Source organism: Nannobrachium achirus, assembly GCF_963921795.1.
Source record: "Nannobrachium achirus genome assembly, chromosome: 10".
NCBI lineage: Eukaryota > Metazoa > Chordata > Actinopteri > Myctophiformes > Myctophidae > Nannobrachium > Nannobrachium achirus.
Genome location: NC_137819.1, coordinates 55279624 through 55339707, shown reverse-complemented (window position 1 = coordinate 55339707; position 60084 = coordinate 55279624). Strand labels below are relative to the sequence as shown.

At 42.8% G+C, this 60084-nt stretch overlaps 5 protein-coding genes across 8 annotated transcripts; 3 read left to right on the top strand and 2 right to left on the bottom strand.

The window, feature by feature from the left end:
* Window positions 1-4983: 4983 nt before the first annotated feature.
* On the bottom strand, window positions 4984-5334 carry LOC308292170 (gamma-aminobutyric acid receptor-associated protein-like 2; the record flags this gene model as incomplete). The annotated part of the gene is made up of 1 exon (XM_080734450.1): window positions 4984-5334. One exon carries the CDS (start codon window positions 5332-5334, stop codon window positions 4984-4986), a length of 351 nt encoding a protein of 116 aa, XP_080590576.1.
* A 1033-nt stretch (window positions 5335-6367) lies between these two features.
* Window positions 6368-7639, bottom strand: LOC308292163 (mannose-1-phosphate guanylyltransferase regulatory subunit alpha-A-like; the record flags this gene model as incomplete). Its single annotated transcript, XM_080734441.1, has 1 exon — window positions 6368-7639. The coding sequence occupies one exon, from the start codon at window positions 7637-7639 to the stop codon at window positions 6368-6370; it is 1272 nt and encodes a 423-aa protein (XP_080590567.1).
* A 10043-nt stretch (window positions 7640-17682) lies between these two features.
* On the top strand, window positions 17683-21713 carry LOC308292433 (uncharacterized protein). 2 transcript variants are annotated; one of them, XM_080734765.1, is made up of 5 exons: window positions 17683-17784; window positions 18606-18734; window positions 18897-19021; window positions 20256-20342; window positions 20658-21713. In XM_080734765.1, exons 1-5 carry the CDS (start codon window positions 17780-17782, stop codon window positions 21401-21403), a joined length of 1092 nt encoding a protein of 363 aa, XP_080590891.1. In that variant the 5' UTR covers window positions 17683-17779; the 3' UTR covers window positions 21404-21713. The 2 variants fall into 2 exon arrangements, with proteins under 2 accessions (XP_080590891.1, XP_080590892.1); XM_080734766.1 differs by having other exon boundaries at window positions 18606-18738.
* A 20451-nt stretch (window positions 21714-42164) lies between these two features.
* LOC308292222 (uncharacterized protein) lies at window positions 42165-46195 on the top strand. 2 transcript variants are annotated; one of them, XM_080734523.1, is made up of 5 exons: window positions 42165-42266; window positions 43087-43215; window positions 43379-43503; window positions 44738-44824; window positions 45140-46195. In XM_080734523.1, exons 1-5 carry the CDS (start codon window positions 42262-42264, stop codon window positions 45883-45885), a joined length of 1092 nt encoding a protein of 363 aa, XP_080590649.1. In that variant the 5' UTR covers window positions 42165-42261; the 3' UTR covers window positions 45886-46195. The 2 variants fall into 2 exon arrangements, with proteins under 2 accessions (XP_080590649.1, XP_080590650.1); XM_080734524.1 differs by having other exon boundaries at window positions 43087-43219.
* Window positions 46196-51215: 5020 nt separating this feature from the next.
* Window positions 51216-55090, top strand: LOC308292506 (uncharacterized protein). Of its 2 annotated transcripts, none has more exons than XM_080734851.1 (5): window positions 51216-51317; window positions 52139-52267; window positions 52431-52555; window positions 53791-53877; window positions 54193-55090. In XM_080734851.1, exons 1-5 carry the CDS (start codon window positions 51313-51315, stop codon window positions 54936-54938), a joined length of 1092 nt encoding a protein of 363 aa, XP_080590977.1. In that variant the 5' UTR covers window positions 51216-51312; the 3' UTR covers window positions 54939-55090. The 2 variants fall into 2 exon arrangements, with proteins under 2 accessions (XP_080590977.1, XP_080590978.1); XM_080734852.1 differs by having other exon boundaries at window positions 52139-52271.
* Window positions 55091-60084: the final 4994 nt, after the last annotated feature.

The following is a 60084-nucleotide window of genomic DNA, read 5'->3' as shown; positions in this document are numbered from 1 at the left end:
GTCTTCTCACACAGTTGCTGCTGGGTCCTCTTTCCCTCTTTCAGCCCAGGTTCCTCATTCTTAATCTTGTTCCCGGGAAATACACAGGGTGAAGTCACCAACTTGGTGACGCCACCAACAACAAGTGCGAGCTGATATAAAAACAAGGCGCAAGTTGGCATCTCGGCAGAGTGCCAACTTGCCCACCCACATACCTACTGACAACACCCATCGCAGTACTTGCACGCTCTGTTGGCGCACAAGTAGGCCATACATGGCCACGAGTGCACAAGTTGTCACCTCGACAGAGTGCAGTCTAGTTCATTCAGCATCCTATTGCACTTGGCTGCAATGGGGATTATTTGTCTCTACGTTGCTCTCATCAAGCTGTACATTGCTGCCCTCTGCAGGAGCTAACCTCCTCCTGCTGAACTGGAGAACAACCGGCACTGCTGAAAACAGCCGTTTCTGGCTCTGGTTGTATCAGGGTGGGAGAGGGAGAGTGCAGTCTCTGGCTGGGCATTAAGTCTGCTTTTGACCTGAAGGCCTCTTTAGAAACAGATGGGATAATATAGCCAAGACAAATTATGGGATTACTGTGTATGTTTGTAGCCTTGTAGGCTATTCTATCGGTTCAGTTGGCATGCCTCAGAATCAGATTAGCATTGGATCTCTTCTTTGCTCGTAATGGTGTCTGAGATGTGATGGGTTCTTAAGTGATTTATTTTTATTTGTTTGTTGTTTCGTTTTGTTTTACAAATCAAACCCTTAATCAATACTGTGAACATTCACTTTTTGCCAATTACCCATGTTGATAGAGGCGGTTGACTAACACGATCTGGAGTACTGTCTTTTCCAGTTTCTTGTGTAATTTGTTTGTACAGCACATCTGCCACTGGGAGTAATCATGTTGACATGCATTTCCACATGCACCAACATGAAGCTGAACCTGTATTTCTGCAACTACAGTAGCTACAGGAGTTGTGGACAGAGCATCAGACAGAATGTCTGGTGTATTTGACTAGGTCTTAACAGACCACAATGGATATAAGCCCTTGGGCTTTATTGGGTTTACATGTTTTGATGTGTGCGTATTTGTATTTTACTGTATATGCATTCATACCTATTTAAAAAAAAAAGAATCATACGTTTGCAGCTTCATCATGATTCCCCAAAGTTTACATAATGTGGGAAAAGGTGACTCATAAAAGGTAGTGCAATAGTATAACTTCAGATACAGAATACTATCTAGACAGCTATATCAGTTTAAATGACTTAAAACAAATTGGAAAGATTCTGAAAAGGCCATCACGAGTGGAGGAAGTTGCAGAGACATTTTTGTTTGTTTGATTGTTTTTTGTTTGTGCATGTGTGCTTGTGTTTCTGGAGCTAACCTCGCTAATTGATTGGACCCGATCAGTGGCAATTCTTTTTTGTTCATGCTGCCACAGTAGGCCCAAGGAAGGTAAAAATAGAAAGGTCTAAGGGGCCTATCTCCCCCGGTCGATAGGGATGACCCTTTGGTCTGGTGGTTAAGATGTTAGACTTCCACGCGGGAGACCCGGTACGAATCCCGGGTGTTACACATACAGTACGGCAAGTGCCAGTGAGGAATGCAGTACCCCCATCCTCCATTCTCCACTGACGGGCACCTCCCCAACCCATAGAGTACAGATCACCGTCAATGCCTGACCCTCTCCTGAACATGGGGTGTTTACAGACATCAAACCAGATGCTCTGTGTTGTATTAGAACCCTTACTTTACCTGAGCACTGGCTGGCAGTGGCTCAGGGGTAGAGTTGCCGTCTTATAACACGGAGGGTTCCCGAAGGGTTCTCATTTCAATCCCGAGCTCCCCCATGGAGTTAGTGTCGAAGAGTCCTTGAGCAAGACTCTGAACCCATAGTTGCACCCGATGAGCAGGTTGGTGCCTTGCATTTTTTCCACCACCATCGGTGTATGAATGGGTGAACGTAATGCACAATCTCTGTAAAGTGCCTTGGATAAAGGTGCTATATAAATGCACAATTTACAAATGTGGGCACCAATTTTCAAAAGGTTGAACCGTTATTTGTACAACTGCTTCCTCAGGTCATGGCACCTACAATTTACAATTTAAGTCATTTAGCAGACGCTTTTCATCCAAAGCGACTTACAATAAGCAGGTAATAATACATCAATATAATAAGCAAACAACAATATAACAAATGCAGAGGAAAGTCAATCTAGAAAAACAATAAAATAACATCTGCAACCCATAACCCAGGGCTGTGTCATGACTCATGACCCATGACACAGCCTTGGGTAGGTGCAGTGGATAGTTATGTTAAGTTCTATATTTATCGAGGACTTTGGCTTTGTTGTTGCTGCTGCTGCTGCTGTTGCTGCTGGTGTGTTGTGTTTTTTTAAATAAAACGGAGTTGACTTGCCTCAACAGTCGAGGCAGGTTAAACGTAACCTTTTCTTTGACGATGGCTAGCCAGCTTGGGTTAAATGCAGCCTTACATCTTTTCCACACACTTCCTCCCTGCTCTGCCTCACCTTGCAGTTTTCCTATCTTTGGATCCTTTGGGTCTGTCATATTGTTCTGCTCTGCGATGAGCTCCATGTTATTGTCCTTCTGCTCTGTGATGAGCTCCATGTTATTGTCCTTAGTTTGTTTTAATGCCAGCTGTGAGGCAAGTTCCTTTCTCTCCTCCTCCCAGGCCTGCTCTTTCGCGGCAATCTCATCACCGTGGGACTGCAGTTGTCCATTAAACCTCTGCTCTCTCACAGCCATGTCTCTCTTGAAGTTCTCTTCCATCGAACTGCTTTGAATCTCCAGCGACTTAAGGCACGAGAGGAGGGACTCTTCCTTTTCCTTGAACTTGCTTTCAACAGTTTTCACATATTCATCAAAGCTCTGCTCTTTGGCAGCGACATCCTTCTTGAAGTCGTCTTGCATCAATTTCCGCTCATTTTCCCAAATAATCTCTATGGCGGCCCTTTCTTGTTCCATCAAGGCACATTTGTCCTCCAGCAACCTTTGGTTTGAAAGGAGGAGCTCTGCCATTGCCTTAGACTCCTTCAAGTCCTCCTCCAGGACGAGCAGGTTCTTCTGTTTTGATGCCAGCTGTGCTGTGAGTTTGGCGTTGATCTTCAGCGCCTCATCCAGTTGCTGTAGGCGCTGCCTTTCCTTTTCAGCCTCAACAATGGACTGAACTTTAAGATCAGAGATGCGTGGCGACACCTTTGACACGAGTACCTCCACCTCCTTAAGGATCTCATTGTCACGTTTAGCCTGCATGTTGGCCAATTTCATCAGATCAGACATGTTTGCAGAGGAAGATGACAGAACTGTCCCCATGTCCTTCATCTCGTCGTATTGAGACATATGGGCATGTCTGACATGATCCACGGATGTGTGCTGTGATGTTGCTGAGTCGAGCTGAAGCATTTTCTCTGTTAAATAGTCTTCCACCTGTTTCCTGTTAAGATAACAGTGTGAATGCTATTGACAGTGGACTTTCACTAATATATATATGATTGTGATGTCATTATCCAAGTAGTACAACGCCACAGCCACCTCTATAATGATTGGCTCATGAGTTCCAACCAGTGATGATGGGAGTAGCTTATACTCTGATTATTTCACATAAAATAAGTAAAAGAATAGCAATACTGCATTATAAAAGTTCTGTCAAGTTAAATGCCTGTATTCAAAATTGTACTTAACGAAAGAAACAGATCAAAATATCAACTATTTTCAAATAGAAAGTATAAAAGGTTAATATATATATATTTTTTGTAATAATCTAAATCTAGTAACTAACGTTTTATTTTTTATTATTATTGGTTAGGTCATCCAGATACCTTACCATCAACTCAAAAATGTATTTATTTTTAACATAATCTTCAAAGTGATAACCCAGGGCAACCTCTGCTTAAACCCGCAAAATGCTAAATGGAATTGGAGATTTCCCTTCTAAATCGGCAACTCAAATCCAACATGCTCCCCATAACTCGGACTGCATAAAACATGGACCTGAACACCGAAATATGAACCCGAACAAACACTCAATGAGAGTCCGTCCCTCCGTCTGTCTGTCAGTCTGTCTGTCACACCTCACACGTCACACTTTTTCCCTGCTTATATCTCCGCAACCGTTGCCCCGATCCATGCCAAATTTTGCACACACGTTCCTTGGCTGCCAAACTACAACCTCCAAGGACCCCCGGAGCTCCAGGGACCCCCAGGTCCCTGGGGGACCCCCAGATGTAAAAAATGACCAAATGCGCAAACATGACCAAATGACCACCCCAACGGGGCTGCTCACGGGGAATTCCCGGGGACCACCGACTCCTGGTGCTCCAGAACGGATGCAAAAGTGGTGGCGCCCCCAGTGGAGGACCCCCTACACTGCAGCTCACATAAAATGCCGTAACTCCGACTAGGAGCGACCGGGACAGCCGGGGCCGCGGTACCTATTCGTCCGCCTTGCCGGCGCGGAGACCCCACCCCTCATTTCTCACATGGCCCTCTTCTAGCGCCACCATGAGGCCGATTCTTGCAAAACACATTTTTGGACACTGCTCCTACAATTTTCGCCCTAAAATCACACAAATCGGTACACAGTATGTCTACACTCATCCCATCAACATGAATCTGTCCCATATAGCGCCACCTCCAGGCCGATTTTTAAAAACACATTTTTGGACACTGCTCCTACAGATTTTGCCCTAAAATCACGAAAATCACTACACAGTATGTCTACACTCATGTCATCAACATGGATCAGGAAGATTTTGGCAAAACACATTTTTGCCCTATTGGTGGAGATAAGTGACCTACGGTCGCTTATCTCCCGATTAGGGAGCCTTACTGGTATTTCATATACAGTATCTCCCTGGGGTTTCCTACAGGTTCAACAGTTGCTGTACAGGGTGAGTGAAGATTGCAATGGGAGGAGGGTGGGTGTCGTTGTGGCCACTGGGCAGCCATGTGACTCCATGTGATCGTGGGATTTAAAGACCAAAGGTGTTCTCCCCGTTGAACGCCACGTATAAAAAGTTGTCCTCGTCCTTCTCCTTCTCGTACAGTTGTCCCATTGTCATGCTAGACTGAGGCACTGTGTAGTTAACAAACAAGAATATGGCCTTCTCAGGGGGCAGTTGAATGCGTTTTCTGAATATCATGATGAACTGAGCCACTGTGATATCAGGGGGAACCAGGTACTTGGTACTTCCTCTTACCCAGGTCATCTGCGACACCTTCTCCAAAATAACTGGAATTCTGTCAGGGAACTTGTCACGCATTCTGGCTGACTCTTTACGCCGATGTTCCAGGGAATGATCCTTTTTGAAATTCCCTTTCATGTTTGCTGATTCTGGACTATATTTATCTTGATGTAGTAGGAAATTGAGAACACAAATAGCTGGAACTTAGGAAAGATGTAGACAACAACAATTCAAGTGTGTTGAAAGATGACATTTCTTATGAGCACCAAGAATGAGTTTTCAATCACTTACGAATATATACACTGTGTGATGTCTTTGATGTCAGTACTATGACATCAGTATTGTGACATTATAATACTGATGTCATACATGACAGACGTCATAGGATGGCCTCAAAGTACTGATAATAGGTAGGCCTACTAGTATATATTATACAGTATATAATGTCACACGAGACTAACGTCATAGAAAGTATGTAGAAACCGACATGACCATGCACAGTTGATGTCATGGACCAAACGGCCCATACAAGGAGGAGATATGCATGTGTGTCGTGTTGACTTGAGGTTGACTTGCACAATACAAAGGCCTAATGCATATCTATGCATTGAATGTAATACTCAAACCTACAGATTACATATTTACGGTACATACACAGGTACAGTAGCTAATAGCATGAGAACATAGTTGACAACAGACCTTTTTCAGAGCAGCCATTGACAAGAAATATTAGGGTAAACAGGTGATGATTAATGTTGTGTTCCAGGTCAAACTGCCAGGGTGCTGCTATTTTGCATGTTGGCTCACTGGAAAGGCTCGGCTACACTAATGGAACCTCATTAGTATAATTTATTACAATGTGTTTACCATTTCATCAATATGGCTCCATGAAAATTCTACGACTGTTCTACGACTGTTTATCACGGGGTCATCCGAGATAAACTGTTTTGTTTTAGCCCATTGCGGCTGAAAATCTTTGAGCGGTGCTAACTGCTCCTACGTCTGACTCTGTGTGTAGGTGCACGAAAATGAGCACAACAGAAGGGCCCATACAAGGAGATATGCACCTGTGCCATTTTTGATACCATGAGCAGGTGCGACTTTTAGCCACAAAAAGGGAAAATAGAAATGTAAAAAAAAAACACCATTTGTATGGGAACCACTGTCTGAGCTAGAGAATAATTTGGTTTTTGAAGCTGCAGTTGAGGTCTTTGTACGGAAGGACAATGGAGTTGAGGATAATCACCTCTGCAGGGATGGCCACGTTACATCCCAGAACAGTAATGGAAGGTGTGAGTTTTCCTTCACTAAACAGGGTCTCACTATCAATCTTTGCATAGGGGTCATTGGGGTTGGGATTGCTTGGAGTTCCCTCCACCCTCGCCCACTTGCCAATGGTGCTATCCCATCCCACGATGCAATTCAAAACACAGCTGTGATCCCGTAGCGTTGCACCGTGCAGGATGATGGATTCTCGCACTCTAACTCCCGCACCAATAGTTACTCTGGCGCCTATGGAAACATTGGGACCCAACACGGCTGTGGGGTCTATATTGGCTGTAGGATGAACATAGACGTTACCACTTATTGTGGGCCCGCTCCCATCGTTTGAGGCCAGTCTTTTGGGGTGAGTTTTATGGTACTGGTCGAGGTACAGACGGCTGGCGTAAATTGCGGAGCCGGCAGTCTTGATCTGGCTCCAGAAGCTGAGGGTCCTGTAAACGTAGAGCTTGCCCTGCCCTGCCAGGGCAAGGAAAACGTCTTGTTCCAGCCGGATGACTTCAGCCCGGTGCCGGCAGTTAGAGGGCTCCTCTAACAAGATGTTGTGCTGATTCTTCTGGAAGATGGCACCGATGTGCTGGAAGATGTCTGGGGTAAACAGGTAGATTCCACAGTTGATGAGGTCACTCACAAACGTGCTTGGTTTCTCCACATAATGCAAGACTTCGTTTGTTTCTTGATTTTCAACAATACAGCCGTAATTCATAGACTGCTTTCTGTTTGCTGTTGTCCCCAGGATAACGAAGGTGCCAGCTTCTCCGTGTTCCTTTTGAAAGTTCAGCATCTCGGGCAAAGGAAACTCTGAACAGACGTCAACATTCATGACGAAGAAAGCCTCTGGACTGCCTGAGAGAATTTGATCTCTGAAGTGATAGATGCCCCCTCCGGTGCCCAAGGCAGCGTACTCTTGCAAATATCTAATGGAGATTTTGAATTCCTGCTGTGCATTTGTCAGGAACCTGGTCAGTTCTTCATTTGGTTGATAAAAGCCGATAAGCAAGATCTCCTTCATATTTGGTACCTTGGCACATGATGCTTCAATGTGATGTTGGAGCATTGGCACTCCGGCTAGAGGAAACAGGGGTTTGGGAACTTCAAATGACAGCGGCCTAAATCTTGTGCCTTTGTGGGGACCTCCGATTAAAATCACTGCCTTCAACATGTTGATTTAAATAAGCGACAACAGTGACAGCAAACTCAGCTGTTCACGTCACAAGCCTCTTAATCATAAGATAAGAAATGTTTAATAAATTATTATTCAGCAGGTTTTCACTTATATAAGCTGTGTGACGTCGGTGACATCACTATCGAAAATGATGATGTCATCATCACATAAAAGCCAATGAGGGACCAGTATTCTTGGTGACGTCACCATCAATAAGTGCAACCTGATATAAATGTAGAGGGTGATGTCATAATATTGAGGCATACAGTATATAAGGGCTAGCGGCCGTCTATGCCCCTAGCATATATGCCAGATGGACACAAACAGGCATATGCCTGATAAGCTTGAGGATTGGTGGCTTGACTGGCTTCACATGATACTTTGACCAGAACTAGAGGCGCAAACCTCTAGTTATTGCAATAACAACAAAAAAACTGCATTTATAAACAAAAGTATATATGATGTATTCTTCATTAATTGCATTTGTGTACTATATTTTGTGGAATATTTTTTAGAGCGGTGGCTAAGCAAAGCTCCAACATCTGGCTTTGTCTGGGACGTGTGGCCTACAACTGGCCTACATCTTGTCCACCAAGTGCTCAAAGTTTGTTGGGTCACATTGGCCTAGCTTTGCGGGACACTTAATGAAATTAACTCAAATAGCACTGGACATGTTTTGTTCTAGGAGGGCATTAACCAGTGGTTGAAAAAGTATTCAAATGTTTTACTTGAGTAAAAGTATCAATACTGCAAAATAGAAATACTCTGTTACAAGTGAAAGTCAGGAATTCAAAATTGAGTAAGTAAAACATCCTCAAAAGTGTACTAATAGGGCCTACATGAGTACATGTAATTAGTTACTTTCCACCGCTGTTGTTAACGTCCGCATTGTGATAATAGTGCAGTTTAAACTTTCCCAGTGAGCCAATAATTCTTACATAGTCTACTCTAAATTGAGAGCGCACCAAACTTTTATTCTACATAAAATGTTTATTTCAATCATCCAATGTTTTGAAAGGTACTGTTTGTGGATACTTTGTTTATTATGGTAAATTAGCTTATGGAATATACAGTAGCCTATATTTTATCTTAATTAGACATTAATTAGTGCCTTCATGATGTGTTTTCCACAACAATGGATGTTTTGTGGTGTTTTGTAGCCTGTAGCCTAGAACACACACAGTACCCAGGGGGCAAAGGAAGGTGTGCTGCATTTGCCCCGACATAAAAGGTTGTCCACCAGAAATATTATCTATGACCCAGTAGGATCACAACCTATATGGACAACCCGGTCAATTTGTACGGCAAAGTTCCAATATGGCCGCCTCAATATTAGCCCCTATTAGTTTTAATGGGGGGTGAATAGGGAAATTTTTTAAACTGAGGGATATTTCCACAAAACTTCACAGGTTGATCAATGGTATACATATGAACATTTTTTGTATTGCAAGTTTCCATGAAATCCAATATGGCCGCCACAATATGGCCGCCATAATGTAAGGACCCAGAAAATAGGTTTTGCCTCTAACTTCTGAACCAGATGAGCTAGAAACGCAAACTTGGTGTCTATTTCATGGTGTCTGACCATGGGAGACTCAATGGAATAGCTAATTTTATTATTGGGTGTGTCTGGACCTTTATTGTGCATATTTGCAAGATGGTGGACTCCCAAAATAGAGCTTTAACATAATTTCTACCATGATTGTTGACTGCTTTTGCAAATACAAGCAATATGAATCCATTTGCTAAGATTTATGGCACAGAAGGGACTTATACCTGTATAATTCTTGAGTTTGCATGTTGTCAAAATGGCTGTAAACGAGATATTATATTTCCTGTCCGATTCTACTGTATGTTGTTGAAGCAATGACTTCAGATAAAATCAGAGACCAAAACAATGTATCTTAGAAATTATTTTTTTTATTTAAAAAAATAATAAAAAAGAGAGAGATTATCTCAATGAAATGAATGCAACTGCCTTTTTGGGTCTTTCACACATAGACATGCACATGCTTTCCAACAACTTCAGCTTCAGGGAAATTATAATGAACACATGATTAAAACAGGCTGCATTATAATGCAAATAATTGCTAGTCACTATCACTGTCATGTGTACCTATCCTGCTGCATCTTGTCTCCAGTCCTTGGCAACGACACCCCAAGTAGCATGCAATTCCCTTCTTCGCACATGAACAGTTTTTCTGGCAGCCTTTGATACAGCTACATGATATTGCCTTGTCCATTGATATAGGCCAGGCTGGCTCTGTAGATGGACAGGGGACTGCCTTCCCATGGCGGCAGCATGATATAGGCATCTATATCATGCTGCCACCCACCTCCTAGACCTTCCAGAGCTGTGGGTGAGAACAGAGCAGGATGCATATCTTCCTATCCATCACATGGTCTCAGCCCTTGGACTCGCACAGTGTCGTGCCCTGCCCTTTATTCACAGCCTGAGTGGCAGAGATACCACCAGCTATCCCTTTTTCACTGGAAAGAAGGCATGGTTCAAGACCAGCATGGGTCTAGATCTCCCTGCACTTCAGGAGTTTGGTGAAAATTCCTCTTATTCCCTCTCAGAGGATGTCAAGAATCAGGCTAGAGACCTCACGATAGCTGTATATGCATCAAAAGCTGACCATTCGGAGGACTTTGACCTGGCAAAGCTGAGAGTGTACAAGTTCCTAAATAACCGATCAACCCTGTTGAAGCTGCTGCCACCTACAGAAAATGCCTTTGGCCTGCACCTGAAAAGAGCTGCTCTTGCAGCCATAATAGATAAAACTGCACACATCGCGAAGCCAGACATCCCTTGCTTCACTGAATATGGATGGTCTCTCAGTGATGGGAAGGCAGTCCCCTGTCCATCTACAGAGCCAGCCTGGCCTATATCAATGGACAAGGCAATATCATGTAGCTGTATCAAAGGCTGCCAGAAAAACTGTTCATGTGCCATCCATCCATCCATCCATCTTCAACCGCTTATCCGGAATCGGGTCGCGGGGGTAACGGTTCCAACTGAGACTTCCAGATTTCCTTATCCTGCGTAACTTCCTCCACTCCCTCTGGGAGTATACCGAGGCGTTCCCAGGCCAGTCTGGAGATATAATCCTTCCATCTGGTCTTAGGTCTGCCACGGGGTCTCCTCCCAGTGGGACGTGCATCGAGGACCTTCCTAGGAAGGCGCTCGGGGGGCATCCGTACTAGAAGCCCGAACCACCTAAGCTGACTCCTTTCCAAGTGAAGGAGCAGCGGTTCTACTCCAAGTCTCTCTCAGGTGATTGAACTTCATGTGCGAAGAAGGGAATTGCATGCTACTTGGGGTGTCGTTGCCAAGGACTGGAGACAAGATGCAGCAGGATAGGTACACATGACAGTGATAGTGACCAGCAATTATTTGCATTATAATGCAGCCTGTTTTAATCATGTGTTCATTATAATTTCATTGTCATTGCTACAACTACATACAGTAGAATCGGACAGGAAATATAATATCTCGTTTACAGCCATTTTGACAACATGCAAACTCAAGAATAATACAGGTATAAGTCCCTTCTGTGCCATAAATCTTAGCAAATGGATTCATATTGCTTGTATTTGCAAAAGCAGTCAACAATCATGGTAGAAATTATGTTAAAGCTCTATTTTGGGAATCCACCATCTTGCAAATATGCACAATAAAGGTCCAGACACACCCAATAATAAAATTAGCTATTCCATTGAGTCTCCCATGGTCAGACACCATGAAATAGACACCAAGTTTTCGTTTCTAGCTCATCTGGTTCAGAAGTTAGAGGCAAAACCTATTTTCTGGGTCCTTACATTATGGCGGCCATATTGTGGCGGCCATATTTGATTTCATGGAAACTTGCAACTTGCAATACAAAAAATGTTCATATGTATACCATTGATCAACCTGTGAAGTTTCGTGGAAATATCCCTCAGTTTAAAAATGTTCCCTATTCACCCCCCATTAAAACTAATAGGGGCTAATATTGAGGCGGCCATATTGGAACTTTGCCGTACAAATTGACCGGGTTGTCCATATAGGTTGTGATCCTACTGGGTCATAGATAATATTTCTGGTGGACAACCTTTTATGTCGGGGCAAATGCAGGTTTCCTAAAAAAAGGCTGGTTTGCCCCCTGGGTACAGGGCTACTTGTTCTTTCAGTCCTGTCAATTCAGGAAAACTAAAATGACAAATTTTAACATCAATATCAGATTTCCTTCAAAGCCTTAATAGTTAAAACACCAGAGGTGTAATAAACTAAGCTTTAAAATGCACCTCCTAAATTCTCTCTGGTTTGATAGATTCAGCACCATGGACAGCGACATGGTCAGAGAGCAGAATGTATTCACTGTAGTCTGTGGGGATTTCACAGAAAACCTAAAAGCTCAGAATCAGATTAATTGTATTAAACATAGCAAGGACCGCCTGTCCTGTCAAGTCACTACTAAATTTGACTGATTTCGTCCATACTATCAGGGTTTCCACGGTCATGAAATTCCTGGAAATATTTTGAAATTAGAAAAAATATTTTTCCAGTACTGGAAAAGTATTGGAATTTATCAAGGCCTTGCAACGCGAGGCGTTGTGAGCATGTAGATCTGCTATTTTCACAATAGCACCGTGTTATACAAAATTCCTCAACTCTAAGGCCATGGCTACACGGAGCTGGATATTTCATATATCCCGTTTTTTCAGATATCCACATAGAAAAATATCTAGGTCCACACAGAGCTGGATATTTCATATATCCCGGTTTTTCAGATAGCCACATAGAAAACTAGAAGCAGTGCTCTTCCGAGCACAGGTCTCCACCAGGCCGTGCATGCTGGTGGTGCTACTGTATAATAGGCCAATGTAAAAAGGGTGGCATGTTCTTCACCTTAGAGACCTTTCATGGCAATCGGACGCTGCATGCATGATTTGAAGCATTGTGTTCCAAAAAATGTATTTTGCTAAAGTCTACCTGCTGGTGGCGCTATAACAGGCCAATGTGAAAAGGGTAGCATTTGTTCCTTGACATAGTGGGAATATGTGTGGCAAATTTCACGGTAATTGCAAGTTGCGTTGATGATTTGAGGCATTTTGTTCAAAAACAGAGTAATCCTGCAAACTTTGGAAGCTAATATTAGCCAATCAGGATGGAATATGAAATATCAGACGGATCAGACTTGATCACATGACTATAGAGATACTGTGTACTGATTTGTGTTATTTTTGGAGAGAATCTGAAGGAGTAATATCCAAAAATGTGTTTTACATAAGTCGGCCCAAAGGTGGCGCTATAAAAGGCTGATGTGAAAAATGCAGGGCAAAGGTTTATCCTTGGCCTCTAGGGAGTGCGCTTACAAAGTTTGAAACTGATCGGTGGAGTTATAGGTAAAACCACAAATCGGCCTGTTATAGCGCCACCATGAGGCTGATTTCAAAAATTTGAAGTGGCATTTCTTCCTCGACCTAGTGGGAACGTGTGTGCGCGATTTCATGATAATTCACCATTTGTCAGCCTTCTGATTGGTCCCTGAGACTCCCTGACTGGCCAGCCAGAAAAAAACATTCACTTTTTGCTATCGGGGGTGGAGTTTGTGCAGTGGAGAATATTGAATGTGGCTTTCAACAACTGTCCGCAGTGCGCGACACGGAGATCGGCCGGTACGGTGATAGCGACGGCAAGCGTCAAGCGATCTCGCTCATCATAACGAATAAGCTTCAACAAACTAGTTCATATGGACCTTATCAATGGTCTAAGAGTCACGATTGGGTACATATAATTTAAATGGGCAGAATTACGAAAAGCCAGCCTATTATGTGAGGAGAAACATTCTCTCTGTCCTCTTCCTAGTACCCAAGATGCAATGCGCTTCTCTTTCTATCTCTGATCCAGAGGATTAAACTAATTAAAACATTTATTTTTCGGGGGAAAACTACTGTTTTGCTATGTAATTACTGTACCTTTTTCTTCCCTTTTTATTAATATCACGTAGATGTGGTTTTTTTGGTACTTTATATAGCTGTAATGAGGCTATGAAGAGAAAAAAAATCCCATCCACTACCACTATAAAAGAATCTGCAAAGAGGATTCTGTCCCACTGGGATTAAACTAATTAAAACATTTATTTTCGGATAAACCCCCTGTTTTGCAATGTAACTACTGTACCTTTGTCTTCCCTTTTTATTAATATCACCTAGATGTTTTTCCTTTGGTACTTTATATAGCTGTAATGAGGCTATGAAAACATAAAAAAATCCCATTCACTGCCACTATAAAAACAATCTGCCCAGGGTCATATGTCCCAGCATAGTAACAGGGCAGAATGGGGCGGGATTTGCAAAGTGGTGGATTGCACTTTGCGTTTGGAATTTGAGGCATTTTGTTCAAAACGGCTCAATCCTACAAACTTTGGAAGCCAATCTTAGCCAATCAGGATGGAATATGCAAAATCGGACACATCCGTGTCGATCACATGACTGTCGAGATAATGCCTACCGATTTGTAGGATTTTTGGACAAAATCTGTAAGAGTAGTGCACAGAAATGTGTTTTGTGGACATCGGCCACTAGGTGGCGCTAGAAAAGGCCCATTTGAAAAATTTAGGGCAGAGGTTCTAGAATGGCATCCAGGGAATGAGTGCTCACTTTGGCAGCGACCGGGCCAACGGCGACTGAGATTAGGTGCACACAAACTGCGAGGACACACGGACGGACGCACGCACGCACGCACGGACGGACACACGGACGGACGAAGGGGAAAACATACTCTCCCCCATGCCTTCGGCTGGTGGAGACAAATATCTAGGTCCACACAACAAAGATATCTAGGTCTAACAAGCACACACACAGTAAAGTCTTCAGAGATATCCGGGTTCCCTGTCTACACGGATCCAGTGAATCAGATATTTTTCAATCTCTCCACTTATTTATCCGGTTTAAAAAATATCCAGTTTCACAGCCGAAATATCCAGCTTTGTGTGGCTGCAAGCCCCAACAGCACAAAAAAATGTCTAGCTTCAGAAATATCCAGCTCTGTGTAGACATGGCCTTAGTGCTCGTCAGGGTGCCGAGTTCCCAGTTAAAACATGATTATTTTGGGGGCCACTGCCTGAAGTAAGCTACCAGTTATTGAGCTGAATTATTGTTATATAGTCCTGGAAATTGGGTTAAATATTCTGGAAAAGTTTTGGAAATTAATTGGTAAACATGTGTGGGAACCCTGTACTATGCAACAGTATGAATAAGTCAGACCACAGTCAGAGTCTAGTCTACTGATGACTTCAGAACACATCAGCCAGGATCTCCACCAGGCGACACAGTCATGTCTTACAGTTTCTAAGGTTTACCTATCAGGGCCTCTCTCTATTACGCATGATTACTTTAACCATTATTTTATGCTTTAACCAGCACAAAAAATAGCAGATCTACAAGCTCCTAGTGCGGCATGCACCGAGTGCTGCGCTTCGAGCTTGTAGATCTGCTATTTTTGAAAAAAATGATGAAGGTTTTGTGCATATTTTGACCAGATTCTATAAATGACTTCTAAATCTTTCTTCTAAATCAGTGGTTCTAAAACTTTTCCATGTCAAAGACCCCCAAAATAACATGTATTTGGCCGCAGACCCCCATCTCAAAACATGTTGTTCCAGGGACCCACCTAGAAGCAAATAGGCCTATTTGAGTTACAAATGTTCACTTTAAAAAAAGATATTCAAAGATTTGCACCACAAAAAAAGGGAAAAAAAGAAAGGTTTTTTTCAAGCAGATCTGCTATTTTTGAATAGCATCAAATAATGGTTAAAGTGGTTCCAGATCTAATGGGTTAGTTAGAACATGCCTTACCATAGGTCTTGTGTTTTTCAAGTTAGCCTGTATCCTGCCATCTTCTGATGTGTCTGGAATGCAGACACAGCCAAAATATCACTATCTGAAACTACAGTATATTAGGAGGACACGTATTACCAGTTGTATCTGCATCTTTCCTATTCCTTTGCAGTTTAGTTTAATGCTTTGAAGAAATTACAGCAATCTAAACGTCACTCACTGCAACTCCTACATTGTGTTCAGGAAATCAACATTAAAGGTGTCCACAGATGTAAGCTACATCCTCTCTCAACTGAATTTGTATTTTTCAAGGTCTATTCATACCACATGCCTTTGAATGCCATATTGACATCCTGTGGCGTATACGGTACATTTTATGTGACAAATTAAATGAAAAACCCAAATAAAATGTCGTAGTGTTGTTGGGCCACCATGAGCTGCCAGAGCAACTTCAATGTACTTTGACCTAGATTCTAGAAGTCTAGAACTCTTATTTGAGGGATGGAAGACCATTCTAACCAAAATATTCCCTCATTTGGTGTTTTGATGATGGTGGTGGAGAGCGCTAAGTGTCTCAACATGTGCACGTTAGTCCAAAATCTGCCATAGGTGTTCAGTTGGGTTGATATCTGGGCCCTGCACACAGTGCACAGTTCATAGACTATGATTCACATCAAAACATTCAGTGACACCTCATGGCCTGTAGGTGGAGGCATTGTCATTCCACTCCCTCATAATAGACTAATAGAATAATAATTTTCTTCATTAGTATTTGTATGGGTGATGTCATAATATTGAGGCATACAGTATACTAAGGGCTAGCCTAGTAACTGAGTCTGGTTTACGAGACTATATAAGGGCCATGAGAGCGGCCGTCTATGCCACTAGCATATATGCCAGATGGACACAAACAGGCATATGCCTGATATGCTTGAGGATTGGTGGCTTCACATGATACTTTGACCAGAACTAGAGGCGCAAACCTCTAGTTATTGCAATAACAACAAAAAAGCTGCATTTATAAACAAAAGTATATATGATGTATTATTCATTAATTGCATTTGTGTAGGCTACTATATTTTGTGGAATATTTTTTAGAGCGGTGGTGGCTAAGCAAAGCTCCAACATCTGGCTTGTTGGGTCACATTGGCCAAGCTTTGCGGGACACTTAATGAAAATAACTCAAATAGCACTGCTCACTTCACACTAGGTGTGATTTTAAAGTATGGTAACATTTCCTTAGTTCACACCTCACTGATTACAGAAAGAGGTTATGCTGTTGTTAGTTTGGACTCTCTCCTGTGACCAATCCGGTGTGGTTAAATCTGTCAGGATCAACCTCCACCAGCATAGGTCCCAGAGTCACTGAATCACTAAGCCTCTCCACCACGGCAAGGTCACAGCAAAAGGAGAGGAAGGTGGCCCTTAAAAGGGCCGTTGGGGGGGTGTGTGCTGTGCAAGGTGCAGGCAGGGTCTTGGATCTCACATGAGGGAAAAGTAGTTGGCCACCGTGGAGTCCCACTCCTCCATTATCTCCTCCTCCTCATCCAGAATGGCATCCCACTCTCGATGAATCTCTTGCAGAGTCTTCTCCTCCTTCAGCTTCCTGAGGGAAAAGAATTCTGCCACAAGAGACTCCAACTCCTCCATCCTCTCTCTCCTCGTGCTCGTCCACGATGGCCCCCCACTCCTCCTGCTTGATCCTCCACTCCTCCCTGCACTCCTGCATCTCCACAACAGTGTAACTTCAGCCATAGTAATGGATAAGTCGTCTCTCTGCTGCTTACAGTTCAGTTCAGCTTTCTCTGTGACAAGAAAGAAGAAAAGTGATGTGAACGGCCTGCTCTCTTCTATTTATCCTGCTGGCTGCCCGCTGCTCATTGGCTGTTGCCTAGCAACGGTTTGTGTACAGCAGAGACGCGCAAACGCTCTGACGTCACCTTGTAAACAAACAGGTGCAGCAGGTAGCGCGACATTAACTAGGTTTGTGTACTTGTGTTGTCATGGTGACCACACGACCGAAAACAACGAAAACACGTTGTGCCTGTGGCAAATAAACTTAAAATACAACGACGTGTTTCAACCTTCAACCCCGCATAGCATGTAACACTGAGTGGCCCGTTATGTTCTCCGTACAGTAGGTGGCAGTATGTACCAATGGTTGCAACCCCGGCCCCAACACCACTAAAAGAAGAGACGTGTCAACAACAATGGAGGACTGGAGAAAAAGTAGACTGGAGGAGTTAGTGAAGAAGGAGCAAACAACCATAGATATATCTATGGAGACAACAACAACAAGCAATGGGAACATGAATGAGGTGAAGAAGGAGACAGCAACAAGCAACATGAATGGAGGTCATCATGGGAACACGTCCCGAAAGAAGAAGAGCAGAGTACACTGCTCCGCCATTAACTGTAAACATTATGTCGCTACTCACCCTGAGCTAGCCTTCCACCGTTTCCCCAAAGACCCCGAGATGTGTGAACTTGCAAAACAGAATAGTATTTTTCTTTGTCTTACTTGGGGAAGCCTCCCATGTTTATTTCCTTGTTGTTGAAGTGTTTTTGAATCCCACGGTTCTGACACTACTCCTCAATGAATTGAGTGCAAGCCATAGTGCTTTGCTTTCTTGGGTTTAAATGTCAGTAGCTGACAGTAGGCTAATAAACGTGGACCCAAGCTGTTCCCATAGCAGTACCATCAACAGGAGGATCTAGAATATTACTTAAACTCAAGAAGTTTAAGGACGCTGGTTCGTGTGCTAACTTTGTGTTTAGTTTGTCTCATTTAGTCATTTCATCTAAATTCTTTATTTAAATGCCACAGTGAGTATTATGTTTTAAAGGAGACGATGGGTGTTGTTTTACATTTTATTTATGCAATGGACTTTTATTGTACGTGTTTTGTAGGCTACTTTGTTTTTACCTGGTACCCTAACCCTAACTTTCTGTGGTATCTTATTTTTTGTTAACTTTTTGAAGAGCACTCTTGTTAATCCTATATTTACACATGTATTTTTCAATATTTTAATGTCCTGTTCATTAATATATATTCTGTGCCTCTCAAATAAAAAACAATTAATTTAATTAAATCTTTACTTGTTTTTCATGTTGAATCTAATATTATAATTGCCTACAGGTGTTCCAAGTGGCTGCAGATTCTTGATAACTCCAATCTGTCGGATATAAGCTTGGAACGTCTCAATGAATGCTATAGGGTGTGTAGTGCACACTTCCACCCCAGCCAGTACAAGAGGGCAGTTGATGTGTAGGTATTTACTTTAGACTGGTCCAATTTTGAGAACCACATAATGATATCCTTATGTTTTCAGAACATTTATATCCCCACATCACATTGGGATATACACTAATACATAGTGATTTGACTTGTATTTAAGAGTGTACATATGGGATGTTTATTTTATTGAAGCCATGCTGGATTGAATTGGGATGCAGTGCCAAGTAGAGGTGATCCTCCAAACCCACCATTCCCACTGGACAGTGAGTCACAGAGGAAGAAACCAATTCTGCATCAGGAGTTGCCCCCAAAGACAAGTAAGGTTTTCATTGTACTAGCCCCATATAGAACCTCACCCGTCGCTGCATACTGTTGTGCTCCGAGATGAGGTCCTAAAAAGATGGTGTAGCGATCGCTGGGACTGCCGCAACGAGTTGGAAAACACTCAAAACGACATTTTATCCAAAAAGTAAAGGTAGTTCCGAGCTCCCAGACTGTGGTTTACCTAACCTCGGTAAATAAAACATCAACCACGGTGTTGGTAAAACGGTTTAAATGGCTTATTTAGTCTCATTAAATTCAGAAAAGCCCCCGGCGGCAGGTGCAAGTACTGCATCTTTCCCATTGTAGGAGATTGATTGATGTTTTATTTTCAGAGGTTAGGTAAACCACAGTCTGTGAGCTCGGAACTACCTTTACTTTTTGGATAAAATGTCGTTTTGAGTGTTTTCCAACTCGTTGCGGCAGTCCCAGCGATCGCTACGCCATCTTTTTAGGACCTCATCTCGGAGCACAACAGTATGCAGCGACGGGTGAGGTTCTATATGGGGCTATCATTGTACTAGTTGGGACCACAACAGTCAGTAACTGCAGAGCCCATAGTAAAAATAAAGATAACAAATGAATCCCTTAATATGCCATTAGTAAATTGAAGTGACCGTTTTGTAATTATAAGCTTCTTCTGTTTGATACAGTATGTGTTTTCCTTTACATAAAACCTATGTGAAATTTCCAAAAAGAAGGCGGTCATTGCACTCCTTGGGTCAAAATAGTTAAAAAAAAAACTTCTTGAGCAATGCAGATATGAAGTGTAACACTTTTATCAGCTCATCATCATGCAGGTTAGGCTTCCCTCAAAGCCTGTCAGGAAATGCTTCCCTTTTCACTTCAACAGAAACAGTATAATAACCACTTGAACCCTAGCATTCAGGGGAAAAAAATGCAGATTTACAGGTATACAGTACAAACCCATGGCAATGTGTAAGCTAAAATTTGGGAAAAGAGAAAAATCTGAGTACTCACTCTGTTCAAATATCAATGTTTGATGCTCATGTGCAAACTATTGGTTAGTCAACCCACTGAGGAAAAAAACAATATTATGATGGACAGACTGACAGTTTTCTTAATTTTATAATATGATAATTTTAGTGAACTTTCACATCAGTCGTTTTAGTCAGTTCTGGTCACATCATTGCTTTGTTTTTCAACATGGAGTGTCTGTCTGTTGTACACGGCTCTGTTGATGGTGATGTGTCTGTTCATCTCTGCCAGCTATGTGTCCAGACTCACCACCCCCACTGGACACTGGGTCAGGGCTGAAGCCATCAATGGAGTGTCAGGAGTTACCACCAAAGAGCAGTAAGGTTCTCATTGTATAATGTATTAATTTGAATGTTTACATTACATCTATTAAAAGCTATCAGATAACTACAGTTCACTCAGAATGCAGCTGCTATCATTCTAACAAAATTAAGAAAGCTAAAAACATTAAACCAATTCTCAGATGTCTGCACTATTTTCCAGTGAGGGATAGAATAGATTTTTAAAGATTGGTAATCGTCTTTAAATCACTCAATTGTTAAGGTTTCAAAGTGCATTTTGAACCCTTGTGGTTCACTGAATAAAGTATATTCAGTGCATAGTAGTAGTACTTACCAAATATGTGTGTTTCAGGTGAAAAGAGTTGTGATGCTCACCAGTCCAGTACTGTTGACTCATACACCACAGACGATGATCAAAAACCTACTCTATCAGAGACAAAATCAGTTCCTGACAACGTCATAGTCATAACAGGGCACCCTACGCCACGGATCTCACCGCTGCTAAAGATATCACAGTCACCTCTGTTACGGACACTGCCAATGATGTTGCAGACGCGGCCACTGCAAACAACATCACAGTCACCGCTGCCAACGTCAAACGCATCACAGCCAAAGACGCCAGAGCCAGAGCCTGAGTCTGCTGCCAGAGAGATTGCCCTCAAGAGGAAGATCAGGAATCTACAGTCACAGGTGAGCAAGCTGAAGACTAAGGTGAGGGAGCTGAAGGGCCTGAAGAAGAGCACCACAGTTGCAATCACTAAGAAGTCAGTCCTGCAGCTGATGAAGAAACTCCTACCAGCCACAGCCTATAAATTCTTCAGATCGCAGTTGAATGTGGCGCAGCGTAAATCACATGGTTTCCGGTGGACTGAACAGGACAAAGCGTACTTTCTGGACTTGCTACATGCCAACCCACTGTGTTACAGGATGATGAAGAACATATTTTTTATGCCCTCTATCCGCACACTGCGGAGGCTTATGAAGCCCCCTGGTCTTGACAAGAACATTCTGACAACCACAGAGTTTGAGGAGACCATGCAGCCCGTTGATGAGGTGTGCACTGCCGTAACAGAACTTCAAAGCACAACATTTCTCTAAATCTGTCATCCAGTGACAAGGATTGTACACTAAATGCAATGTTTGCATCATAGTACAAAAGGGATTAGCCATAATGAACAGCATTTGTCATGTATGTCCCCCAAATCTTTGCCAAAATATGGATGCACATACAGTATGTCCCCAACTCTGTATTTGGGTGAAAAGCATGACATTGTTCGCAAACTGCACACCTAGTAACTTGCTGTCAATAGCTACAGATTGTACAGGGAAGCCACTCGGTTATTAGACCCTGGATAGCAAGTTACTAGCATTACTACAGTAGCAACAATACACAGTTGCCTTTCTCTAGGGGTCCATTTCATAACCATGTAAAATAAAAACATTGACATGTTGAATTCTAAAGGATTTAACGAGATTTCTCCACTTGTGTTTCAAGTCATTCTGCCCTTCCAATTTCCTTACAAGACTTTATCATTCATGAGGAAGACACAAAGCATTGTTTGGTACTTATCCACTAGTCCAAAGGGGAATTCCCTGGGTTCTATTCTATTCTTTCTTTCTTTTTTCTGTTTGGGCTTTTTATGCCTTTATTTGATAGGATAGTAGACTGACAGGAAATGGGGAGAGAGATGGGGAATGACATGTGGCAAAGGTCGTCCGGATTGGGAATTGAACCGGCGACGCCAGCAGGCATCATAGCCTAGTATGTGGTATGCGCCTTGACCACCATATAACCAGTTGTAATAATCTGCTTATTGCATTTTAGAAGACACACTACTTGTCACAAATACACAACCTGAAAGAGATTTTGTGACATTTAAAAAAAAAAACATGACTGACTGATTGACTGAAGACTTTTGTTCAGAAGTTTGCATCGCAAAAGGTACAGTACCAGTTTAATGACAGTACGGTTCACTGGTACAAGGTCAACTAAAAGGATAAACGTCTAAAAAAAGCTTTGGACTTGTTTAAATTGGGGTCCTTTTTTTTTACACACAACATTGAATGACAGAACAGTACTATGCAGAAAATATAAAAATATATACATGTATGTTTCGTAAAACACAGGAAAAATGGTATTTACAATAGCTTATGGAATATACAGTAGCCTATATATTATCTTAATTAGACATTAATTAGTGCCTCCATGATGTGTTTACCACAGCAATGGATGTTTTGTGGTGTTTTGTAGCCTGTAGCCTAGAACACACACAGGGCTACTTGTTCTTTCAGTCCTGTCAATTCAGGAAAACTAAAATGAAAAATTTTAACATCAATATCAGATTTCCTTCAAAGCCTTAATAGTTAAAAACACCAGAGGTGTAATAAACTAAGCTTTAAAATGCACCTCCTAAATTCTCTCTGGTTTGACAGATTCAGCACCATGGACAGCGACAGGGTATTCACTGTTCACAGAAAACCTAAAAGCTCAGAATCAGATTAATTGTGTTAAACATAGCAAGGACCGCCTGTCCTATCAAGTCACTACTAAATTTGACTGATTTCGTCCATACTATCAGGGTTCCCACGGTCATGAAATCCCTGGAAATATTTTGAAATTAGAAAAAATATTTTTCCAGTACTGGAAAAGTATTGGAATTTATCAACCCCTCGCGTTTGCGAGGCGTTGTGAGCATGTAGATCTGCTATTTTCACAATAGCACCGTGTTATACAAAATTCCTCAACTCTAGGCCATGGCTACACAGAGCTGGATATTTCATATATCCCGGTTTTTCAGATATCCACATAGAAAAATATGTAGGTCCACACGACAAAGATATCTAGGTCTAACAAGCACACACACACACAGTAAAGTCTTCAGAGATATCCGGGTTCCCTGTCTACCCGGATCCAGTGAATCGGATATTTTTCAATCTCTCCACTTATTTATCCGGTTTAAAAAATATCCAGTTTCACAGCCGAAATATCCAGCTTTGTGTGGCTGCAAGCCCCAACAGCACAAAAAAAAATGTCTAGCTTCAGAAATATCCAGCTCCGTGTAGCCATGGCCTTAAGGTGGTTGCACACTGCTGCGTTTTTCGGGCCGAATATCGGAGTGAATTTCGGAGCAAGCAAATAAAAAATCAACCTCACGTTATGTCAGTCACGTTTGCACACTGCCGCCCGTTTCGCGCACCACTCGGTCCCTTGCTCTCTCTATCTCTCTCTCTCTCCTTGCCCTAAAAAAAAAATTCTATAAATGACTTCTAAATCTTTCTTCTAAATCAGTGGTTCTAAAACTTTTCCATGTCAAAGACCCCCAAAATAACATGTATTTGGCCGCAGACCCCCATCTCAAAACATGTTGTTCCAGGGACCCACCTAGAAGCAAATAGGCCTATTTGAGTTACAAATGTTCACTTTAAAAAAAGATATTCAAAGATTTGCACCACAAAAAAAGGGAAAAAAAGAAAGTTTTTTTTCAAGCAGATCTGCTATTTTTGAATAGCATCAAATAATGGTTAAAGTGGTTCCAGATCTAATGGGTTAGTTAGAACATGCCTTACCATAGGTCTTGTGTTTTTCAAGTTAGCCTGTATCCTGCCATCTTCTGATGTGTCTGGAATGCAGACACAGCCAAAATATCACTATCTGAAACTACAGTATATTAGGAGGACACGTATTACCAGTTGTATCTGCATCTTTCCTATTCCTTTGCAGTTTAGTTTAATGCTTTGAAGAAATTACAGCAATCTAAACGTCACTCACTGCAACTCCTACATTGTGTTCAGGAAATCAACATTAAAGGTGTCCACAGATGTAAGCTACATCCTCTCTCAACTGAATTTGTATTTTTCAAGGTCTATTCATACCACATGCCTTTGAATGCCATATTGACATCCTGTGGCGTATACGGTACATTTTATGTGACAAATTAAATGAAAAACCCAAATAAAATGTCGTAGTGTTGTTGGGCCACCATGAGCTGCCAGAGCAACTTCAATGTACTTTGACCTAGATTCTAGAAGTCTAGAACTCTTATTTGAGGGATGGAAGACCATTCTAACCAAAATATTCCCTCATTTGGTGTTTTGATGATGGTGGTGGAGAGCGCTAAGTGTCTCAACATGTGCACGTTAGTCCAAAATCTGCCATAGGTGTTCAGTTGGGTTGATATCTGGGCCCTGCACACAGTGCACAGTTCATAGACTATGATTCACATCAAAACATTCAGTGACACCTCATGGCCTGTAGGTGGAGGCATTGTCATTCCACTCCCTCATAATAGACTAATAGAATAATAATTTTCTTCATTAGTATTTGTATGGGTGATGTCATAATATTGAGGCATACAGTATACTAAGGGCTAGCCTAGTAACTGAGTCTGGTTTACGAGACTATATAAGGGCCATGAGAGCGGCCGTCTATGCCACTAGCATATATGCCAGATGGACACAAACAGGCATATGCCTGATATGCTTGAGGATTGGTGGCTTCACATGATACTTTGACCAGAACTAGAGGCGCAAACCTCTAGTTATTGCAATAACAACAAAAAAGCTGCATTTATAAACAAAAGTATATATGATGTATTATTCATTAATTGCATTTGTGTAGGCTACTATATTTTGTGGAATATTTTTTAGAGCGGTGGTGGCTAAGCAAAGCTCCAACATCTGGCTTTGTCTGGGACGTGTGGCCTACAACTGGCCTACATCTTGTCCACCAAGTGCTCAAAGTTTGTTGGGTCACATTGGCCAAGCTTTGCGGGACACTTAATGAAAATAACTCAAATAGCACTGCTCACTTCACACTAGGTGTGATTTTAAAGTATGGTAACATTTCCTTAGTTCACACCTCACTGATTACAGAAAGAGGTTATGCTGTTGTTAGTTTGGACTCTCTCCTGTGACCAATCCGGTGTGGTTAAATCTGTCAGGATCAACCTCCACCAGCATAGGTCCCAGAGTCACTGAATCACTAAGCCTCTCCACCACGGCAAGGTCACAGCAAAAGGAGAGGAAGGTGGCCCTTAAAAGGGCCGTTGGGGGGGTGTGTGCTGTGCAAGGTGCAGGCAGGGTCTTGGATCTCACATGAGGGAAAAGTAGTTGGCCACCGTGGAGTCCCACTCCTCCATTATCTCCTCCTCCTCATCCAGAATGGCATCCCACTCTCGATGAATCTCTTGCAGAGTCTTCTCCTCCTTCAGCTTCCTGAGGGAAAAGAATTCTGCCACAAGAGACTCCAACTCCTCCATCCTCTCTCTCCTCGTGCTCGTCCACGATGGCCCCCCACTCCTCCTGCTTGATCCTCCACTCCTCCCTGCACTCCTGCATCTCCACAACAGTGTAACTTCAGCCATAGTAATGGATAAGTCGTCTCTCTGCTGCTTACAGTTCAGTTCAGCTTTCTCTGTGACAAGAAAGAAGAAAAGTGATGTGAACGGCCTGCTCTCTTCTATTTATCCTGCTGGCTGCCCGCTGCTCATTGGCTGTTGCCTAGCAACGGTTTGTGTACAGCAGAGACGCGCAAACGCTCTGACGTCACCTTGTAAACAAACAGGTGCAGCAGGTAGCGCGACATTAACTAGGTTTGTGTACTTGTGTTGTCATGGTGACCACACGACCGAAAACAACGAAAACACGTTGTGCCTGTGGCAAATAAACTTAAAATACAACGACGTGTTTCAACCTTCAACCCCGCATAGCATGTAACACTGAGTGGCCCGTTATGTTCTCCGTACAGTAGGTGGCAGTATGTACCAATGGTTGCAACCCCGGCCCCAACACCACTAAAAGAAGAGACGTGTCAACAACAATGGAGGACTGGAGAAAAAGTAGACTGGAGGAGTTAGTGAAGAAGGAGCAAACAACCATAGATATATCTATGGAGATGTAAGGGTGGCCCAACTCACATTAACCGCCAGTGTTTAAACTGGTACCTTTGTCATTACCTTGTTACTGAATTTGCCAATAAATAATTGTAAATACACCTTTTTGGTTTGTTGTATATTATTAAGTATTATCATTAGCAGATTGTATAATTATAAGTTTCCGACAACGCCACCTCGTTTAAAGAGGAAAATAAGTGCACAAAAGGCACAACCTTTAGGGACACACAAGTTCGTTTACAGAACACCAGAGCAATATAAATCATGAGGAGAGAATGACCAGGACGACAGTTTAGAAAAGTATAACAATCTTTATTACTAGGTTACAGCGGCCTCTATCACGCCAAAAACACAATAATAAAATAAAAGGGAACCCTAAAATCCTACGGCGCCAACTAACTAAAAAACTAAAAATAAGAGCACTGTCAACAATAAAACATTAATTCAAACCCCCCTTCTTTCTCTTATCGTAACGTTCTTGGTGACAATTAAAGTGCACTTAGTTTATGGTACCGGCTCGTTAAGGCCTCAAATCGTAATAGTATAATAATTACGATAATTAATTATAATGCAAGGAGCGCAGATTTAAGGACGAATAAATGTTATATAACTAAGCAGATATGAAATAATAGGCAGAGTATCGTTTCAGCAGGTGGGAATAGTGACTTCTACAGCAGGTGGGATGGCACACACAGCGGCGCACAGCTCATCTTTGGTCATCTACGTCTTTAGTCCACCGTTCTGTGAATACAAAGAATACGCCAGTATCCTTGTCGTGACGACTATACAGCTCAACTCTAGGCCAGTGACTTTAGTGACAGTGGTGTACAGGATTGGATACTCACACGCAGGCAGGCTTGTGACCTGCCGCTGCGAATAGTTCGCTCGACACCACAGTAGTCACAACGACCCCTCTCGTTAGCCGGGTAGCCGGTTCGGCTCGTCAGGACCCTCTCGCTCGTCTCTGGATGGCCGGACCCTGCCTGGTACCGCTGACACCCGGATCACCGTCTGGAATCCGCTGGGTTTGTAAGGTAAAGCGCTACTCGGTCCTAGCACTTTAGTTCAATAAGGTTCAGTTCAGTTACTGCCTGGCTCGGCCTGTGCCTGTCTCTCTGCTCATCACAGCCGGCCACCTGAGTCACTTCCCTCAGCCTGCTCCACACACACGTCTGCGCCCCTTGCTTGTCAACCTAGACTGAGCCTGGCGTTCCTCTTAAAGGGCCGCCTCCCACTCTGCCAGCCGCCCATTGGCTGGTCATGACGTCAGTCCCCCATACATTGGCCAGCACCGGCGTCTAGTTATCCTATCAGTTCGCAGTCAGACTCACACATGGAAAGAGAGGAGGTTGTTAGAGGGAGACAGCAATATAGCATTATCACAACGAAACATATTAGAGAAATTATACAAAACATGCTCAAACAAAGGAAATAATTGTAAAAACAAACAATTATTAAAGAAAATAAAAAATAAAAAGGATAACGCTACTTCCACCCCCTCACACTCCCCCCTACTAAATCATTAGCAGTCCCTGCGACCAACTCAACCAGGGCTGTAGCGTACGGGCGGCTGCCCAAAATTAGCCCGCCCTGAACGTCGTTGAGCTACGGGGAAAAAACCATAACACTGCTGCCACACCGGCCCCACGACTGGCTGCTGGGGTGTCGGTTCGGGACACTGGGGCACCGCTGGAGGCGCTACACAGACTTTCAAGGCATTACGGTGCACCGTTCGATCTCGCCCACCCTTTTCTGGTCGAATCCTATAAACTAGCCCAGCTTCGCCCACTGTTTCTAGTACAACAAAGGGTTCTGGGTCCCACCAAGAAGCCAACTTCCCGTGCCCCTGTCTGTTCCGATTTCTCACCCACACTCGCTCTCCGGATACCAACGGTGGGATACCCGCCCTCTTGTCATACATGCGCTTGCGCTGTTCTGCCATCTTTTCCATCCTTTGCCCTGCGGTGCGATACGCATCATTCAACCGCCGTTGGTGATGCTGAACCCAGTCCCCCACCCCAAATCTGTCCTGCCTAGGCTGTACTCCCAGTTCCACGTCTACAGGGCGCCGCAGATGGCGGCCAAACATTAGAAACGCCGGGGCATAGCCAGTGGCGCTGTGAGGAGTGTTATTATACGCATGAATCAACTCAGGCAGATGCTCAGGCCATCGGCCATGCTTATCAGTGTCCAACGAGCGTAGTAAATTAAGTACCGTTTGATTACAGCGTTCCACGCCACCATTTCCGGCTGGATAATACGGCGTAGTACGGCTCTTAGTAATACCATAATTATTACATAACTGTTGCATGAGCGCAGACTCGAAGTTAGCGCCTCTGTCCGAATGAAAACGGGCGGGGCAACCGTACGGCTGTATAATATGGGTCCATAACACCCGAACAGTGGTCTGAGCAGTTTGATCACGTGTGGGTATGGCCCAGCTATATTTAGTAAATAGATCTGTGGCTACAAGGATATTTTGACAGGTGTCGGCAGGTCGACCCAGGGTAAGGAAATCAATAGCCACCACTTCTAAGGGGTACGAGACTTCGAAAGGTTGTAAAGGGGCTCTAGGCTCGACCCTAGTTTTTTGTAAGCTACAGTTTACACAGCCCTCATGGAAACGACGTACCTCCCCCTCCATGCCTTGCCAGTAGAAACGCCGCCGGAGCTGCACCAGCGTCCGGTCCACCCCCGCATGTGCCGCAGCCACATGCATCTCTCTCCACACCTCCTTCCTCCTGGAACCTGGACAGACAACTTGTAAATATTCTTCCTGGGTGTAAGGGTCAGTCACATTACGGTACAATATCCCCCCCTCCACCCGCAGTTTCGTCCATTGGCGCAACAGCTGGGCCGCCTCTTTCGTCCAGCTCCTCTTCTCTGTCAACGTAGGGTGGATGCCCCTCTCCACACACCGCGTCACCACCTGGATAGCCTCATCATCCTTCTGTGCTCGCAGCCACTCAGCACCAGCCCAGCCAGCATTTCCTGCTGCGGGCGTTAGTTCCACCATCGCGACCGCCCCGGTGTCTACAGGAAATCTAGATAGGGCGTCAGCATTAGCATTGTTCTTGCCTGGCCGGTACTTAATCTCAAACGTAAAAGAAGCCAATTGGGCCGCCCAGCGTTGTTCGATAGCGCCCAAGCGAGCTGTCTGGAGGTGCGCCACCGGGTTATTATCGGTAAATACAGTGAACCGCGCCCCAGCCAAATAATCTTTAAATTTCTCGGTTACAGCCCATTTAAGGGCCAATAACTCTAATTTAAAGGAACTATAATTAGCATCATTTTGTTCTGTTGGGTGCAAACTACGACTCGCATACGCGATAACTCGTTCCTTCCCATCTTGGATTTGGGCTAGCACTGCACCCAACCCCCGGTTGCTCGCATCCGTATATACCACAAAAGGTTCCTCATAGTCAGCATAGGCCAACACCGGAGCTTGGGTGAGGGCACCTTTTAGCGCATCGAAAGCAGCTTGACATTCTGCCGTCCATATAATCGGTTTCTGTGAGGACTTGTTATCAACGGGGACCCCAATTAAGAGATTATTCAGTGGACGGGCTATAGCAGCGAATGATTCTACAAAACGGCGGTAATAGCCTGCAAGACCCAGAAATGCACGAACCTCCCGCACCGTGGTTGGAATTGGCCACCCTCGCACCGCCACTAACTTGTCTGGGTCGGGGCGCACTCCCTCCCGGTCCACCACATGCCCCAAGAACTGCACTTCACGTTGTAACAGTTTACATTTATCAAGGCGCAGTTTCAGTCCGTGCTTCCATAGTCGCTGGAACACCCGATCCAGCTGCTGTAGATGAGAACAGAAGTCAGGGGAGTAGATAATAATATCGTCCAAATAAACTAATAAAGACTCAGCTACTTGTCCACTTAAACAGTGCTGCATGAGTCTCTGGAACGTAGCAGGCGCATTACACAGCCCGAAGGGCATTCGTTTGAATTCAAACAGACCCAGTGGGGTCGTAAAGGCAGTCTTTTCTTGATCACGTGGATCCATGCCTACTTGCCAATACCCACTGGCCAAATCAAGAGTCGAGAACCACTGTGCTTTAGTCAAACTGGTCAATGTTTCTTCAATACGAGGTAAAGGGAACGCGTCTTTATGGGTAACTGCATTCAACTTACGGTAGTCCACGCAGAACCTCCAGCTGCCGTCCTTCTTCTTAACCAGCACAATCGGTGCGGCCCACGGACTACAGCTCTCCGCGATGACTCCTTTCGCCAACATGTCACCTAACAAGGCCTTCATTTCTTTGTACATGGAGGGCGGCAGTGGCCTGTGTCGCTCACGAATGGGTGCGGCGCCCGCTGTGTGGATTTGGTGTTGCACGGCGTCCGTCCGCCCGAAATCTTCATCGTGTACAGCAAACACCTTTTCCCATCTCAGCAACATGGACTGCAGTCCCTCTTTCTCTCCCTCGGGCAGGTCAGTGCGATCAGCCAGCCCACCGAGTTCTTGGGATAGGGTGCGCACGGGTCCGTCTTCCGCAGCGCTCACCAGGGCAACATCCACCAGGCCATCAGCGGACATGGACAGGCTCAGATCTTGACTCCCCCGAACATCAGCATCATGCACAGGGTACAGTTTCCCCAACTTCTGATAGCGCCTCACCGTCAGGCTATAAGGAAAGGGGTTACAGAGACGAATAGGGACCCGCCCGCCCCGTACCGTAACCAAGGCGCGCGCCAACCCCAATTCCTTCATGTCTGGTAGCGCCTCGACCAGAGCCTCAAAGTCAGTTCCTCCCGGTCCCCGACGTGTGCGTCCCCATACAACCATTTCACTGCGGGCGGGGACCCGAATCCTTTGGCGACTGACGGGCCACACATAACCCAAAGACCCGTCATCATTAGTCACAGCCTCAACTCTTTTACAGGCAGCGAATGCGTCTCGCCACAACGCGTTCGCTTGACGCGGGGGAAACGCAACCCTCCCAGGCCATTTAAACAGTGTACGCCAGCATGCACTCACTACGTTCATGCCAATAATCAAGGGCTGCGTACAGTGTTCATCTTTAACAATTACGACCCCTCGCCCTGGGACTTGCACTCCCTCTAGCTCCAAATCAAATACCGCATAACTAGTGTACGGTATGTCAAGGCCATTTGCTGCTCTTAATTTAAACACAAGTGGCCCTGCACCTAAATCAGTTTGAGAGAAGTGTTCTTCAAATAAGCTCTGTTGCATTAAAGTGACTTGGGACCCCGTATCAAGCAACCCTTTTAAGTGAACGCCTCCCATCTTTACTTTAATCATGGGGCATTGCCCGATAAATGCATCATTGGCCCGAGTATGTGTCACAGATAAGGGGACTCCTGTTGCCTGGACCTCGGCAACAGGACGATTTAGTTTAACGACGGCTGATTAGTAGTGCACCATCTAGCTATATGTCCGGACCGTTTGCATTGACGGCATATGGGCCTCCCCTCCCCATCCCATTCATATCTCTGAGGTGGCGCGTACCGGCGCGCAGGTGGCACATAGGACGCCTCAGACGGCGGTGGTTGGGGACGCACAGCAGGAGCGGCAGCCTGGATGAGCGGTCGGAGTTCACTCATCAACTCTTTCGTCATACCGTGCAACTGCGTCTTGACATCCTCCATTATTTCTCGCTTCAGCTCATCTCTCCACGCAGAGGTCTGTGGTGGCACAGGGACAGTTACGGGGTTAATAGCATGACAAGCGATTTCAGTAGCTGGCGTACCTCCATGTTCCGTGTCCAACGTCAAGGCCTCCTGTCGCAGCGCGGCGAAGTCTTCGTCAGGGTGGCGTCGAGCATATATTCTCAGTGCTTGACCAAGTGGGCCCTCAGTTAACCCCATAAGAAACTGGTCTTTCAAGACGGCCTCGGAGGGGGCTGTAGTCGCATCATAACGCCGCAACCCACAAAATAATTCTCTAAGTCTCAGAATAAAGGCACTGACACTCTCTCCAGGGCGCTGTGCGCAACTATAAAATTGTGAGCGTACCTTTGCAACAGGGATTGTTTCCTTGTACACGTTATCTAGATGAGCAAAGATTTTGGCCACAGTATCTCGATCCCCCTCATCCAACACATTAACTTGCCGTCTAGCTTCATCAGTCAAGGTTTGTAATAGAATGGCAACCTTTTTAGCCTCATTAACATCTTGCGTCCCCAATAGCCCTTTAATCTGTACTTTCCATTCCCTGTACTTAAGTTCACCCTCTGTACCTCCAAACGTGGGCAGCCACGGGGCGCCCGGATACACCGGCATCATCATCATATTAACAAGTTCACAATTACACACTTATTCACTCTCTCCTCTATATTGCTCTGTGTCCGATCCTGCCGCTACAAACGTCAATTTATGTAAGGGTGGCCCAACTCACATTAACCGCCAGTGTTTAAACTGGTACCTTTGTCATTACCTTGTTACTGAATTTGCCAATAAATAATTGTAAATACACCTTTTTGGTTTGTTGTATATTATTAAGTATTATCATTAGCAGATTGTATAATTATAAGTTTCCGACAACGCCACCTCGTTTAAAGAGGAAAATAAGTGCACAAAAGGCACAACCTTTAGGGACACACAAGTTCGTTTACAGAACACCAGAGCAATATAAATCATGAGGAGAGAATGACCAGGACGACAGTTTAGAAAAGTATAACAATCTTTATTACTAGGTTACAGCGGCCTCTATCACGCCAAAAACACAATAATAAAATAAAAGGGAACCCTAAAATCCTACGGCGCCAACTAACTAAAAAACTAAAAATAAGAGCACTGTCAACAATAAAACATTAATTCAAACCCCCCTTCTTTCTCTTATCGTAACGTTCTTGGTGACAATTAAAGTGCACTTAGTTTAGGGTACCGGCTCGTTAAGGCCTCAAATCGTAATAGTATAATAATTACGATAATTAATTATAATGCAAGGAGCGCAGATTTAAGGACGAATAAATGTTATATAACTAAGCAGATATGAAATAATAGGCAGAGTATCGTTTCAGCAGGTGGGAATAGTGACTTCTACAGCAGGTGGGATGGCACACACAGCGGCGCACAGCTCATCTTTGGTCATCTACGTCTTTAGTCCACCGTTCTGTGAATACAAAGAATACGCCAGTATCCTTGTCGTGACGACTATACAGCTCAACTCTAGGCCAGTGACTTTAGTGACAGTGGTGTACAGGATTGGATACTCACACGCAGGCAGGCTTGTGACCTGCCGCTGCGAATAGTTCGCTCGACACCACAGTAGTCACAACGACCCCTCTCGTTAGCCGGGTAGCCGGTTCGGCTCGTCAGGACCCTCTCGCTCGTCTCTGGATGGCCGGACCCTGCCTGGTACCGCTGACACCCGGATCACCGTCTGGAATCCGCTGGGTTTGTAAGGTAAAGCGCTACTCGGTCCTAGCACTTTAGTTCAATAAGGTTCAGTTCAGTTACTGCCTGGCTCGGCCTGTGCCTGTCTCTCTGCTCATCACAGCCGGCCACCTGAGTCACTTCCCTCAGCCTGCTCCACACACACGTCTGCGCCCCTTGCTTGTCAACCTAGACTGAGCCTGGCGTTCCTCTTAAAGGGCCGCCTCCCACTCTGCCAGCCGCCCATTGGCTGGTCATGACGTCAGTCCCCCATACATTGGCCAGCACCGGCGTCTAGTTATCCTATCAGTTCGCAGTCAGACTCACACATGGAAAGAGAGGAGGTTGTTAGAGGGAGACAGCAATATAGCATTATCACAACGAAACATATTAGAGAAATTATACAAAACATGCTCAAACAAAGGAAATAATTGTAAAAACAAACAATTATTAAAGAAAATAAAAAATAAAAAGGATAACGCTACTTCCACCCCCTCACAGAGACAACAACAACAAGCAATGGGAACATGAATGAGGTGAAGAAGGAGACAGCAACAAGCAACATGAATGGAGGTCATCATGGGAACACGTCCCGAAAGAAGAAGAGCAGAGTACACTGCTCCGCCATTAACTGTAAACATTATGTCGCTACTCACCCTGAGCTAGCCTTCCACCGTTTCCCCAAAGACCCCGAGATGTGTGAACTTGCAAAACAGAATAGTATTTTTCTTTGTCTTACTTGGGGAAGCCTCCCATGTTTATTTCCTTGTTGTTGAAGTGTTTTTGAATCCCACGGTTCTGACACTACTCCTCAATGAATTGAGTGCAAGCCATAGTGCTTTGCTTTCTTGGGTTTAAATGTCAGTAGCTGACAGTAGGCTAATAAACGTGGACCCAAGCTGTTCCCATAGCAGTACCATCAACAGGAGGATCTAGAATATTACTTAAACTCAAGAAGTTTAAGGACGCTGGTTCGTGTGCTAACTTTGTGTTTAGTTTGTCTCATTTAGTCATTTCATCTAAATTCTTTATTTAAATGCCACAGTGAGTATTATGTTTTAAAGGAGACGATGGGTGTTGTTTTACATTTTATTTATGCAATGGACTTTTATTGTACGTGTTTTGTAGGCTACTTTGTTTTTACCTGGTACCCTAACCCTAACTTTCTGTGGTATCTTATTTTTTGTTAACTTTTTGAAGAGCACTCTTGTTAATCCTATATTTACACATGTATTTTTCAATATTTTAATGTCCTGTTCATTAATATATATTCTGTGCCTCTCAAATAAAAAACAATTAATTTAATTAAATCTTTACTTGTTTTTCATGTTGAATCTAATATTATAATTGCCTACAGGTGTTCCAAGTGGCTGCAGATTCTTGATAACTCCAATCTGTCGGATATAAGCTTGGAACGTCTCAATGAATGCTATAGGGTGTGTAGTGCACACTTCCACCCCAGCCAGTACAAGAGGGCAGTTGATGTGTAGGTATTTACTTTAGACTGGTCCAATTTTGAGAACCACATAATGATATCCTTATGTTTTCAGAACATTTATATCCCCACATCACATTGGGATATACACTAATACATAGTGATTTGACTTGTATTTAAGAGTGTACATATGGGATGTTTATTTTATTGAAGCCATGCTGGATTGAATTGGGATGCAGTGCCAAGTAGAGGTGATCCTCCAAACCCACCATTCCCACTGGACAGTGAGTCACAGAGGAAGAAACCAATTCTGCATCAGGAGTTGCCCCCAAAGACAAGTAAGGTTTTCATTGTACTAGCCCCATATAGAACCTCACCCGTCGCTGCATACTGTTGTGCTCCGAGATGAGGTCCTAAAAAGATGGTGTAGCGATCGCTGGGACTGCCGCAACGAGTTGGAAAACACTCAAAACGACATTTTATCCAAAAAGTAAAGGTAGTTCCGAGCTCCCAGACTGTGGTTTACCTAACCTCGGTAAATAAAACATCAACCACGGTGTTGGTAAAACGGTTTAAATGGCTTATTTAGTCTCATTAAATTCAGAAAAGCCCCCGGCGGCAGGTGCAAGTACTGCATCTTTCCCATTGTAGGAGATTGATTGATGTTTTATTTTCAGAGGTTAGTTATACCACAGTCTGTGAGCTCGGAACTACCTTTACTTTTTGGATAAAATGTCGTTTTGAGTGTTTTCCAACTCGTTGTTGCGGCAGTCCCAGCGATCGCTACGCCATCTTTTTAGGACCTCATCTCGGAGCACAACAGTATGCAGCGACGGGTGAGGTTCTATATGGGGCTATCATTGTACTAGTTGGGACCACAACAGTCAGTAACTGCAGAGCCCATAGTAAAAATAAAGATAACAAATGAATCCCTTAATATGCCATTAGTAAATTGAAGTGACCGTTTTGTAATTATAAGCTTCTTCTGTTTGATACAGTATGTGTTTTCCTTTACATAAAACCTATGTGAAATTTCCAAAAAGAAGGCGGTCATTGCACTCCTTGGGTCAAAATAGTTAAAAAAAAACTTATTGAGCAATGCAGATATGAAGTGTAACACTTTTATCAGCTCATCATCATGCAGGTTAGGCTTCCCTCAAAGCCTGTCAGGAAATGCTTCCCTTTTCACTTCAACAGAAACAGTATAATAACCACTTGAACCCTAGCATTCAGGGGGAAAAAATGCAGATTTACAGGTATACAGTACAAACCCATGGCAATGTGTAAGCTAAAATTTGGGAAAAGAGAAAAATCTGAGTACTCACTCTGTTCAAATATCAATGTTTGATGCTCATGTGCAAACTATTGGTTAGTCAACCCACTGAGGAAAAAAACAATATTATGATGGACAGACTGACAGTTTTCTTAATTTTATAATATGATAATTTTAGTGAACTTTCACATCAGTCGTTTTAGTCAGTTCTGGTCACATCATTGCTTTGTTTTTCAACATGGAGTGTCTGTCTGTTGTACACGGCTCTGTTGATGGTGATGTGTCTGTTCATCTCTGCCAGCTATGTGTCCAGACTCACCACCCCCACTGGACAGTGGGTCAGGGCTGAAGCCATCAATGGAGTGTCAGGAGTTACCACCAAAGAGCAGTAAGGTTCTCATTGTATAATGTATTAATTTGAATGTTTACATTACATCTATTAAACGCTATCAGATAACTACAGTTCACTCAGAATGCAGCTGCTATCATTCTAACAAAATTAAGAAAGCTAAAAACATTAAACCAATTCTCAGATGTCTGCACTATTTTCCAGTGAGGGATAGAATAGATTTTTAAAGATTGGTAATCGTCTTTAAATCACTCAATTGTTTAGGTTTCAAAGTGCATTTTGAACCCTTGTGGTTCACTGAATAAAGTATATTCAGTGCATAGTAGTAGTACTTACCAAATATGTGTGTTTCAGGTGAAAAGAGCTGTGATGCTCACCAGTCCAGTACTGTTGACTCATACACCACAGACGATGATCAAAAACTATCAGAGACAAAATCAGTTCCTGACAACGTCATAGTCATAACAGGGCACCCTACGCCACGGATCTCACCGCTGCTAAAGATATCACAGTCACCTCTGTTACGGACACTGCCAATGATGTTGCAGACGCGGCCACTGCAAACAACATCACAGTCACCGCTGCCAACGTCAAACGCATCACAGCCAAAGACGCCAGAGCCAGAGCCTGAGTCTGCTGCCAGAGAGATTGCCCTCAAGAGGAAGATCAGGAATCTACAGTCACAGGTGAGCAAGCTGAAGACTAAGGTGAGGGAGCTGAAGGGCCTGAAGAAGAGCACCACAGTTGCAATCACTAAGAAGTCAGTCCTGCAGCTGATGAAGAAACTCCTACCAGCCACAGCCTATAAATTCTTCAGATCGCAGTTGAATGTGGCGCAGCGTAAATCACATGGTTTCCGGTGGACTGAACAGGACAAAGCGTACTTTCTGGACTTGCTACATGCCAACCCACTGTGTTACAGGATGATGAAGAACATATTTTTTATGCCCTCTATCCGCACACTGCGGAGGCTTATGAAGCCCCCTGGTCTTGACAAGAACATTCTGACAACCACAGAGTTTGAGGAGACCATGCAGCCCGTTGATGAGGTGTGCACTGCCGTAACAGAACTTCAAAGCACAACATTTCTCTAAATCTGTCATCCAGTGACAAGGATTGTACACTAAATGCAATGTTTGCATCATAGTACAAAAGGGATTAGCCATAATGAACAGCATTTGTCATGTATGTCCCCCAAATCTTTGCCAAAATATGGATGCACATACAGTATGTCCCCAACTCTGTATTTGGGTGAAAAGCATGACATTGTTCGCAAACTGCACACCTAGTAACTTGCTGTCAATAGCTACAGATTGTACAGGGAAGCCACTCGGTTATTAGACCCTGGATAGCAAGTTACTAGCATTACTACAGTAGCAACAATACACAGTTGCCTTTCTCTAGGGGTCCATTTCATAACCATGTAAAATAAAAACATTGACATGTTGAATTCTAAAGGATTTAACAAGATTTCTCCACTTGTGTTTCAAGTCATTCTGCCCTTCCAATTTCCTTACAATACTTTATCATTCATGAGGAAGACACAAAGCATTGTTTGGTACTTATCCACTAGTCCAAAGGGGAATTCCCTGGGTTCTATTCTATTCTTTCTTTCTTTCTTTTTTTTTTTTTTAAGATTTGTGTTTGGGCTTTTTATGCCTTTATTTGATAGGATAGTAGACTGACAGGAAATGGGGAGAGAGATGGGGAATGACATGTGGCAAAGGTCGTCCGGATTGGGAATTGAACCGGCGACGCCAGCAGGCATCATAGCCTAGTATGTGGTATGCGCCTTGACCACTAGGCCAGCAGGCGCCCCCTGGGTTCGATTCTAATCTTTTGGCAGTTTACAAGTCCTACAAACAAGTCATATAACCAGTTGTAATAATCTGCTTATTGCATTTTAGAAGACACACTACTTGTCACAAATACACAACCTGAAAGAGATTTTGTGACATTTAAAAAAAAAAACATGACTGACTGATTGACTGAAGACTTTTGTTCAGAAGTTTGCATCGCAAAAGGTACAGTACCAGTTTAATGACAGTACGGTTCACTGGTACAAGGTCAACTAAAAGGATAAACGTCTAAAAAAAGCTTTGGACTTGTTTAAATTGGGGTCCTTTTTTTTTACACACAACATTGAATGACAGAACAGTACTATGCAGAAAATATAAAAATATATACATGTATGTTTCGTAAAACACAGAAAAAATGGTATTTACAATAGCTTATGGAATATACAGTAGCCTATATATTATCTTAATTAGACATTAATTAGTGCCTCCATGATGTGTTTACCACAGCAATGGATGTTTTGTGGTGTTTTGTAGCCTGTAGCCTAGAACACACACAGGGCTACTTGTTCTTTCAGTCCTGTCAATTCAGGAAAACTAAAATGAAAAATTTTAACATCAATATCAGATTTCCTTCAAAGCCTTAATAGTTAAAAACACCAGAGGTGTAATAAACTAAGCTTTAAAATGCACCTCCTAAATTCTCTCTGGTTTGACAGATTCAGCACCATGGACAGCGACAGGGTATTCACTGTTCACAGAAAACCTAAAAGCTCAGAATCAGATTAATTGTGTTAAACATAGCAAGGACCGCCTGTCCTATCAAGTCACTACTAAATTTGACTGATTTCGTCCATACTATCAGGGTTCCCACGGTCATGAAATCCCTGGAAATATTTTGAAATTAGAAAAAATATTTTTCCAGTACTGGAAAAGTATTGGAATTTATCAACCCCTCGCGTTTGCGAGGCGTTGTGAGCATGTAGATCTGCTATTTTCACAATAGCACCGTGTTATACAAAATTCCTCAACTCTAGGCCATGGCTACACAGAGCTGGATATTTCATATATCCCGGTTTTTCAGATATCCACATAGAAAAATATGTAGGTCCACACGACAAAGATATCTAGGTCTAGGCTTGTAGATCTGCTATTTTTGAAAAAAATGATGAAGGTTTTGTGCATATTTTGACCAGATTCTATAAATGACTTCTAAATCTTTCTTCTAAATCAGTGGTTCTAAAACTTTTCCATGTCAAAGACCCCCAAAATAACATGTATTTGGCCGCAGACCCCCATCTCAAAACATGTTGTTCCAGGGACCCACCTAGAAGCAAATAGGCCTATTTGAGTTACAAATGTTCACTTTAAAAAAAGATATTCAAAGATTTGCACCACAAAAAAAGGGAAAAAAAGAAAGTTTTTTTTCAAGCAGATCTGCTATTTTTGAATAGCATCAAATAATGGTTAAAGTGGTTCCAGATCTAATGGGTTAGTTAGAACATGCCTTACCATAGGTCTTGTGTTTTTCAAGTTAGCCTGTATCCTGCCATCTTCTGATGTGTCTGGAATGCAGACACAGCCAAAATATCACTATCTGAAACTACAGTATATTAGGAGGACACGTATTACCAGTTGTATCTGCATCTTTCCTATTCCTTTGCAGTTTAGTTTAATGCTTTGAAGAAATTACAGCAATCTAAACGTCACTCACTGCAACTCCTACATTGTGTTCAGGAAATCAACATTAAAGGTGTCCACAGATGTAAGCTACATCCTCTCTCAACTGAATTTGTATTTTTCAAGGTCTATTCATACCACATGCCATATTGACATCCTGTGGCGTATACGGTACATTTTATGTGACAAATTAAATGAAAAACCCAAATAAAATGTCGTAGTGTTGTTGGGCCACCATGAGCTGCCAGAGCAACTTCAATGTACTTTGACCTAGATTCTAGAAGTCTAGAACTCTTATTTGAGGGATGGAAGACCATTCTAACCAAAATATTCCCTCATTTGGTGTTTTGATGATGGTGGTGGAGAGCGCTAAGTGTCTCAACATGTGCACGTTAGTCCAAAATCTGCCATAGGTGTTCAGTTGGGTTGATATCTGGGCCCTGCACACAGTGCACAGTTCATAGACTATGATTCACATCAAAACATTCAGTGACACCTCATGGCCTGTAGGTGGAGGCATTGTCATTCCACTCCCTCATAATAGACTAATAGAATAATAATTTTCTTCATTAGTATTTGTATGGGTGATGTCATAGTATTGAGGCATACAGTATACTAAGGGCTAGCCTAGTAACTGAGTCTGGTTTACGAGACTATATAAGGGCCATGAGAGCGGCCGTCTATGCCACTAGCATATATGCCAGATGGACACAAACAGGCATATGCCTGATATGCTTGAGGATTGGTGGCTTCACATGATACTTTGACCAGAACTAGAGGCGCAAACCTCTAGTTATTGCAATAACAACAAAAAAGCTGCATTTATAAACAAAAGTATATATGATGTATTATTCATTAATTGCATTTGTGTAGGCTACTATATTTTGTGGAATATTTTTTAGAGCGGTGGTGGCTAAGCAAAGCTCCAACATCTGGCTTTGTCTGGGACGTGTGGCCTACAACTGGCCTACATCTTGTCCACCAAGTGCTCAAAGTTTGTTGGGTCACATTGGCCAAGCTTTGCGGGACACTTAATGAAAATAACTCAAATAGCACTGCTCACTTCACACTAGGTGTGATTTTAAAGTATGGTAACATTTCCTTAGTTCACACCTCACTGATTACAGAAAGAGGTTATGCTGTTGTTAGTTTGGACTCTCTCCTGTGACCAATCCGGTGTGGTTAAATCTGTCAGGATCAACCTCCACCAGCATAGGTCCCAGAGTCACTGAATCACTAAGCCTCTCCACCACGGCAAGGTCACAGCAAAAGGAGAGGAAGGTGGCCCTTAAAAGGGCCGTTGGGGGGGTGTGTGCTGTGCAAGGTGCAGGCAGGGTCTTGGATCTCACATGAGGGAAAAGTAGTTGGCCACCGTGGAGTCCCACTCCTCCATTATCTCCTCCTCCTCATCCAGAATGGCATCCCACTCTCGATGAATCTCTTGCAGAGTCTTCTCCTCCTTCAGCTTCCTGAGGGAAAAGAATTCTGCCACAAGAGACTCCAACTCCTCCATCCTCTCTCTCCTCGTGCTCGTCCACGATGGCCCCCCACTCCTCCTGCTTGATCCTCCACTCCTCCCTGCACTCCTGCATCTCCACAACAGTGTAACTTCAGCCATAGTAATGGATAAGTCGTCTCTCTGCTGCTTACAGTTCAGTTCAGCTTTCTCTGTGACAAGAAAGAAGAAAAGTGATGTGAACGGCCTGCTCTCTTCTATTTATCCTGCTGGCTGCCCGCTGCTCATTGGCTGTTGCCTAGCAACGGTTTGTGTACAGCAGAGACGCGCAAACGCTCTGACGTCACCTTGTAAACAAACAGGTGCAGCAGGTAGCGCGACATTAACTAGGTTTGTGTACTTGTGTTGTCATGGTGACCACACGACCGAAAACAACGAAAACACGTTGTGCCTGTGGCAAATAAACTTAAAATACAACGACGTGTTTCAACCTTCAACCCCGCATAGCATGTAACACTGAGTGGCCCGTTATGTTCTCCGTACAGTAGGTGGCAGTATGTACCAATGGTTGCAACCCCGGCCCCAACACCACTAAAAGAAGAGACGTGTCAACAACAATGGAGGACTGGAGAAAAAGTAGACTGGAGGAGTTAGTGAAGAAGGAGCAAACAACCATAGATATATCTATGGAGACAACAACAACAAGCAATGGGAACATGAATGAGGTGAAGAAGGAGACAGCAACAAGCAACATGAATGGAGGTCATCATGGGAACACGTCCCGAAAGAAGAAGAGCAGAGTACACTGCTCCGCCATTAACTGTAAACATTATGTCGCTACTCACCCTGAGCTAGCCTTCCACCGTTTCCCCAAAGACCCCGAGATGTGTGAACTTGCAAAACAGAATAGTATTTTTCTTTGTCTTACTTGGGGAAGCCTCCCATGTTTATTTCCTTGTTGTTGAAGTGTTTTTGAATCCCACGGTTCTGACACTACTCCTCAATGAATTGAGTGCAAGCCATAGTGCTTTGCTTTCTTGGGTTTAAATGTCAGTAGCTGACAGTAGGCTAATAAACGTGGACCCAAGCTGTTCCCATAGCAGTACCATCAACAGGAGGATCTAGAATATTACTTAAACTCAAGAAGTTTAAGGATGCTGGTTCGTGTGCTAACTTTGTGTTTAGTTTGTCTCATTTAGTCATTTCATCTAAATTCTTTATTTAAATGCCACAGTGAGTATTATGTTTTAAAGGAGACGATGGGTGTTGTTTTACATTTTATTTATGCAATGGACTTTTATTGTACGTGTTTTGTAGGCTACTTTGTTTTTACCTGGTACCCTAACCTAACTTTCTGTGGTATCTTATTTTTTGTTAACTTTTTGAAGAGCACTCTTGTTAATCCTATATTTACACATGTATTTTTCAATATTTTAATGTCCTGTTCATTAATATATATTCTGTGCCTCTCAAATAAAAAACAATTAATTTAATTAAATCTTTACTTGTTTTTCATGTTGAATCTAATATTATAATTGCCTACAGGTGTTCCAAGTGGCTGCAGATTCTTGATAACTCCAATCTGTCGGATATAAGCTTGGAACGTCTCAATGAATGCTATAGGGTGTGTAGTGCACACTTCCACCCCAGCCAGTACAAGAGGGCAGTTGATGTGTAGGTATTTACTTTAGACTGGTCCAATTTTGAGAACCACATAATGATATCCTTATGTTTTCAGAACATTTATATCCCCACATCACATTGGGATATACACTAATACATAGTGATTTGACTTGTATTTAAGAGTGTACATAATGGGATGTTTATTTTATTGTAGCCATGCTGGATTGAATTGGGATGCAGTGCCAAGTAGAGGTGATCCTCCAAACCCACCATTCCCACTGGACAGTGAGTCACAGAGGAAGAAACCAATTCTGCATCAGGAGTTGCCCCCAAAGACAAGTAAGGTTTTCATTGTACTAGCCCCATATAGAACCTCACCCGTCGCTGCATACTGTTGTGCTCCGAGATGAGGTCCTAAAAAGATGGTGTAGCGATCGCTGGGACTGCCGCAACGAGTTGGAAAACACTCAAAACGACATTTTATCCAAAAAGTAAAGGTAGTTCCGAGCTCCCAGACTGTGGTTTACCTAACCTCGGTAAATAAAACATCAACCACGGTGTTGGTAAAACGGTTTAAATGGCTTATTTAGTCTCATTAAATTCAGAAAAGCCCCCGGCGGCAGGTGCAAGTACTGCATCTTTCCCATTGTAGCAGATTGATTGATGTTTTATTTTCAGAGGTTAGGTAAACCACAGTCTGTGAGCTCGGAACTACCTTTACTTTTTGGATAAAATGTCGTTTTGAGTGTTTTCCAACTCGTTGTTGCGGCAGTCCCAGCGATCGCTACGCCATCTTTTTAGGACCTCATCTCGGAGCACAACAGTATGCAGCGACGGGTGAGGTTCTATATGGGGCTATCATTACTAGTTGGGACCACAACAGTCAGTAACTGCAGAGCCCATAGTAAAAATAAAGATAACAAATGAATCCCTTAATATGCCATTAGTAAATTGAAGTGACCGTTTTGTAATTATAAGCTTCTTCTGTTTGATACAGTATGTGTTTTCCTTTACATAAAACCTATGTGAAATTTCCAAAAAGAAGGCGGTCATTGCACTCCTTGGGTCAAAATAGTTAAAAAAAAACTTCTTGAGCAATGCAGATATGAAGTGTAACACTTTTATCAGCTCATCATCATGCAGGTTAGGCTTCCCTCAAAGCCTGTCAGGAAATGCTTCCCTTTTCACTTCAACAGAAACAGTATAATAACCACTTGAACCCTAGCATTCAGGGAAAAAAAATGCAGATTTACAGGTATACAGTACAAACCCATGGCAATGTGTAAGCTAAAATTTGGGAAAAGAGAAAAATCTGAGTACTCACTCTGTTCAAATATCAATGTTTGATGCTCATGTGCAAACTATTGGTTAGTCAACCCACTGAGGAAAAAAACAATATTATGATGGACAGACTGACAGTTTTCTTAATTTTATAATATGATAATTTTAGTGAACTTTCACATCAGTCGTTTTAGTCAGTTCTGGTCACATCATTGCTTTGTTTTTCAACATGGAGTGTCTGTCTGTTGTACACGGCTCTGTTGATGGTGATGTGTCTGTTCATCTCTGCCAGCTATGTGTCCAGACTCACCACCCCCACTGGACACTGGGTCAGGGCTGAAGCCATCAATGGAGTGTCAGGAGTTACCACCAAAGAGCAGTAAGGTTCTCATTGTATAATGTATTAATTTGAATGTTTACATTACATCTATTAAACGCTATCAGATAACTACAGTTCACTCAGAATGCAGCTGCTATCATTCTAACAAAATTAAGAAAGCTAAAAACATTAAACCAATTCTCAGATGTCTGCACTATTTTCCAGTGAGGGATAGAATAGATTTTTAAAGATTGGTAATCGTCTTTAAATCACTCAATTGTTTAGGTTTCAAAGTGCATTTTGAACCCTTGTGGTTCACTGAATAAAGTATATTCAGTGCATAGTAGTAGTACTTACCAAATATGTGTGTTTCAGGTGAAAAGAGTTGTGATGCTCACCAGTCCAGTACTGTTGACTCATACACCACAGACGATGATCAAAAACCTACTCTATCAGAGACAAAATCAGTTCCTGACAACGTCATAGTCATAACAGGGCACCCTACGCCACGGATCTCACCGCTGCTAAAGATATCACAGTCACCTCTGTTACGGACACTGCCAATGATGTTGCAGACGCGGCCACTGCAAACAACATCACAGTCACCGCTGCCAACGTCAAACGCATCACAGCCAAAGACGCCAGAGCCAGAGCCTGAGTCTGCTGCCAGAGAGATTGCCCTCAAGAGGAAGATCAGGAATCTACAGTCACAGGTGAGCAAGCTGAAGACTAAGGTGAGGGAGCTGAAGGGCCTGAAGAAGAGCACCACAGTTGCAATCACTAAGAAGTCAGTCCTGCAGCTGATGAAGAAACTCCTACCAGCCACAGCCTATAAATTCTTCAGATCGCAGTTGAATGTGGCGCAGCGTAAATCACATGGTTTCCGGTGGACTGAACAGGACAAAGCGTACTTTCTGGACTTGCTACATGCCAACCCACTGTGTTACAGGATGATGAAGAACATATTTTTTATGCCCTCTATCCGCACACTGCGGAGGCTTATGAAGCCCCCTGGTCTTGACAAGAACATTCTGACAACCACAGAGTTTGAGGAGACCATGCAGCCCGTTGATGAGGTGTGCACTGCCGTAACAGAACTTCAAAGCACAACATTTCTCTAAATCTGTCATCCAGTGACAAGGATTGTACACTAAATGCAATGTTTGCATCATAGTACAAAAGGGATTAGCCATAATGAACAGCATTTGTCATGTATGTCCCCCAAATCTTTGCCAAAATATGGATGCACATACAGTATGTCCCCAACTCTGTATTTGGGTGAAAAGCATGACATTGTTCGCAAACTGCACACCTAGTAACTTGCTGTCAATAGCTACAGATTGTACAGGGAAGCCACTCGGTTATTAGACCCTGGATAGCAAGTTACTAGCATTACTACAGTAGCAACAATACACAGTTGCCTTTCTCTAGGGGTCCATTTCATAACCATGTAAAATAAAAACATTGACATGTTGAATTCTAAAGGATTTAACGAGATTTCTCCACTTGTGTTTCAAGTCATTCTGCCCTTCCAATTTCCTTACAAGACTTTATCATTCATGAGGAAGACACAAAGCATTGTTTGGTACTTATCCACTAGTCCAAAGGGGAATTCCCTGGGTTCTATTCTATTCTTTCATTCTTTTTTTTTTTTTTTTTAAGATTTGTGTTTGGGCTTTTTATGCCTTTATTTGATAGGATAGTAGACTGACAGGAAATGGGGAGAGAGATGGGGAATGACATGTGGCAAAGGTCGTCCGGATTGGGAATTGAACCGGCGACGCCAGCAGGCATCATAGCCTAGTATGTGGTATGCGCCTTGACCACCAGGCCAGCAGGCGCCCCCTGGGTTCGATTCTAATCTTTTGGCAGTTTACAAGTCCTACAAACAAGTCATATAACCAGTTGTAATAATCTGCTTATTGCATTTTAGAAGACACACTACTTGTCACAAATACACAACCTGAAAGAGATTTTGTGACATTTAAAAAAAAAAACATGACTGACTGACTGATTGACTGAAGACTTTTGTTCAGAAGTTTGCATCGCAAAAGGTACAGTACCAGTTTAATGACAGTACGGTTCACTGGTACAAGGTCAACTAAAAGGATAAACGTCTAAAAAAAGCTTTGGACTTGTTTAAATTGGGGTCCTTTTTTTTTACACACAACATTGAATGACAGAACAGTACTATGCAGAAAATATAAAAATATATACATGTATGTTTCGTAAAACACAGGAAAAATGGTATTTACAATAGCTTATGGAATATACAGTAGCCTATATATTATCTTAATTAGACATTAATTAGTGCCTCCATGATGTGTTTACCACAGCAATGGATGTTTTGTGGTGTTTTGTAGCCTGTAGCCTAGAACACACACAGGGCTACTTGTTCTTTCAGTCCTGTCAATTCAGGAAAACTAAAATGAAAAATTTTAACATCAATATCAGATTTCCTTCAAAGCCTTAATAGTTAAAAACACCAGAGGTGTAATAAACTAAGCTTTAAAATGCACCTCCTAAATTCTCTCTGGTTTGACAGATTCAGCACCATGGACAGCGACATGGTATTCACTGTTCACAGAAAACCTAAAAGCTCAGAATCAGATTAATTGTGTTAAACATAGCAAGGACCGCCTGTCCTATCAAGTCACTACTAAATTTGACTGATTTCGTCCATACTATCAGGGTTCCCACGGTCATGAAATCCCTGGAAATATTTTGAAATTAGAAAAAATATTTTTCCAGTACTGGAAAAGTATTGGAATTTATCAACCCCTCGCGTTTGCGAGGCGTTGTGAGCATGTAGATCTGCTATTTTCACAATAGCACCGTGTTATACAAAATTCCTCAACTCTAGGCCATGGCTACACAGAGCTGGATATTTCATATATCCCGGTTTTTCAGATATCCACATAGAAAAATATGTAGGTCCACACGACAAAGATATCTAGGTCTAACAAGCACACACACACAGTAAAGTCTTCAGAGATATCCGGGTTCCCTGTCTACCCGGATCCAGTGAATCGGATATTTTTCAATCTCTCCACTTATTTATCCGGTTTAAAAAATATCCAGTTTCACAGCCGAAATATCCAGCTTTGTGTGGCTGCAAGCCCCAACAGCACAAAAAAAAATGTCTAGCTTCAGAAATATCCAGCTCCGTGTAGCCATGGCCTTAAGGTGGTTGCACACTGCTGCGTTTTTCGGGCCGAATATCGGAGTGAATTTCGGAGCAAGCAAATAAAAAATCAACCTCACGTTATGTCAGTCACGTTTGCACACTGCCGCCCGTTTCGCGCACCACTCGGTCCCTTGCTCTCTCTATCTCTCTCTCTCTCCTTGCCCTAAAAAACGCATTTCGCAACGAAAAACGCAGCAGTGTGCAACCACCTTTAGTGCTCGTTAGGGTGCCGAGTTCCCAGTTAAAACATGATTATTTTGGGGGCCACGGCCTGAAGTAAGCTACCAGTTATTGAGCTGAATTATTGTTATATAGTCCTGGAAATTGGGTTAAATATTCTGGAAAAGTTTTGGAAATTAATTGGTAAACATGTGTGGGAACCCTGTACTATGCAACAGTATGAATAAGTCAGACCACAGTCAGAGTCTAGTCTACTGATGACTTCAGAACACATCAGCCAGGATCTCCACCAGGCGACACAGTCATGTCTTACAGTTTCTAAGGTTTACCTATCAGGGCCTCTCTCTATTACGCATGATTACTTTAACCATTATTTTATGCTTTAACCAGCACAAAAAATAGCAGATCTACAAGCTCCTAGTGCGGCATGCACCGAGTGCTGCGCTTCGAGCTTGTAGATCTGCTATTTTTGAAAAAAATGATGAAGGTTTTGTGCATATTTTGACCAGATTCTATAAATGACTTCTAAATCTTTCTTCTAAATCAGTGGTTCTAAAACTTTTCCATGTCAAAGACCCCCAAAATAACATGTATTTGGCCGCAGACCCCCATCTCAAAACATGTTGTTCCAGGGACCCACCTAGAAGCAAATAGGCCTATTTGAGTTACAAATGTTCACTTTAAAAAAAGATATTCAAAGATTTGCACCACAAAAAAAGGGAAAAAAAAGAAAGGTTTTTTTCAAGCAGATCTGCTATTTTTGAATAGCATCAAATAATGGTTAAAGTGGTTCCAGATCTAATGGGTTAGTTAGAACATGCCTTACCATAGGTCTTGTGTTTTTCAAGTTAGCCTGTATCTTGCCATCTTCTGATGTGTCTGGAATGCAGACACAGCCAAAATATCACTATCTGAAACTACAGTATATTAGGAGGACACGTATTACCAGTTGTATCTGCATCTTTCCTATTCCTTTGCAGTTTAGTTTAATGCTTTGAAGAAATTACAGCAATCTAAACGTCACTCACTGCAACTCCTACATTGTGTTCAGGAAATCAACATTAAAGGTGTCCACAGATGTAAGCTACATCCTCTCTCAACTGAATTTGTATTTTTCAAGGTCTATTCATACCACATGCCTTTGAATGCCATATTGACATCCTGTGGCGTATACGGTACATTTTATGTGACAAATTAAATGAAAAACCCAAATAAAATGTCGTAGTGTTGTTGGGCCACCATGAGCTGCCAGAGCAACTTCAATGTACTTTGACCTAGATTCTAGAAGTCTAGAACTCTTATTTGAGGGATGGAAGACCATTCTAACCAAAATATTCCCTCATTTGGTGTTTTGATGATGGTGGTGGAGAGCGCTAAGTGTCTCAACATGTGCACGTTAGTCCAAAATCTGCCATAGGTGTTCAGTTGGGTTGATATCTGGGCCCTGCACACAGTGCACAGTTCATAGACTATGATTCACATCAAACCATTCAGTGACACCTCATGGCCTGTAGGTGGAGGCATTGTCATTCCACTCCCTCATAATAGACTAATAGAATAATAATTTTCTTCATTAGTATTTGTATGGGTGATGTCATAATATTGAGGCATACAGTATACTAAGGGCTAGCCTAGTAACTGAGTCTGGTTTACGAGACTATATAAGGGCCATGAGAGCGGCCGTCTATGCCACTAGCATATATGCCAGATGGACACAAACAGGCATATGCCTGATATGCTTGAGGATTGGTGGCTTCACATGATACTTTGACCAGAACTAGAGGCGCAAACCTCTAGTTATTGCAATAACAACAAAAAAGCTGCATTTATAAACAAAAGTATATATGATGTATTATTCATTAATTGCATTTGTGTAGGCTACTATATTTTGTGGAATATTTTTTAGAGCGGTGGTGGCTAAGCAAAGCTCCAACATCTGGCTTTGTCTGGGACGTGTGGCCTACAACTGGCCTACATCTTGTCCACCAAGTGCTCAAAGTTTGTTGGGTCACACTGGCCAAGCTTTGCGGGACACTTAATGAAAATAACTCAAATAGCACTGCTCACTTCACACTAGGTGTGATTTTAAAGTATGGTAACATTTCCTTAGTTCACACCTCACTGATTACAGAAAGAGGTTATGCTGTTGTTAGTTTGGACTCTCTCCTGTGACCAATCCGGTGTGGTTAAATCTGTCAGGATCAACCTCCACCAGCATAGGTCCCAGAGTCACTGAATCACTAAGCCTCTCCACCACGGCAAGGTCACAGCAAAAGGAGAGGAAGGTGGCCCTTAAAAGGGCCGTTGGGGGGGTGTGTGCTGTGCAAGGTGCAGGCAGGGTCTTGGATCTCACATGAGGGAAAAGTAGTTGGCCACCGTGGAGTCCCACTCCTCCATTATCTCCTCCTCCTCATCCAGAATGGCATCCCACTCTCGATGAATCTCTTGCAGAGTCTTCTCCTCCTTCAGCTTCCTGAGGGAAAAGAATTCTGCCACAAGAGACTCCAACTCCTCCATCCTCTCTCTCCTCGTGCTCGTCCACGATGGCCCCCCACTCCTCCTGCTTGATCCTCCACTCCTCCCTGCACTCCTGCATCTCCACAACAGTGTAACTTCAGCCATAGTAATGGATAAGTCGTCTCTCTGCTGCTTACAGTTCAGTTCAGCTTTCTCTGTGACAAGAAAGAAGAAAAGTGATGTGAACGGCCTGCTCTCTTCTATTTATCCTGCTGGCTGCCCGCTGCTCATTGGCTGTTGCCTAGCAACGGTTTGTGTACAGCAGAGACGCGCAAACGCTCTGACGTCACCTTGTAAACAAACAGGTGCAGCAGGTAGCGCGACATTAACTAGGTTTGTGTACTTGTGTTGTCATGGTGACCACACGACCGAAAAACAACGAAAACACGTTGTGCCTGTGGCAAATAAACTTAAAATACAACGACGTGTTTCAACCTTCAACCCCGCATAGCATGTAACACTGAGTGGCCCGTTATGTTCTCCGTACAGTAGGTGGCAGTATGTACCAATGGTTGCAACCCCGGCCCCAACACCACTAAAAGAAGAGACGTGTCAACAACAATGGAGGACTGGAGAAAAAGTAGACTGGAGGAGTTAGTGAAGAAGGAGCAAACAACCATAGATATATCTATGGAGACAACAACAACAAGCAATGGGAACATGAATGAGGTGAAGAAGGAGACAGCAACAAGCAACATGAATGGAGGTCATCATGGGAACACGTCCCGAAAGAAGAAGAGCAGAGTACACTGCTCCGCCATTAACTGTAAACATTATGTCGCTACTCACCCTGAGCTAGCCTTCCACCGTTTCCCCAAAGACCCCGAGATGTGTGAACTTGCAAAACAGAATAGTATTTTTCTTTGTCTTACTTGGGGAAGCCTCCCATGTTTATTTCCTTGTTGTTGAAGTGTTTTTGAATCCCACGGTTCTGACACTACTCCTCAATGAATTGAGTGCAAGCCATAGTGCTTTGCTTTCTTGGGTTTAAATGTCAGTAGCTGACAGTAGGCTAATAAACGTGGACCCAAGCTGTTCCCATAGCAGTACCATCAACAGGAGGATCTAGAATATTACTTAAACTCAAGAAGTTTAAGGATGCTGGTTCGTGTGCTAACTTTGTGTTTAGTTTGTCTCATTTAGTCATTTCATCTAAATTCTTTATTTAAATGCCACAGTGAGTATTATGTTTTAAAGGAGACGATGGGTGTTGTTTTACATTTTATTTATGCAATGGACTTTTATTGTACGTGTTTTGTAGGCTACTTTGTTTTTACCTGGTACCCTAACCCTAACTTTCTGTGGTATCTTATTTTTTGTTAACTTTTTGAAGAGCACTCTTGTTAATCCTATATTTACACATGTATTTTTCAATATTTTAATGTCCTGTTCATTAATATATATTCTGTGCCTCTCAAATAAAAAACAATTAATTTAATTAAATCTTTACTTGTTTTTCATGTTGAATCTAATATTATAATTGCCTACAGGTGTTCCAAGTGGCTGCAGATTCTTGATAACTCCAATCTGTCGGATATAAGCTTGGAACGTCTCAATGAATGCTATAGGGTGTGTAGTGCACACTTCCACCCCAGCCAGTACAAGAGGGCAGTTGATGTGTAGGTATTTACTTTAGACTGGTCCAATTTTGAGAACCACATAATGATATCCTTATGTTTTCAGAACATTTATATCCCCACATCACATTGGGATATACACTAATACATAGTGATTTGACTTGTATTTAAGAGTGTACATAATGGGATGTTTATTTTATTGTAGCCATGCTGGATTGAATTGGGATGCAGTGCCAAGTAGAGGTGATCCTCCAAACCCACCATTCCCACTGGACAGTGAGTCACAGAGGAAGAAACCAATTCTGCATCAGGAGTTGCCCCCAAAGACAAGTAAGGTTTTCATTGTACTAGCCCCATATAGAACCTCACCCGTCGCTGCATACTGTTGTGCTCCGAGATGAGGTCCTAAAAAGATGGTGTAGCGATCGCTGGGACTGCCGCAACGAGTTGGAAAACACTCAAAACGACATTTTATCCAAAAAGTAAAGGTAGTTCCGAGCTCCCAGACTGTGGTTTACCTAACCTCGGTAAATAAAACATCAACCACGGTGTTGGTAAAACGGTTTAAATGGCTTATTTAGTCTCATTAAATTCAGAAAAGCCCCCGGCGGCAGGTGCAAGTACTGCATCTTTCCCATTGTAGCAGATTGATTGATGTTTTATTTTCAGAGGTTAGGTAAACCACAGTCTGTGAGCTCGGAACTACCTTTACTTTTTGGATAAAATGTCGTTTTGAGTGTTTTCCAACTCGTTGTTGCGGCAGTCCCAGCGATCGCTACGCCATCTTTTTAGGACCTCATCTCGGAGCACAACAGTATGCAGCGACGGGTGAGGTTCTATATGGGGCTATCATTGTACTAGTTGGGACCACAACAGTCAGTAACTGCAGAGCCCATAGTAAAAATAAAGATAACAAATGAATCCCTTAATATGCCATTAGTAAATTGAAGTGACCGTTTTGTAATTATAAGCTTCTTCTGTTTGATACAGTATGTGTTTTCCTTTACATAAAACCTATGTGAAATTTCCAAAAAGAAGGCGGTCATTGCACTCCTTGGGTCAAAATAGTTAAAAAAAAACTTCTTGAGCAATGCAGATATGAAGTGTAACACTTTTATCAGCTCATCATCATGCAGGTTAGGCTTCCCTCAAAGCCTGTCAGGAAATGCTTCCCTTTTCACTTCAACAGAAACAGTATAATAACCACTTGAACCCTAGCATTCAGGGGGAAAAAATGCAGATTTACAGGTATACAGTACAAACCCATGGCAATGTGTAAGCTAAAATTTGGGAAAAGAGAAAAATCTGAGTACTCACTCTGTTCAAATATCAATGTTTGATGCTCATGTGCAAACTATTGGTTAGTCAACCCACTGAGGAAAAAAACAATATTATGATGGACAGACTGACAGTTTTCTTAATTTTATAATATGATAATTTTAGTGAACTTTCACATCAGTCGTTTTAGTCAGTTCTGGTCACATCATTGCTTTGTTTTTCAACATGGAGTGTCGTCTGTTGTACACGGCTCTGTTGATGGTGATGTGTCTGTTCATCTCTGCCAGCTATGTGTCCAGACTCACCACCCCCACTGGACACTGGGTCAGGGCTGAAGCCATCAATGGAGTGTCAGGAGTTACCACCAAAGAGCAGTAAGGTTCTCATTGTATAATGTATTCATTTGAATGTTTACATTACATCTATTAAACGCTATCAGATAACTACAGTTCACTCAGAATGCAGCTGCTATCATTCTAACAAAATTAAGAAAGCTAAAAACATTAAACCAATTCTCAGATGTCTGCACTATTTTCCAGTGAGGGATAGAATAGATTTTTAAAGATTGGTAATCGTCTTTAAATCACTCAATTGTTTAGGTTTCAAAGTGCATTTTGAACCCTTGTGGTTCACTGAATAAAGTATATTCAGTGCATAGTAGTAGTACTTACCAAATATGTGTGTTTCAGGTGAAAAGAGTTGTGATGCTCACCAGTCCAGTACTGTTGACTCATACACCACAGACGATGATCAAAAACCTACTCTATCAGAGACAAAATCAGTTCCTGACAACGTCATAGTCATAACAGGGCACCCTACGCCACGGATCTCACCGCTGCTAAAGATATCACAGTCACCTCTGTTACGGACACTGCCAATGATGTTGCAGACGCGGCCACTGCAAACAACATCACAGTCACCGCTGCCAACGTCAAACGCATCACAGCCAAAGACGCCAGAGCCAGAGCCTGAGTCTGCTGCCAGAGAGATTGCCCTCAAGAGGAAGATCAGGAATCTACAGTCACAGGTGAGCAAGCTGAAGACTAAGGTGAGGGAGCTGAAGGGCCTGAAGAAGAGCACCACAGTTGCAATCACTAAGAAGTCAGTCCTGCAGCTGATGAAGAAACTCCTACCAGCCACAGCCTATAAATTCTTCAGATCGCAGTTGAATGTGGCGCAGCGTAAATCACATGGTTTCCGGTGGACTGAACAGGACAAAGCGTACTTTCTGGACTTGCTACATGCCAACCCACTGTGTTACAGGATGATGAAGAACATATTTTTTATGCCCTCTATCCGCACACTGCGGAGGCTTATGAAGCCCCCTGGTCTTGACAAGAACATTCTGACAACCACAGAGTTTGAGGAGACCATGCAGCCCGTTGATGAGGTGTGCACTGCCGTAACAGAACTTCAAAGCACAACATTTCTCTAAATCTGTCATCCAGTGACAAGGATTGTACACTAAATGCAATGTTTGCATCATAGTACAAAAGGGATTAGCCATAATGAACAGCATTTGTCATGTATGTCCCCCAAATCTTTGCCAAAATATGGATGCACATACAGTATGTCCCCAACTCTGTATTTGGGTGAAAAGCATGACATTGTTCGCAGACTGCACACCTAGTAACTTGCTGTCAATAGCTACAGATTGTACAGGGAAGCCACTCGGTTATTAGACCCTGGATAGCAAGTTACTAGCATTACTACAGTAGCAACAATACACAGTTGCCTTTCTCTAGGGGTCCATTTCATAACCATGTAAAATAAAAACATTGACATGTTGAATTCTAAAGGATTTAACGAGATTTCTCCACTTGTGTTTCAAGTCATTCTGCCCTTCCAATTTCCTTACAAGACTTTATCATTCATGAGGAAGACACAAAGCATTGTTTGGTACTTATCCACTAGTCCAAAGGGGAATTCCCTGGGTTCTATTCTATTCTTTCTTTCTTTCTTTTTTCTGTTTGGGCTTTTTATGCCTTTATTTGATAGGATAGTAGACTGACAGGAAATGGGGAGAGAGATGGGGAATGACATGTGGCAAAGGTCGTCCGGATTGGGAATTGAACCGGCGACGCCAGCAGGCATCATAGCCTAGTATGTGGTATGCGCCTTGACCACCAGGCCAGCAGGCGCCCCCTGGGTTCGATTCTAATCTTTTGGCAGTTTACAAGTCCTACAAACAAGTCATATAACCAGTTGTAATAATCTGCTTATTGCATTTTAGAAGACACACTACTTGTCACAAATACACAACCTGAAAGAGATTTTGTGACATTTAAAAAAAAAAACATGACTGACTGATTGACTGAAGACTTTTGTTCAGAAGTTTGCATCGCAAAAGGTACAGTACCAGTTTAATGACAGTATGGTTCACTGGTACAAGGTCAACTAAAAGGATAAACGTCTAAAAAAAGCTTTGGACTTGTTTAAATTGGGGTCCTTTTTTTTTACACACAACATTGAATGACAGAACAGTACTATGCAGAAAATATAAAAATATATACATGTATGTTTCGTAAAACACAGGAAAAATGGTATTTACAATAGCTTATGGAATATACAGTAGCCTATATATTATCTTAATTAGACATTAATTAGTGCCTCCATGATGTGTTTACCACAGCAATGGATGTTTTGTGGTGTTTTGTAGCCTGTAGCCTAGAACACACACAGGGCTACTTGTTCTTTCAGTCCTGTCAATTCAGGAAAACTAAAATGAAAAATTTTAACATCAATATCAGATTTCCTTCAAAGCCTTAATAGTTAAAAACACCAGAGGTGTAATAAACTAAGCTTTAAAATGCACCTCCTAAATTCTCTCTGGTTTGACAGATTCAGCACCATGGACAGCGACAGGGTATTCACTGTTCACAGAAAACCTAAAAGCTCAGAATCAGATTAATTGTGTTAAACATAGCAAGGACCGCCTGTCCTATCAAGTCACTACTAAATTTGACTGATTTCGTCCATACTATCAGGGTTCCCACGGTCATGAAATCCCTGGAAATATTTTGAAATTAGAAAAAATATTTTTCCAGTACTGGAAAAGTATTGGAATTTATCAACCCCTCGCGTTTGCGAGGCGTTGTGAGCATGTAGATCTGCTATTTTCACAATAGCACCGTGTTATACAAAATTCCTCAACTCTAGGCCATGGCTACACAGAGCTGGATATTTCATATATCCCGGTTTTTCAGATATCCACATAGAAAAATATGTAGGTCCACACGACAAAGATATCTAGGTCTAACAAGCACACACACACAGTAAAGTCTTCAGAGATATCCGGGTTCCCTGTCTACCCGGATCCAGTGAATCGGATATTTTTCAATCTCTCCACTTATTTATCCGGTTTAAAAAATATCCAGTTTCACAGCCGAAATATCCAGCTTTGTGTGGCTGCAAGCCCCAACAGCACAAAAAAAAATGTCTAGCTTCAGAAATATCCAGCTCCGTGTAGCCATGGCCTTAAGGTGGTTGCACACTGCTGCGTTTTTCGGGCCGAATATCGGAGTGAATTTCGGAGCAAGCAAATAAAAAATCAACCTCACGTTATGTCAGTCACGTTTGCACACTGCCGCCCGTTTCGCGCACCACTCGGTCCCTTGCTCTCTCTATCTCTCTCTCTCTCCTTGCCCTAAAAACGCATTTCGCAACGAAAAACGCAGCAGTGTGCAACCACCTTTAGTGCTCGTTAGGGTGCCGAGTTCCCAGTTAAAACATGATTATTTTGGGGGCCACGGCCTGAAGTAAGCTACCAGTTATTGAGCTGAATTATTGTTATATAGTCCTGGAAATTGGGTTAAATATTCTGGAAAAGTTTTGGAAATTAATTGGTAAACATGTGTGGGAACCCTGTACTATGCAACAGTATGAATAAGTCAGACCACAGTCAGAGTCTAGTCTACTGATGACTTCAGAACACATCAGCCAGGATCTCCACCAGGCGACACAGTCATGTCTTACAGTTTCTAAGGTTTACCTATCAGGGCCTCTCTCTATTACGCATGATTACTTTAACCATTATTTTATGCTTTAACCAGCACAAAAAATAGCAGATCTACAAGCTCCTAGTGCGGCATGCACCGAGTGCTGCGCTTCGAGCTTGTAGATCTGCTATTTTTGAAAAAAATGATGAAGGTTTTGTGCATATTTTGACCAGATTCTATAAATGACTTCTAAATCTTTCTTCTAAATCAGTGGTTCTAAAACTTTTCCATGTCAAAGACCCCCAAAATAACATGTATTTGGCCGCAGACCCCCATCTCAAAACATGTTGTTCCAGGGACCCACCTAGAAGCAAATAGGCCTATTTGAGTTACAAATGTTCACTTTAAAAAAAGATATTCAAAGATTTGCACCACAAAAAAAGGGAAAAAAAGAAAGGTTTTTTTCAAGCAGATCTGCTATTTTTGAATAGCATCAAATAATGGTTAAAGTGGTTCCAGATCTAATGGGTTAGTTAGAACATGCCTTACCATAGGTCTTGTGTTTTTCAAGTTAGCCTGTATCCTGCCATCTTCTGATGTGTCTGGAATGCAGACACAGCCAAAATATCACTATCTGAAACTACAGTATATTAGGAGGACACGTATTACCAGTTGTATCTGCATCTTTCCTATTCCTTTGCAGTTTAGTTTAATGCTTTGAAGAAATTACAGCAATCTAAACGTCACTCACTGCAACTCCTACATTGTGTTCAGGAAATCAACATTAAAGGTGTCCACAGATGTAAGCTACATCCTCTCTCAACTGAATTTGTATTTTTCAAGGTCTATTCATACCACATGCCTTTGAATGCCATATTGACATCCTGTGGCGTATACGGTACATTTTATGTGACAAATTAAATGAAAAACCCAAATAAAATGTCGTAGTGTTGTTGGGCCACCATGAGCTGCCAGAGCAACTTCAATGTACTTTGACCTAGATTCTAGAAGTCTAGAACTCTTATTTGAGGGATGGAAGACCATTCTAACCAAAATATTCCCTCATTTGGTGTTTTGATGATGGTGGTGGAGAGCGCTAAGTGTCTCAACATGTGCACGTTAGTCCAAAATCTGCCATAGGTGTTCAGTTGGGTTGATATCTGGGCCCTGCACACAGTGCACAGTTCATAGACTATGATTCACATCAAACCATTCAGTGACACCTCATGGCCTGTAGGTGGAGGCATTGTCATTCCACTCCCTCATAATAGACTAATAGAATAATAATTTTCTTCATTAGTATTTGTATGGGTGATGTCATAATATTGAGGCATACAGTATACTAAGGGCTAGCCTAGTAACTGAGTCTGGTTTACGAGACTATATAAGGGCCATGAGAGCGGCCGTCTATGCCACTAGCATATATGCCAGATGGACACAAACAGGCATATGCCTGATATGCTTGAGGATTGGTGGCTTCACATGATACTTTGACCAGAACTAGAGGCGCAAACCTCTAGTTATTGCAATAACAACAAAAAAGCTGCATTTATAAACAAAAGTATATATGATGTATTATTCATTAATTGCATTTGTGTAGGCTACTATATTTTGTGGAATATTTTTTAGAGCGGTGGTGGCTAAGCAAAGCTCCAACATCTGGCTTTGTCTGGGACGTGTGGCCTACAACTGGCCTACATCTTGTCCACCAAGTGCTCAAAGTTTGTTGGGTCACACTGGCCAAGCTTTGCGGGACACTTAATGAAAATAACTCAAATAGCACTGCTCACTTCACACTAGGTGTGATTTTAAAGTATGGTAACATTTCCTTAGTTCACACCTCACTGATTACAGAAAGAGGTTATGCTGTTGTTAGTTTGGACTCTCTCCTGTGACCAATCCGGTGTGGTTAAATCTGTCAGGATCAACCTCCACCAGCATAGGTCCCAGAGTCACTGAATCACTAAGCCTCTCCACCACGGCAAGGTCACAGCAAAAGGAGAGGAAGGTGGCCCTTAAAAGGGCCGTTGGGGGGGTGTGTGCTGTGCAAGGTGCAGGCAGGGTCTTGGATCTCACATGAGGGAAAAGTAGTTGGCCACCGTGGAGTCCCACTCCTCCATTATCTCCTCCTCCTCATCCAGAATGGCATCCCACTCTCGATGAATCTCTTGCAGAGTCTTCTCCTCCTTCAGCTTCCTGAGGGAAAAGAATTCTGCCACAAGAGACTCCAACTCCTCCATCCTCTCTCTCCTCGTGCTCGTCCACGATGGCCCCCCACTCCTCCTGCTTGATCCTCCACTCCTCCCTGCACTCCTGCATCTCCACAACAGTGTAACTTCAGCCATAGTAATGGATAAGTCGTCTCTCTGCTGCTTACAGTTCAGTTCAGCTTTCTCTGTGACAAGAAAGAAGAAAAGTGATGTGAACGGCCTGCTCTCTTCTATTTATCCTGCTGGCTGCCCGCTGCTCATTGGCTGTTGCCTAGCAACGGTTTGTGTACAGCAGAGACGCGCAAACGCTCTGACGTCACCTTGTAAACAAACAGGTGCAGCAGGTAGCGCGACATTAACTAGGTTTGTGTACTTGTGTTGTCATGGTGACCACACGACCGAAAAACAACGAAAACACGTTGTGCCTGTGGCA

What these genes read in the sequence shown, in the direction of transcription:
- LOC308292433 (XM_080734765.1), top strand. An exon ending in TACAAGAGGGCAGTTGATGT is followed by an intron (nt 18,735 to 18,896) that starts GTAGGTATTTAC and finishes ATTTTATTGAAG; the next exon opens with CCATGCTGGATTGAATTGGG. An exon ending in GGAGTTGCCCCCAAAGACAA is followed by an intron (nt 19,022 to 20,255) that starts GTAAGGTTTTCA and finishes CATCTCTGCCAG; the next exon opens with CTATGTGTCCAGACTCACCA.
- LOC308292222 (XM_080734523.1), top strand. An exon ending in TACAAGAGGGCAGTTGATGT is followed by an intron (nt 43,216 to 43,378) that starts GTAGGTATTTAC and finishes ATTTTATTGTAG; the next exon opens with CCATGCTGGATTGAATTGGG. An exon ending in GGAGTTACCACCAAAGAGCA is followed by an intron (nt 44,825 to 45,139) that starts GTAAGGTTCTCA and finishes TGTGTGTTTCAG; the next exon opens with GTGAAAAGAGTTGTGATGCT.
- LOC308292506 (XM_080734851.1), top strand. An exon ending in TACAAGAGGGCAGTTGATGT is followed by an intron (nt 52,268 to 52,430) that starts GTAGGTATTTAC and finishes ATTTTATTGTAG; the next exon opens with CCATGCTGGATTGAATTGGG. An exon ending in GGAGTTACCACCAAAGAGCA is followed by an intron (nt 53,878 to 54,192) that starts GTAAGGTTCTCA and finishes TGTGTGTTTCAG; the next exon opens with GTGAAAAGAGTTGTGATGCT.